At 37.6% G+C, this 56722-nt stretch overlaps 5 protein-coding genes and 2 long non-coding RNA genes across 10 annotated transcripts; 5 read left to right on the forward strand and 2 right to left on the reverse strand.

Moving 5' to 3' along the window:
* Positions 1–5560: 5560 nt before the first annotated feature.
* LOC146471998 (uncharacterized) lies at positions 5561–7827 on the reverse strand. The gene is made up of 3 exons (XM_085120789.1): positions 7819–7827; positions 6851–7084; positions 5561–5908 (listed from the first exon to the last, which is right to left on the reverse strand). Exons 1-3 carry the CDS (start codon positions 7825–7827, stop codon positions 5561–5563), a joined length of 591 nt encoding a protein of 196 aa, XP_084976915.1.
* Positions 7828–12617: 4790 nt separating this feature from the next.
* On the forward strand, positions 12618–13475 carry LOC146471999 (uncharacterized). Its single transcript, XM_085120790.1, has one exon. The coding sequence runs from the start codon at positions 12618–12620 to the stop codon at positions 13473–13475; it is 858 nt and encodes a 285-aa protein (XP_084976916.1).
* Positions 13476–21483: 8008 nt separating this feature from the next.
* On the forward strand, positions 21484–38066 carry LOC146472000 (uncharacterized). Of its 2 annotated transcripts, XR_014866800.1 has the most exons (3): positions 21484–21916; positions 22595–22796; positions 38031–38066. It is a non-coding gene; the product is annotated as an uncharacterized LOC146472000 (long non-coding RNA). The 2 variants fall into 2 exon arrangements; XR_014866799.1 differs by lacking the exon at positions 38031–38066 and having other exon boundaries at positions 21486–21916; positions 22595–22827.
* LOC146472001 (uncharacterized) lies at positions 28679–30099 on the reverse strand. Its single transcript, XR_014866784.1, has 2 exons — positions 29829–30099; positions 28679–28846 (listed from the first exon to the last, which is right to left on the reverse strand). It is a non-coding gene; the product is annotated as an uncharacterized LOC146472001 (long non-coding RNA).
* On the forward strand, positions 35716–38019 carry LOC146472002 (uncharacterized). Its single transcript, XM_085120876.1, has 2 exons — positions 35716–35927; positions 37660–38019. Exons 1-2 carry the CDS (start codon positions 35796–35798, stop codon positions 37882–37884), a joined length of 357 nt encoding a protein of 118 aa, XP_084977002.1. The 5' UTR covers positions 35716–35795; the 3' UTR covers positions 37885–38019.
* A 4104-nt stretch (positions 38067–42170) lies between the features above and the next one.
* On the forward strand, positions 42171–44307 carry LOC146472003 (uncharacterized). The gene is made up of 2 exons (XM_085120791.1): positions 42171–42325; positions 44083–44307. Exons 1-2 carry the CDS (start codon positions 42194–42196, stop codon positions 44305–44307), a joined length of 357 nt encoding a protein of 118 aa, XP_084976917.1. The 5' UTR covers positions 42171–42193.
* A 4191-nt stretch (positions 44308–48498) lies between these two features.
* LOC146472004 (uncharacterized) lies at positions 48499–56089 on the forward strand. Of its 3 annotated transcripts, none has more exons than XM_085120874.1 (2): positions 48499–48733; positions 55592–56089. In XM_085120874.1, the coding sequence occupies exons 1-2, from the start codon at positions 48602–48604 to the stop codon at positions 55889–55891; spliced, it is 432 nt and encodes a 143-aa protein (XP_084977000.1). In that variant the 5' UTR covers positions 48499–48601; the 3' UTR covers positions 55892–56089. The 3 variants fall into 3 exon arrangements, with proteins under 3 accessions (XP_084977000.1, XP_084976998.1, XP_084977001.1); XM_085120872.1 differs by lacking the exon at positions 48499–48733 and adding an exon at positions 53638–53846; XM_085120875.1 differs by lacking the exon at positions 48499–48733 and adding an exon at positions 54487–54935.
* Positions 56090–56722: the final 633 nt, after the last annotated feature.

A 56722-nucleotide genomic window follows, 5' to 3' on the forward strand; every position in this document is an offset into this window, starting at 1 on the left:
AATGACGAAATTTGTTCCGTGATGCGAGCACCACTAACTACAGAAATTGCATGCGACAGATGGAGAAAAGTGTACCGTCTAAACTGGACTTTAATGCTATCTGGACTGGCCTTTTTTTGTCTTCTGGGGCCGGGCTCCGTCCCCGCCCCATAACTTCGCAATTATAAAAGCTAGTGAATGCCAAGATGAAATTATTCAAATAACAGTAAATTAAAGCTATGATAGTGAGACTTGGAGGACAGAAATTACCTCCAAAAAAACTGTCTCCTTTCAGGTCCCCCAACGCGAAGTGATGACGTCATGTGACATGGTAATTAGGTCATGATTGCTAAATGGCGGCCATCTTGGATCCGCCATCTTAGTTTTCTGGATTTCCCCCAAACTCCAGGAAAGCGCCGAAATTGAGCGAAAGGTAATCAAAACCAATAAAGAAACGCTAATATAATATGAGCTAAACACATAAAAGCAACGTCATTTTAAAAAGGGATTTTCTATTTTCTGAAAAAACTGCCTGCCAAAAATTGGTTGCCAATGTAACATCAAAATCAACCAACACTAACCGACCATGTCAAATTTTTCCAGATAAACTTCTGAAAAAGTCCTGAAGTTTCAGGGCATTTGCTCAAATATTAAACAAGTTATTCAGGTTCAAAGTCGTCGCGGGCAGAATCTGCCTCCCCGCCCCGCTTTGATAGGGTTAACAGTGTATGGTTCATAGTAACCAGTACATTTGCTCTTGGTACAGAAGGTAGGGGCAAATCAATAAAAGACACTTGCTCTTACCAAGCGAAGTTTGATTCCTTGAAAAGGGTTTCCGTTCACGCAGTTTTTATAGGTCTCAAAGCACCGTAATTTATCACAGGTATGCCTTTCACCAATCTCGCATCTCCTCAACGTCTTTAAACACTGAAACTGCAAAATTCAATAAATATCGCCATGAATGTGTGGAAGTTGCATTTAGGGGCTGACGATATGAATCGTGTATCTGTTGCTTATTTAATATGCTCTGTCTACGGAAAATGTCAGCTATCTTTTACTTTAGACAATGAAACAATATCTTAATTTAAAACTTTATTTATTTCTTGTTACAATCAGTTTAACCACTTTGAAGTCTTTCACTGAATTCACCGAACGTTTGTTGAGTTTGATAGGTTTGAAAAGGTTCGAAGGATTTGGAGCAAGAATTAGGGTGCGTTTTTTTTTTTTTGGGGGGGGGGGGGGGGAGAATCCGAAAACGGATTTGTGATCTCAGATCATCCGGATCATGCTGCATCAGAGGGAACCGACGAATCCTTGTCCTTTGATGCGGCATGATCCGAAAGATCTGAGATCTTCGGATTCTCCCAAAAAAAACGCACCCTTAGTCTAGTTTAGAATGCAGTCAAGCCAGTTTGCTGATTAGAACGTTTGGGAGGAGCGGGGAACGACTTCCACTTGCAGTATTTAACTTTTGGCTTTTAGAACTTCGCTGTGACTAACACGCACGTGATATACCAAGCCAAATTTTAAAATTTGTTTTAAAAGGTACAAGATTTTAGGAAAACAAATTTCTATACTATTTACCTTCTGTCAATGCAGGTAGAACTCGGTCCATGTGTCCCCCCCGGAAAGGGCTACAAGTATCATTATCATTCAAAAATCATTGGCCCAAATAGTAGAATCCACGGTACGGAAAAAGATGGCGGCTATAAGTGTTACCACAATCTCTTACCAGGATCGGGGCTTTATTGATTATCTTCTTCCAACCTAACACAGCCAGTTTTGTAAATAGAAAGCCATATTTTTGCGAAATTAGCCCCTGTACTAACAACAACGAGGAAAGAATTTAAAGGACCCTAGTCAGCCTCCGCCAATTTCGATGCCATCGAAATTATTGATATTGCATAGTGAAGCGAAATCTTATTGCTTTACTGTAAGTAGTGTTCCTGAAAGTATGTTTCATTATCTTTAGTAGTTTCACAGTGATTTCGTTCATTTCCACATGCTCCGAATAAAATATAATAGCCAAACTCTCGCATATAAGCAAAAACAAAGGTGTGGCTGACTAAGGCCCTTTAAACGTATTCTAGAATCTGAAGAGCATCCTTGCGAACGTTTTTTAGACAAGGCTGTGGATCATGGCAATTACCTAAGATCTTGTAAGACGAACTCAGCGCACCTCAGAATACCTGTATCATGCACTACCAGGCACAAACAATCGTTTATTCCTAGAGGTGATGCACTTAACTTGACATAACTCAACTTAATTTTGACTGTATATATACATGTCGTGTTTTGATTTTCTTTTCTTTTTTTTTTTTTTTTTACTGTAATATTAACGTAATTCTTTCGCCAAAGGTAATAAATAAAGGTATTATCATATTATAGGTCTGAAGATTTTAGAACCTTGTTATGTGTTTTTGTCGGCGTTTTTTAAGGTTTTCGTACGCTAAGAGTTAATATATTATGAGACAATGAACCAGTCGCAATCTTTTTCGATACAGTGGATTGAAAAGACCCCGTTAATACAACAACGATTACCTCTGAATGCTCCATAACATCATCTAAGCGTGGTACCACACTTGAAGCCATTGCCATGGCGATGAGGAAAAGTAGAACAAATGCCAAGTGCATGCTTGCGGGATCTGTATAAAAAAGATCGATAATTAAAGAAAAATGGCATCAAATAAATTCATTCACACGTTTCAAAGGTATAAATCAAGAGACTACGGTCTTCTTCGTGGCTTTTATGCGTTCAAGGTTAACTCTTTTAAAAATTCATCAAACAACTGAAACACAAATTTTGGAGAGGATTTTAAGTAAAAAAACATGTTTATTGCACTAGCTCAGTTTACATGGTTTCATGACGTGGTTCGATTTTTCAATTATAACGTTTGGCTTCATATAATCCTAGGTTTTATGTTTCTTGAATTTTAACGTTCATGTCCTCAGTGTCAAAAATTCAAAGTGTTGGTACATATTGATTAATATATTATCAGGGCTAAAGTAAAAGTGATCAGTAAGATAAATTTCGTGACTAATAGTGATGACTTTAGTTTGTGAAATAAATAGGCACCGTTGCCCGTTCCGTATGTTTCCTTACCCTTACTAAATAAAAAAAAAAAAGAAAACTAGCGCGTTGCCTTGAATGTTATAAGTCTCCTTTTTGCAACATGCTATTTCGGTGATTATTTCGGTAAATGGAATTTATTAGAAGGCGATTTAAGAAAAGCTTGCCACGTACTTGCTCTTTACTGAATTTTAATCACAATGAATGACTAGTAAATAAAAACATTTTCTTTCTAATCATCACGCCTCTGCCTAGATTGGACCGAAAAAAATGACAAAATTAAATTCTCAAGCATACTTGAGTGTTGAGTAGTTTAAACGAACATCAATCCGATATGCCACAAATATAACATCACTAACGAAAATTGTCATAATGACATACAAGTTGTTCAAATATTTCATGATACGAACTATAAAGCCTTCGGAAAATGAACCATTTTCAACAACTTTCTTACCTTATAAATTGTGATTATTTCTTCCGCAATGTAAAGTACGGCTACTGGTGACGTTTAGTATCAAAATGATGGAGACCCTGAAAAATATATGTACGTATAACTTAACTCTGTTTGTGATGAACCACTCAGCGGAATACATTAATATGAAGGTGTATACCTGTTTTGACGTAAACGGATCGAGCGATCTCTCAGCATATGAAACCCTCAGTTATAAAAACTTTGAAAACAATTAGTGTAGAAAAATGTTTAAAAAAAGCAATGCTTAATTGATCGCTCATGACATCCCACTGTGCAGAATTTGATTGGATATACTTTCTCTTTCAATGTGACATTATAAATTAAAATTGTTTCCGAATCAAAAGGTTCGCCTCGCAGCTACTTTTTAACACCCATAATTTTCCACATTGATATTACTGATATATATAATTTTCCAGAAAGCTTGTGGTAGTCTCTTGGTCTTGAGCTGGTTTAAATTCATTCAAAACCCCTTTTTAACTGATTATATTTTTATATTATATTGTTCCACGAGCGCGCATTGGATATGAGATGATAGATAGCCAACGAGGCGCGTCGCGCCTCTTTGGCTATAATCATCTCATATCCAACAAGCGCGAGTGGAATAATTGTTTTATTAAAGACAATCAAGTAATATTGGTAGGCCTTGATGATTTCCTTTTCAAGAACAACCAGAAAAAAATTTATGGTCGCTACTTCTCGGACATGGTATAATGGCTCATATACCATGCCCGCTAAGCCAATCAAAACCTTGGAATTGCATTATACAATGCTCCAGTTTTTAATAATAACTCTTAGCATCGGGTAAGACGTCGAACCGTCTTCATATGAGACGAATTAAATTGTAATTTGGGTCGACCTAAATGGGTAAAGCTTGCCCGTTGGGTCAAACGTCGAAACAGTTCGTCGAACCAAATTCAGAGTAGTAAAAAGGAATCTTTCAGTCATTGGGGATGTCTTCATTAAGTTCGATTCATGAAGATCTACGTTTGTCCCACAGTCGATCTATCTTCACACGTTAATGTTCTCTCCGTCTGAATCAGACGTGAAGTTCGACGTTTGGCCCGGGCCTTACATATACATACATTTTTTTGTTAAAAGTTAAGAACTCTTATCGTTTTAAAGTTAACTCCATCTTTCCTTTTGTGAAGGTAACAGAACGATTAATTTTCGTCTCTGAAGGAAATTTGGTGGATCATTTATTCTTTTTTAAAATTATGTAGCTTACCTCTGTAACAATCTTTTTATACTCCTAAAATTAGCTCGATCATTCTTTTTACTAGTACGAAGCTAAGAGAATTATTGATTGTTGTCTCAAAGAAATAACCTTTTAATTTGATCCTTGTGTATTTATTTTAGGGCTTGAGTCTCTTCGTCACCTTGTTTATATACGAGAGTCCAAAGAAAAAAAAAACGCCTTAAAAGTTTCACGGCACGAAACTTTGTTCTGTAAACAGAGTAAATCATGTATAAGTTACACTTAACGTCCGTATTCAGGCATTTTACGTCTCCTGTTGCAAGTCATACTGAGTCAGATGGTATTCTCGTGTCAGACGTTACTTGATTGTCTTTAATAAAACAATTACATGAACTTCATCCTGACCTATTTGGTTGGCTGAAATTTCAACACAAGATTGTTAAAACAACGATTACATGAAATTAAACCGGGCCTGCCCGACTAGCCGGTTAACCTGCTAAAATGTTTTTCAAATAGTAGCATTCACTGAGCTATCCACGGTTAATTTAGCTTTTGTTGCTTCTCACCATTTTCATGTTTACTCAGCATTCAGGCCGGAAAGAGGTCCTGGTCTAAAAGGTAACAAGTTTTAATGGAAGGTCTGGCAGACATAAAATGATCAGTGTTGGATAAAAGAGATCCTTGTACACATTCAACCACTCTTACAACGGAATGATGATAATGTTTAAAGAATTTATTTCCCTTACACCACTACATAAAGCTAATTTTAACAACAAGACATTTTCAAATCAGCCATTCCCAAAGCATCCGCAGCATTCTTTTCAGGTTAAAGGTTTTAATCTCATCAAAACACCCTGGCAGCGCCAGTTGGTTCCCTGGATGGGGGATGGGTTCGCGGTGGACGTTCTGATGGACGAGGTCGAGGTCGTCCAGATGGAGGAGGGCGTCTGGACGGGCGATCATGATGGTCAAATAGGCGAGGGCGTTTGGAAGGACGAGGACGTCTTGAAGGACGAGGGCGTCTAGATGGACGAGGACGTCTTGACGGGCGACCACGAGGGTCAAATAGGCGAGGAGGACCAGGGCGACGAGAAGGACGAGGGCGTCTTGATGGAGGAGGACGGCGTGAAGGAGGAGAACCGTTTGGAAATTCCGAAGGACGGTGTCCCCCATGCTCATCTTTCACGACAGTCTATTAAATAAAAGAATAGGACTCCAATATTAGTTCGGTTAAATTGTAAACATGCATTTCGACGCCGGGAACAAACAATAAACGAACAATTAACGAGTCATATATACTAAAGCCCATCCACACAGAAGCGTTTTTGTTTGAAAACGCCAAGTCCACTTTAAAACGACCGAAAACGCCGATCCTTTTTGAAATCATTGAAAACGTTCTCCAGGATGGAGACATTTGAAAACGGAGACCTATATTTAATTTAGTGTGGAGAGCGTACAAGGAAGCTTTCGAAACATCACTAACATCTGTGGGCACTTCTGTGTGTCCTATGAGCAGATGACTGTTGTAAGGTTTTCTTGCCTCTTGTTTCCCGCGTACCAGCGTATTCGAGCCATTAAAAATGAAAAGGGAAAAACGCTGCGAAAATAATAGTGTGGACGTGACACTTTGGGTGCGTTTTTGTTATAATGAATCAGGAACGTTTTGAAGAAGTATCAGGGGCACCCAACGGATCGTTTAGGTATATTATCTGTTCGGAAGGCCCTTAATCTCCTACAATTTTCTGAAGGGAGCTTTCACCTCGAGCTTTCGTGATAAGAGAAATTTAAGGCCTAGTGTTTTCGGATTGATAAAAATGTCGCTTCGGATACCAAAAAGGTCAGCTAAGATTTTCGGAAAGTAAATAACACCTAAGGTTTTCGGGAAATGGACAAGGATGCCCCAGTAATTTCGAAAAGACTCAAGTTCCCCTAGAATGACCGAACAGATATAAATATTATAGCGTGTCCTAAAATGAACCTACAGAGCTATAAGGGCACTCCAGATAACCTAAAACAGCGTTTCAAAGAATCTGAGAGAAAACTGTCGTAGGGTGCTCCTGAAGTATGAGTGCGGACGGAGTGTACGTTGTCTGTTTAGTGAATAATCCAAACATAAGTGCATCAAAACTCTTACCTGATCGCTGTCAAAGAAATCCTCCAAATCTTTGCTTTCTTCATCCAATAATTCGTGGGAGACTTCATCGCTTTCGTAAAAAGCCTCTTCTTCTGCCTTGACGGCACTGAAAATGACAAAGACCAGAAGCATAATAATTCGCCTTGGAGCTTTCATTGTGGAATTCACTTGAGATAACGAAAATGAAGAGGACACACCACACTGTCTTCCTTCGTAGTTTAACAGCCTTTCAATCTGAAATATATAGTGATTATGAGTAAACTTTGTTACAATTGGACGCTTCTTATTGGTCGACAAGTGTGAAATTGAAGACAAAAGAACTACTAAAGGCGATGACACAATGTTGAATAAAATAAATACTCCCCACCGTGAGTATTTATTTTGCTTACTCAACAAATACCACGTATTTATTCAATAGACCGCCAACCTTCGAATCCTGCAAGCCCAAAAACTTAATAAGCGCCCACCCCAACCCCCCTGTCAACGAAAAACATTCTTGTACTAGCCAAGCGTGAAGTAAGGGGAGCGTCAGTTGTGCCCCAGAATTGGTTTTAGATGCGATAGTCAAAGAACATTGTTGGCTTGTTCATGTTAGGTTTTGTACTTTGTTTTCTCTGGTTGAAGCGAAATAAACTTGTTATCCCTTGCTTTGTTATTCTCTTACTTGCTGAAAATGTTGCTAAAATAATAAGAGCCTACCTCGAAAAAGCGCCCACCCTCGGAAACGCCCGGCATAAACCTTGCTGTATTTTTTCTTATACAGACTGGGCAGAAAAATGACTGAAAATAATTAAATAGTTGTTATTAGAACTTCAGAATGGACAAACGTTTCTCAAAAGATTTTTGTTTTGTCAAAAACTAGAAACTAGTTTTTTTGTATTCTTGTAGCCGAGACAACTCACAGAGCAACTTTGTGCGGTAATATATGTGACAAAACAGTCTTTTTCATAACAGAACAATTTACTCACGTCTGACATATTAGTGTGCAAATTTGCTTTGCGAGGGTGGTTGACTTAATGCAAAGACCACGAAGACATTGTTTTGAAGTCTTGACAAAAATAAACATTTTATTAGGAAAGAAAACATTAAGAATGATACCGTTAAGAACTGAGAGAAGATGAAAACATTTTAATGCGAACATAACTATATATTAAAACTTTTTGATTTGGTTAAAAACGAAAAATACGCCCTGTTGTAAGAGGCGCTGTGACGGAGATTCATCCAAAGTTTGGTAAAAACTGCTCAAATATTTGACAAACACATATTCTTCTAACATGAACTTGCTCTAAGAGCACCAAGAGGAAAATACGAATTGACTTCTTAGAGAAAGAACAAAGTATAGTCCGTTTTTTGTGTGATTTCTTCAAAATACACGGACAGAACATTTCAAGTTGCAAGCCAAAGATCATTGGCACTAGTTTCTGTGCACTAAACCGAACTTTTAGTTTAACAATTTCATTGATACAGGTGTATTTTGGCCTTTCAAACTGATGCTAAAATTATGTGACGCCGCCCCTTGAAAATCTAGAAGTACGTGCTCTGTAAAAACATATATGGTGAGTACGTTTTGTCCTGACAAAAGCACGCCGCAGAATGTGTGCTCTTGTCACGTGATATTGCAAGCTGTTTTAACTTATCGTACAAATGGAAAATAAACCGTTCTGTAAAGTCGCCTTTTCTTCCTCCTGAACAATAAAACGCAGATGTATTTTATTTGCTTAAAACTTTAAACATCTTTTGTGCTTTTCTTTCTAATACAAATAACTCGCAGAACGGGAACAAATTTGTACAGATATATTTGTGGTATTCTTTCTGTCATAACTGTAAGTCAACTGATCTTTCAATAGTGTTGTACATGTGTACTGTTCATGCGTCTAAGCACTGGTGATACTCTTTTACTTAAAAGGGAACACTTAGTGATATTGCAAGCTGCTTTAACTTGTCGTGCAAACAAACGGAAAATAAACCGTTCTGTCGCCTTTTTTCCGTTCTGAACAAAAAATGAGACGGGCGCCAAAAATCCTCAGATATTGATTATTCCCTGTCTAACTGGTGATAATCTTTCACTTAAAAGGGAACACTTACTGATATTGCAAGCTGCTTTAACTTCTCGTACAAACGGAAAATAAACCGCTCTGTCGCCTTTTTTCCGTTCTGAACAAAAAATGAGACGGGCACCAAAAATCCTCAGATATTGATTATTTCCTGTCTACCCTTATTATTTAAAAAATCACTGCTTATTTCTGCAAAGTTCCCCTCCATACGAAACCTAATGAAAAAATTGTTTCTAGTATTTTAATCAGGTAACTGATTTGAAGAATTGCAATCACAAACAGTAAATCTTTTCACGGTATCAGAAGCCGTCTTTGTTGTGAGGGAAACAAGGCTAAGATTACAGTAAATGTGTAGAATTTTGGCCGAGTTTGAGTTCTTGTAACTTCGTTTGAATTTGCCTTTGAAAAGGTAATTGTAATAAAATTAAATTGATGAAAACCAGAAAACAGATTCGGGCCATAAGGACGTTAAACAATTTAAAACTGAACTCCACACAAACCCTTCTAATTACAGTATCGGGAAATTTGTCATGAAAATACAAAGCTTATGAGAAGGTTTCTAATGGGAGTTTACAAAGTATAATGTTCTCAACTTCAATCAGACGTAATTATGGGCCTAAATATGCCAAATAAAAGTTGATTTTAAAAGTGCGCCAATTTTCCCACTGGAATTACATAGTGTTTAGTACAGAAGGACATGTTCTATTTATACGAAACACGAAACTTTAATGAGGCAAGTTTCTCCTTCCTTATCAAGTGGTCGAGGACCTCCCCCTCCCATCCCCCACGGAATAAACACGGCTACATTTTTACTTATACAGACTGAGCAGCAAAACGACTGAGAATAATTAAATAAGTGAATGTAAATATATGAAACATATATTTTGAACTGAGAATGAAAGATCAAATAGGAGAAAGATCCTCGCATTTAGTACGCAACTTAAGGCGGGGGTACACCTGAAAGCCGTTTTCACGCCGCTTAAAATCGGTTCAACGGAAATATCTCGTTCGCGTTTCAAGCAATACAAAAACCCTATGCTCATTACACAAATCAATGTTTTGGGGTATTTTGTAAATTTTTGCGTGATTTTTAGGTATATTTGGGAGGAGAAAGATTTTCTCAAAAGAGTAGTAAAATTAAGAGAAATAAGAATTATTGAAGATTTAGCACCGTTGCCCGTTCCGTCTGTTTCCTTACTCTTACTAAATAATAATAAATAAAAACTAGCTCGTTGCCTTAAATGTTATAAGTCTCCTTTTTTGCAACATGCTATTTCGGTGATTATTTCGGTAAATGGAATTCATTAGAAGGCGATTTGAGAAAAGCTTGCCACGTACTTGCTCTTTACTGAATTTTAATCACAGCGAATGACTAGTGAATGAAAACATTTTCCTTCTGTGATATTTTCACGCCTCTGCCTAGATTGGACCAAAAAAAGTGACAAAATTAAATTCTCAAGTATACTTGAGTGTTGAGTAGTTTAAACGAACATCGATTCGATATGCCACAAATATAACATCGCTAATAAAATTTGTCATAATGGCATACAAGTTGTTCAAATATTTCATGGTACGAACTATAAAGCCATCGGAAAATGAACCATTCAGCGCCGTTTTCAACAATTTCTTACCTTGTAAATTGTGATTATTTCTTCCGCAATGTAAATTACGGCTACTGGTGACGTTTAGTATCAAAATGATGGAGACCCTAAAAAATATATGTACATATAACTTAACTCTGTTTGTGTTTAACCACTCAGTGGAATACATTAATATGAAGGTGTATACCTGTTTTGACGTAAACGGATCGAGCGATCTCTCAGCACATGAAACCCTCAGTTATAAGAACTTTGAAAACAATTAGTGTAGAAAAATGTTTAAAAAAAGTGATGCTTAATTGATCGCTCATGACATCCCACTGTGCAGAATTTGATTGGATATACTTTCTCTTTCAATGTGACATTATAAAATAAAATTGTTTCCAAATCAAAAGGTTCGCCTCGCAGCTACTTTTTAACACCCATAATTTTCCATATTGATATTACTGATATGCATAATTTTCTCGAAAGCTTTTGCTAGTCTCTTGATCTTGAGCTGGTTTAAATTCATTAAAAACCCCTTTTTAACTGATTATATTTTTGTATTAAATTGTTCCACGAGCGCGCATTGGATATGAGATGATAGATAGCCAACGAGGCTTTGGCTATAATCATCTCATATCCAACAAGCGCGAGTGGAATAATTATTTTATTAAAGACATTCAAGTAATATTGGTAGGCCTTGATGATTTCCTTTTCAAGAACAACCAGAAAAAAATTTATGGTCGCTACTTCTCGGACATGGTATAATGGCTCATATACCATGGCCGCTAAGCCAATCAAAACCCTGGAATTGTATTATACAATGATCCAGTTTTTAATAATAACCCTTAGCATCGGGTAAGACGTCGAACCGTCTTCATATGAGACGAATTAAATTGTAATTTGGGTCGACCTAAATGGGTAAAGCTTGCCCGTTGGCTCAAACGTCGAAACGGGTCGTCGAACCAAATTCAAAGCAGTAAAAAGGAATCTTTCAGTCATTGGGGATGTCTTCATTAAGTTCGATTCATGAAGATCTACGTTTGTCCCACAGTCGATCTATCTTCACACGTTAATGTTCTCTCCGTCTGAATCAGACGTGAAGTTCGACGTTTGGCCCGGGCCTTACATATACATACATTTTTTTGTTAAAAGTTAAGAACTCTTATCGTTTTAAAGTTAACTCCATCTTTCCTTTTGTGAAGGTGACAGAACGATTAATTTTCGTCTCTCAAGGAAATTTGGTGGATTATTTGTTCTTTTTTAAAATTATGTAGCTTACCTCTGTAACAATCTTTTTATACTCCTAAAATTAGCTCGATCATTCTTTTTACTAGTACGAAGCTAAGAGAATTATTGATTATTGTCTCAAAGAAATAACCTTTTAATTTGATCCTTGTGTCTTTATTTTAGGGCTTGAGTCTATTCGTCCGGCCTCGTTTATATACGAGAGTCCAAAGAAAAAAAAAACGCCTTAAAAGTTTCACGGCACGAAACTTTGTTCTGTAAACAGAGTAAATCATGTATAAGTTACACTTAACGTCCGTATGCAGTCATTTCACGTCTCCTGTTGCAAGTCATACTGAGTCAGATGGTATTCTCGTGTCAGACGTTACTGTTTTTTGAAAGCGGTCAATTACATGAACGTCATCCTGACCTATTTGGTTAGCTGAGTTTCCAACACAAGATTGTTAAAACTACGATTACATGAAATTAAACCGGGCCTGCCCGACTAGCCGGTTAACCTGCTAAAATGTTTTTCAAATAGTTGCATTCACTGAGCTATCGACGGTTCATTTAGCTTTTGTTGCTTCGCACTATTTTCATGTTTGCTCAGCATTCAGGCCGGAAAGAGGTCCTGGTCTAAAAGGTAACAAGTTTTAATGGAAGGTCTGGCACAGACATAAAATGATCAGTGTTGGATAAAAGAGATCCTAGTACACATTCAACCACTCTTACAACGGAATGATGATAATGTTTAAAGAATTTATTTCCCTTACACCACTACATAAAGCTAATTTTAACAACAAGACATTTTCAAATCAGCCATTCCCAAAGCATCCGCAGCATTCTTTTCAGGTTAGAGGTTTTAATCTCATCAAAACACCTTGGCAGCGCCAGTTGGTTCCCTGGATGGGGGATGGGTTCGCGGTGGACGTTCTGATGGACGAGGTCGAGGTCGTCCAGATGGAGGAGGGCGTCTGGACGGGCGATCATGATGGTCAAATAGGCGAGGGCGTTTGGAAGGACGAGGACGGCGAGAAGGACGAGGACGTCTTGAAGGACGAGGACGAGGACGTCTTGAAGGAGGAGGGCGTCTGGACGGGCGACCACGAGGGTCAAATAGGCGGGGCGGACCAGGACGTTTGGAAGGACGAGGGCGTCCAGATGGACGAGGACGGCGAGAAGGACGAGGGCGTCTGGACGGGCGACGACGAGGGTCAAATAGGCGGGGCGGACCAGGACGTTTGGAAGGACGAGGGCGTCCAGATGGACGAGGACGGCGAGAAGGACGAGGGCGTCTGGACGGGCGACGACGAGGGTCAAATAGGCGGGGCGGACCAGGACGTTTGGAAGGACGAGGGCGTCCAGATGGACGAGGACGGCGAGAAGGACGAGGGCGTCTGGACGGGCGACGACGAGGGTCAAATAGGCGGGGCGGACCAGGACGTTTGGAAGGATGAGGACGGCGAGAAGGACGAGGACGTCTTGAAGGAGGAGGGCGTCTGGACGGGCGAACATGATGGTCAAATAGGCGAGGCGGACCAGGGCGTTTGGAAGGGCGAGGACGTCTGGATGGACGAGGACGTCTTGAAGGACGAGGACGTCTGGACGGGCGACCACGAGGATCAAATAGGCGAGGAGGACCAGGGCGACGAGAAGGACGAGGGCGTCTTGATGGAGGAGGACGGCGTGAAGGAGGAGAACCGTTTGGAAATTCCGAAGGACGGTGTCCCCCATGTTCATCTTTCACGACAGTCTATTAAATAAAAGAATAGGACTCCAATATTAGTTCGGTTAAATTGTAAACATGCATTTCGACGCCGGAAACAAACAATAAACGAACAATTAACGAGTCATATATACTAAAGCCCATCCACACAAGCGTTTTCGTTTGAAAACGCCTAGTCCACTTTAAAACGACCGAAAACGCCGAACTTTTTTGAAATCATCGAAAACGTTTTTCAGGATGGAGACATTTGAAAACGGAGACCTATATTTAATTTAGTGTGGATAGCGTACAAGGAAGCTTTCGAAACATCACTAACATCTGTGGGCACTTCTGTGTGTCCTATGAGCAGATGACTGTTGTAAGGTTTTCTTGCCTCTTGTTTCGCGCGTACCAGCGTATTCGAGCCATTAAAAATGAAAAGGGAAAAACGCTGCGAAAATAATAGTGTGGACGTGACACTTTGGGTGCGTTTTTGATATAATGAATCAGGAACGTTTTGAAGAAGTATCAGGGGCACCCAACGGATCGTTTAGGTATATTATCTGTTCGGAAGGCCCTTAATCTCCTACAATTTTCTGAAGGGAGCTTTCACCTCGAGCTTTCGTGATAAGAGAAATTTAAGGCCTAGTGTTTTCGGATTGATAAAAATGTCGTTTCGGATGCCAAAAAGGTCAGCTAAGATTTTCGGAAAGTAAATAACACCTAAGGTTTTCGGGAAATGGACAAGGATGCCCCAGTAATTTCGAAAAGACTCAAGTTCCCCTAGAATGACCGAACAGATAGAAATATTATAGCGTGTCCTAAAATGAACCTACAGAGCTATAAAGGCACTCCAGATAACCTAAAACAGCGTTTCAAAGAATCTGAGAGAAAACTGTCGTTGGGTACCCCTGAAGTATGAGTGCGGACGGAGTGTACGTTGTCTGTTTGGTGAATAATCCAAACATAAATGCATCAAAACTCTTACCTGATCGCTGTCAAAGAAATCCTCCAAATCTTTGCTTTCTTCATCCAATAATTCGTGGGAGACTTCATCGCTTTCGTAAAAAGCCTCTTCTTCTGCCTTGACGGCACTGAAAATTACAAAGATTAGAAGCACAATAATTCGCCTTGTAGCTTTCATTGTGGAATTCGCTTGAGATAACGAAAATGAAGAGAACACACCACACTGTCTTCCTTCGTAGTTTAACAGCCTTTCAATCTGTGAAATATATAGTGATTATGAGTAAACTTTGTTACAATTGGACGCTTCTTATTGGTCGACAGTTGAGAAATTGAAGACAAAAGAACTACTAAAGGCGATGACACAATGTTGAATAAAATAAATACTCCCCACCGTGAGTATTTATTTTGCTTACTCAACAAATACCGCGTATTTATTCAATAAACCGCCAACCTTCGAATCCCGCAAGCCCAAAAACTTAAAAAAGCGCCCACCCCAACCCCCCTGTCAACGAAAAACATTCTTGTACTAGCCAAGCGTGAAGAAAGGGGAGCGTCAGTTGTGTTCCAGATACGGTAGTGAAAGAACATTGTGAGCTTGTTCATATTAGGTTTTGTACTTTGTTTTGTCTGGTTGGAGGAAAATAAACTTAATATCCCTTGTTTTGTTATTCTCTTGCTTGCTGAAAATGTTGCTAAAATAATAAGAGCCCACCCTCGTAAACGCCCGGAATAAACCTTGCTGTTTTTTTTCTTATACAGACTGGGCATAAAAATGACTGAAAATAATTAAATAGAACTTCAGAATGGGCAAACGTTTCTCAAAAGATTTTTGTTTTGTCAAAAACTAGAAACTAGTTCTTTTGTACTCTTGTAGCCGAGACAACTCACAGGGCAACTTTGTGCGGTAATATATGTGACTAAACAGTCGTTTTCATAACAGAACAGTTTACTCACGTCTGACATATTAGTGCGCAAATTTGCTTTGCGAGGGTGGTTGACTTAATGCAAAGACCACGAAGACATTGTTTTGAAGTCTTGACAAAAATAAACATTTTATTAGGAAAGAAAACATTAAGAACGATACCGTTAAGAACTGAGAGAAGATGAAAACATTTTAATGCGAACATAACTATATATTAAAACTTTTTGATTTGGTTAAAAACGAAAAATACGCCCTGTTGTAAGGGGCGCTGTGACGGAGATTCATCCAAAGTTTGGTAAAAACTGCTCAAATATTTGACAAACACATATTCTTCTAACATGAACTTGCTCTAAGAGCACCAAGAGGAAAATACGAATTGACTTCTTAGAGAAAGAACAAAGTATAATCCGTTTTTTGTGTGATTTCTTCAAAATACACGGACAGAACATTTCAAGTTGCAAGCCAAAGATCATTGGCACTAGTTTCTGTGCACTAAACCGAACTTTTAGTTTAACAATTTCATTGATACAGGTGTATTTTGGCCTTTCAAACTGATGTTAAAATTCTGTGACACCGCCCCTTGAAAATCTAGAAGTATGTGCTCTGTAAAAACATATATGGTGAGTACGTTTTGTCCTGACAAAAGCACGCTGCAGAATGTGTGCTCTTGTCACGTGATATTGCAAGCTGTTTTAACTTATCGTACAAACGGAAAATGAACCGTTCTGTAAAGTCGCCTTTTCTCCCTTCTGAACAATAAACCGCAGATGTATTTTATTTGCTTAAAACTGTAAACATCTTTTGTGCTTTTCTTTCTAATACAAATAACTCGGAGACTGGGAACAAATTTGTACAGATATATTTGAGGTATTCTTTCTGTCATAACTGTAAGTCAACTGATCTTTCAATAGCTTTGTACATGTGTACTGTTCATGCGTCTAAGCACTGGTGACAATCTTTTACTTAAAAGGGAACACTTAATGATATTGCAAGCTGCTTTAACTTATCGTACAAACGGAAAATAAAGCGTTCTGTCGCCTTTTCTTCGTTCTGAACAAAAAATGAGACGGGCGCCAAAAATCCTCAGATAATGATTATTCCCTGTCTAACCTTATTATTTGAAAAATCACTGCTTATTTCTGCAAAGTTCCCCTCCATACAAAACCTAATCAGAAATTGTTTTTAGTATTTTAATCAGGTAACTGATTTGAAGAATTGCAATCACAAACAGTAAATCTTTTCACGGTATCAGAAGCCGTCTTTGCTGTGAGGGAAACAAGGCAAACATTACAGTAAATGTGTGGGATTTTAACCGAATTTGAGTCCCTGTAACTTCGCTTGTATTTGCTGCATTTTAACGACAAAAATGCCTTTGAAAAAGTAATTCCAATAAAATTACTTTGATGAAAAAAGAAAACAGATTCGGGCTATAAGGACGTTAAACAATTTAAAACTGAACTCCAAACAAACCCTTCTAATTACAGTATCGGGAAATTTGTCATGAAATTACAAGCTTATGAGAAGGTTTCTAATGGGAGTTTACAAAGTATAATGTTCTCAACTTCAATCAGACGTAATTATGGGCTTAGATATGCAAAATAAAAGTTGATTTTAAAAGTGCGCCAATTTTCCCACTGGAATTACATAGTGTTATAGTGCAGAAGGACATGTTCTATTTATACGAAACACGAAACTTCAAGGTGAAGCAAGTTTCTCCTTCCTTATCAAGTGGTCGAGGACCTCCCCCTCCCACCCCCAACGGAATAAACCCGGCTACATTTTTACTTACACAGACTGAGCAGCAAAACGACTAAGAATAATTAAATAAGTGAATGTAAATATATGAAACATATATTTTGAACTGAGAATGAAAGATCAAATAGGAGAAAGATCCTCGCATTTAGTACGCAACTTAAGGCGGGGGTCTACCTGAAAGCAGTTTTCACGCCGCTTAAAATCGGTTCAACGGAAATATCTCGTTCGCGTTTCAAGCAATACAAAAACCCTATGCTCATTACACAAATCAATGTTTTGGGGTGTTTTGTAACTTTTTGGGTGATTTTTAGGTATATTTGGGAGGAGATACATTTTCTCAAAAAAGTAGTAAAATTAAGAGAAATAAGAAATATTGAAGATTTAGTGAAGTTTTAAAATTAGAATTTGCAGTTAATAATTAATAGACGGATACCAAGTTAGTCCCCTACAAACCCGGGGTGCTCTTGCGTGGGTATCAACTGTCTGTTAGTGTTACAAAAATCATTTTCTTTCTTCTATCCATTCTTAAAACCTCTTTAAATTTCACTAAAATCCGGGTGTACCCCCGCCTTAAGCAGTTGCGAAAAAAGAGCCGGAAAAAAATTCAGGCCTGAACGGGATTTGAACCCATGTCCTCTGCGATGCCTGTGCAGTGCTCTATCAACTGGGCTATTACGCCAACTGGGAGCTGGTCATATTGTGAGTTCGTAATATACCCGTGAAGGATGAATAAATGAATGTAAATATATATATTTTGAACTGCGGATGAAACTTAAGCAGTTTGCGAAAAGAAAGCCTGAAAACAAATTCAGGCTTGAACGGGATGTCAGTGCAGTGCTCTACCAACTGAGCTATCAAGCCAACTGGGAGCTGGTCATATTGTGAGTTTGTAATATACCCGTGAAGGATGAATAAATGAATGTAAATATACGAAGCATATATTTTGAACTGCCGATGAAAAATTAAAAAGAAGAAAGATCCTCCCAGTTAGTACGCACAAGCAGTTGCGAAAAAAAAAGCTTGAAAAAAATTCGGGCTTGAACGTCAGGCTTTCTTTTCGCAGCTGCTTAAAAATGCGTACTAACTGCGAGGATCTTTCTTCTATTTAATTTTTCAACGGCAGTTCAAAATATATGTTTCGTATATTGACATTCATTTATTCATCCTTCACGGGTATATTACGAACTCACAATATGACCAGCTCCCAGTTGGCTTGATAGCTCAGTTGGTAGAGCCCTGCACCGGCATCCCGTTCAAGTCTGAATTTTTTTCAGGCTTTCTTTTCGCAACTGCTTAAGTTGCGTACTAACTTCGAGGATCTTTCCTCTATTTAATAATTAAATAGTAGTTATTAGTTTAGAGTTTTCCAGTATGGGCAAACGTTTCCCAGAAGGTTTCTATTTTGTCAAAAACAGTTGAACCTCTCCACAACGGCCACCTTGGGGACAGAAGAAAGTGGCCGTTGTGGAGAGGTGGCCGTTATGGGGAGGTAGAGGTGTAATATGACACCTTTTTTTTCGGGAAGTACAACATGTTTATTGTGCCAAGTTCATGCTTACTGTAGCCTATAATGGCAATCCAATCTTAAATAATATATACAGATAAAATACACAATAAAACGTAAATAATAGACCCTATGCAAAAATGGCTGACATTTTATTATTCTTTTGTTTGCATTCATATTAGCTTTACTAACCTCGTTCTTGAGTTCAAAAATCAAAAGAATATTTTGCCTTGAACGAGGCTAGTGAGGCTAATTTGAATACAGACAAAAGAATATTAAAATGTCAGCCATTTTTGCATAACAAGACGAAACGAGCAAGGTTCGCAACATTCGCTGTATTATTGTAGACAATTTATGCTTACTGCAGCATATAAATGGAACACAATCAAAATACGTATATCATTAAAATGGATACAGAAACGTAATGTTCCGAAGACAAATGTCGATTACTGCATCAACTTATAAAAAAAGGTTTTGTTTTTACAAAAAAGAGCTGTACTGGCCGTTGTCGAGAGGTTATTTTGGCAGTTGGGGACGCACTTTAGTGGCCGTTGCCGTTGTAGAGAGGTGGCCGTTGTAGAGAGGTTTAAATAAGAGGTAATGTATGGACTGTCCGCCGGGACAAAAAAAAGTGGCCGTTGTAGAGAGGTGGCCGTTGTGGAGAGGTGGCCGTTAGTGGAGGTTCGACTGTAATAACTCGTTCATTTGTACTCTTGTAGTAGAGACAACTCACAGGGCAACTTGGTGCGGTAATATATGTGACTAAACAGTCTTTTTAATAACAGAACAGTTTACTCACGTCTTATTATTGCGCAAATTTACTTTGCGAGGGCGGTTGACTTAAAGGAAAGACCACGAAGACCTTGTTTGAAGTCTTGACAAAAATAAACATGTTGTGAGGAAAGTAAACATTAAGAATGGTACCTTTAAGAACTGAGAGAAAATGAAAACATTTTGATGCGAAAATAACTATATATTAACATTTTTTGATTTGGTTAAAAACGAAAAATGAAAGTTTCTTAGTCGCTGTTTGTATGGAGAGCAAGTGACCCGAGTATCCTAGCTAAAGCATTACCCGCCTTACATTACTAACTCAACCTAGTAAGGCTAAATAAAATTTAGTCGAAGTATGTCGTAGCACTGCTAGGAAAACCTAGCCTTACAAAAAATGCTCTTAAGGTTGCATTTTAATGTCTGAATTTGTAGAAATCAGACAAAACGTTCTCTACGGTTTTTGACAGCCTTTGATCTGTACGTGAAAAATATAGTTGAACTTTCCGTAAGCGAGATCAGGTCAGATCATATGTAGGGCTCATCTAATTTTTGAGTCATTAGCGTGCTGTGGCAGTTTAAGAGGCACAAATACAGATGTAACCAAGCAAATGATTAACCAAAACGTAAAGTATAATATCGTTTTAGAGTGACAAAAACATTTTCCACGTTACTGAACTGAGCCAAACAATAATCTTTCCAGGATGACTTACAATCGAACCTCTCCAATACAGGCACCAACTTGACACTGTTTAAAGTGAAAGAAGAAGTGTATATATTCATTTCAGTTTCTCAGTACATGTGAACTGTTCGTAATATGGGGACCGGTGCCTGTTAGGAGAGTGTCAACTGTAACTACAAATCTTTGGTTATCTACATGTAAGCTACTCGACCAAGTACACGACATTCACAAATATAATTATTAGTCAGACAAATTAGGTTTTGGGCGTAGCAGAATCAATTAGTGCCCGTCGTGCAATCATATCATGTACAAAGCAGCCGCTCGCAGGAGAGAAAAACAATTGAAAATTTGAAACCCCCAGCACAGAAAGGGTTCGTAAAATAAAGGCAGCTGAGCAGAGTTACTTCCACGTTTTGCTGTTTGCATGATTTGTAACATGAATTTTTCTTTGGATCTTGTGCATTTTTCTGAGATTAAAATGGTTAATGCAGCTGATGGAATTGCATTGGATTTCATAGGTTTTTAGTATAAAAATGTCACTGTTCTCAACTTGTTACAGAGGAATTTTAATTTTTGTTTTTCTCTACAGTTTTTCGTTTTCTACAGTTTCATTTTCTTGTAAATTTGTTCCTGTGATAATTTTAAACATCAAACAAAATGCATTGCTAATTCGCCCATGACAGAAAGGAGGCTGTTTTTATTCTTTTGTTGTAACAACTGAGTAATTAAACGTCAGGTTTAACGGGGCGCTGTGACGGAGATTCAGCCGTTGTTTAGTAAAAACTGCTCAAATATTTAACAAGCACACATTCTCTGACATGAAATTCCTCTAACAGCACCAGAACTAAAATACGAAGTGTTTTCGTTGAGGAAGAAGAAAGTATAAACAGATTTTTTTGTCATTTCTTCAAAATACACGGAAATAACATTTCAAGTTGCAAGCCAAAGATTGTTGACACTAGTTTCTGTCAACTAAACCAAACTTTTATTTTAAAAATTTAATTGATACAGGTGTGTTTTGGCCTTTTAAACTGATGCTAAAATTATGTGGCACCGCCCCTTTAAAATCTAGAAGAACGTGCTTTGTAAAACCATTTATGGTGAGTAAGTTTTGTCCTGACAAAAGCACGCTGCAGAATGTGTGCTCTTGTCACGTGATATTGCAAGCTGTTTTAACTTATCGTACAAAGGGAAAATAAACCGTTCTGTAAAGTCGCCTTTTCTTCCTCCTGAACAATAAAACGCAGATGTATTTTATTTGCTTAAAACTGTAAACATCTTTTGTGCTTTTCTTTCTAATACAAATAACTCGCAGACTGAGAACAAAGTTGTACAGGTGTATTTGAGGTATTCTTTCTGTCATAACTGTAAGTCAACTGATCTTCCAATAGTGTTGTACATGTGTACTGTTCATGCGTCTAAGCACTGGTGATAATCTTTTACTTAAAAGGGAACACTTAGTTCTTCTCGTACGTTTCCACGAGACCAGTAAGAAAAGATATTATTTTTTAATGTTTTTCTCTTAACGGCTTCTACGAAAGCTAAAGAGGGAACTTCGATAGCGGTTGTCATGAGGAACGCTACGTTGTCTACACAAGTTTCAGAAATGAAAAGCATCCTTTTTTTTTCGTTGTCGGCAAAGCAGGAAACACTTGAACAAAGACGTCTTTTTTCGCGCCTTTGTCGAGTAATGTGAAGCTGTCAGTCTCGCATTCTTATAAAAGAGCGTATAAGGTTGTATCGATCACATTGCCGAGCAGAACAGCAAAGCACTGTACTCAAGATGAATTCCCTGCTACTGATCCTGTTCCTTGGAACTTCACTCGTCTTAGCAGAGGTGGCATTCGATGAAGAGGAAGAAGGCCCGAGACCTACCTTACTTCCTACGAATGCGCATGAGGTACGTAAGCTCTTAAAGATTCTAAAAACTAAGTGCGCCTTCCATTATTCAGAACTGGTCGACCAGATAAGTCATTTCGTAAACGTATGTATGTAAACGTAATGTACCAATTTGAGGGTTACATTTTTTCCTAGTCCGTCGAGTTTCTTCAAAATATATAGCGCCTACTATTTTCTGAGTGATTGTCTTCAAGATTTTGCAGCAACATCCCGTCAAAATGACGCATTCGATTTACAGACTGACCGCTGTGGCCGGCAAGTTCTGACAAATGGAAAGCACTCTATGGGTCATCTAATTGCACCTAAACATTCCGATTACAGTTCTATAATATAAAATGGGGATCACAGAGCTCGTGATAAGTTAGAACCACTTAAAGGTAAAAAATAGGGGTAACCTGTTATATCGAGAAAATGACGAGAAATTGAAAGAAAATGACCATAAGTTGTTCACAAATGTTTAGGGGTGTTTATGACACCATTGTTGTTGCATCAACTGGTAAACAATGGCTCTGTTGATCTCTGAAAGCATTAGTGATGTGAAGATAAAGAAACCTAGTATGTAACCAGTTTAAGCTTGCTTTGGTCAAATGTAAAAAGGAAAGTAGTGCGTCTACTCACCAAATCCCGCCAAGAATGTTCTACTGATAGGGTCACAAAATGTTCTTATCCATTTAAACAGAAAATATGTAAAGTGATGAAGAACAAGTGTGAGAGGGATGCAGATCCAAATGATGAAAACGAGAACGCGAGATGCCTATTTTGTTACCTGAAGTGCAAGAACAAGGAAGAAAGCAAGTGGTGTCCCCGCCCCACGTTGCGCGCCTGAAGGACTCGTGGACAAAATGCATTCAGAGATAAAAAGGAAACCAGCTGTCAATTAGGTGTTAAATCGCGGGGAATAAAGCATTGAAACAAATTTTAACTTGTTCTCAGGTTTATATTTAAATTGAATTTTTCTTTTTTTTTTTTCCCTGCTGTTATCATAAAAATAGGGATCCCACGCTTAATTGGTAGGAAAAGCAAACTGTGTGTTATTTAACAAACGCTACGAGCCGCAGGCAAGTAGCGTGAATGATGTTCTTACCACGTTTTGACGTCCTCTGTGCGTTATCAGAGTACAGACCCACGGCAAAATGGGATCTATTTGTTTTATACAATAAACAAGACATTTCAACACATTTCGTGAGCGAACATCGCGTTGCCTGAGCTGAGTCAAAAACTTTCCAGCAAACTCAGTTTTAGACTACTACACACGTGTAATTGCGATCTTCTAAATTAGAGTATAATCCGAAAGAATTTTACTAACAATATTTTCAAACTAACCTTTATTCCAGAAAGAAATCCTGACCTCAAAATATTACAGCATGTAAGTCGCTTCACTGCGATTTGTAATCGATTACTCGCCATTACCGGATTTCTATCGGCGACATATTTCGACAAATATTTGCTTCCTTTTCACGTCACAACAAAGTTGTAGCTTTCCTATCCTGGTTGAGGTCACTCTCAACGGTCTTTGTCCAATTTTTTATTCGACAGTTTTCCTTTCCTGAGAAAATTTGCCTGTGTTTGTCCGCTACACCCAAAAACAGTTTGCAAAACTTTGTTGACCAGTCGCTCTGGCTGGACTCTAGACTCTGATCACGTGCGCCGGTTACACCACTCGATGACGTCAATTGTGCGTCTATACTCTTATCACACACTCCTCTAGACCAATCAAAACGCGAGTTTTACACAGTTCATTGTATAAATATTTATAACCCATTTTTTCGTGTGGCCATAAGATGCTCTAGCCCTTTTGTTATGAAGAAGGGATTTGATAATATGCAATACTGCCTTTTTGTGTCCAGTCCAAACACACATTATTGGTCAAGTAATTCCTTGGCTACTGAATTAGGGTGCTCCGGTTGAGGTTTTCTTGACGATGTTGTCGGCATGGAAAAAACTTTGTCCGTACAGTTTATTTTGCCTCTTGTGAGTTCAAAACAACGGCAAATACAATCACAACAGCGCAAAACAAACTCCAATTAAAACGATTAGCTTTCAAGGGTTAAAGATTAGGATTTACTGACCACGGTGAAGAAATACGAGTTTTCACCTATGCATAACTAATACCCCAGACAAAATAGTTAGATCAGGAGCTATGCCTTTAGGTATTAGTGACCACTCCCTTGTCTATCTAATTCGCAAACACATTATACCATCCCTGGGTGTAATACGATTATTAGTACTCGGAGTTTTAAAAATTTCAATCAGGAGGAGTTCCTAGCGGACCTTGAATTAATTCAATGGGATGACATTAATCTATTCTCTCACCCCAACGAAATGTGGGAATTTTGGAAGAATCGGCTTCTCGCCTGTATCGATAAACATGCCCCTATGAGATCGAAAAGAATTGGGAACAAGAAGTCCCCGTGGATTACGCATGAGTTAATACGTAAGATGCGCAAAAGGGACTTCCTGAAAAAGAAGGCGGAACGAACTAAGGATCAGTCTTGCTGGGATGATTTTAAAACAGCGAGAAATGAAGTTAATAATTCAATTAAATATGCTAAACGTAAATACTTTAGCGATCACCTCGCTGCTAGCAGAAATGATCCCCGTAAAACTTGGCAGCTAGTTAACGAGCTGAGCTCTCGTCAACATATGAAAAAAGTTATTGCGGATATTGAAATCGGGGACATTAAAACTAGTTCTGCATCTGAAATGGCGGAAGCATTTAACTGCCACTTCGCTAATATTGGTCATGACTTGGCAAGAGACATACCTTCTGCTGATACTGTTCCAGAAAGATATCTTATCTCAACTAATGCGACTTTCTCTTTCAAATGTTGTAGCTCCAATGAAGTCCGTAAACTACTTGAAAAATTAGACACTAAGAAATCGACTGGACTGGACAATTTGCCATCCAGGATGCTTAAAATGGCGGCCGGTGTTCTGGCACCATCCCTGGCATTCCTGTTCAATCAGTCGATTTCGTCTGGTATTGTTCCAACTGAATGGAAGCTAGCTAGAGTGACGCCAATTTTCAAAAAGGGCAAAAGGCAAGATGTAAACAACTACCGGCCAATCTCGATTATTCCTGCTGTCGCTAAGGTGTTCGAAAGAATAATTTACGACCAACTTTTTAAATATCTTAGCGATAACGATCTTTTAGTTAACTGTCAATCTGGGTTTAGATCACTTCATAGCACAGTAACGTCCTTGCTTGAAGCTTCTAACAGTTGGTCTGTCAATATTAACAACGGTCTTATAAATGGTGTAATCTTCATAGACTTAAAAAAGGCTTTTGACACCATTGACCACAAGATTCTTTTACGAAAGCTAGCTAGTTATGGCATTGATCATAGGGCCCTAAAGTGGTTTGATTCCTATCTAAGCAATCGTCAACAAAAGTGTGTAGTTAATGGTGAGCTGTCCATGCTGGTGCGCGTGCTGTTACCTGTGGTGTCCCACAGGGAAGCCTCATTGGTCCACTTCTTTTCCTGATCTATATTAACGACTTGCCGAACTGTCTAAGTAAGGCGTTACCACGAATGTACGCCGACGATACAAGTATCAGCATTGCCGCCAGCAGCTTACCAGCGCTTGAATCAGTACTAAACACTGAACTAGCTAACCTTCATGAATGGCTCAATGTAAATAAGCTCAGCCTGAATATTGCCAAAACGGAATTAATGTTAATAGGCTCACGGCAGAGACTTGCTAGTACTACAATTGGCCATTCACTGACTGTACAAATTGGAGGTCACGAAATTGATAGAGTGCCCCACATCAAATCCTTAGGACTTTACATCGATCAAAATCTTTCGTGGTCCAAACATGTTAATGACACTGCCAAGATTATCTCCTCGGGCATAGGTGCACTTAAAAGACTGAGGCCGTTCATTTGCGACGATACAGCAATATTATTATATAGAGCCCTTATTGAACCATATTTTGATTATTGCTGTCCTGTGTGAGACGGTCTCAGCAAAGAATTAGCTGACAAATTACAAAAGCTTCAAAATCGCGCCATTCGGGTCATAACGAAGTCAGATTACTATTCTAGCGCTACCGCCCTACGCGGTAAGCTGGGATGGGATAATCTGTGTACCAGAAGGAAGAAGCAAAAATTGAAAATAATGTTTAAAACTTTAAATGATCAGTCTCCGGAGTACCTGAAAGGCCTATTTAAGCCCTTCAGCACGGACTATGGACTTAGAAATAGTGACAACAAATTGGCTCTGCCTAAGTCTCGTACCGATTTTTTGAAACGTAGTTTCTGCTACAGTGGGGCACATTTGTGGAACAGCCTTCCATCTAACGTCAGAACCATTAGATCTTTTACTAATTTTAGAAATGAGATAGATCGCCAATTGTCCTCCTCGTACTCCCACACGGCAAACATGTAAATCAGTTTTAATTTTAAATTTTTATCTTGTAACTGATGTTTTTACCGTGTCTAAATAAAGTTTATGTATGTATGTATGTATGTATGTATGTATGTATGTATGTATGTATGTATGTATGTATGTATGTATGTATGTATGTATGTATGTATGTATGTATGTATGTATGTATGTATGTATGTATGTATGTATGTATGTATGTATGTATGTATGTATGTATGTGAGTTGATAAAAAATGAGACGGGTACCCAAAATCCTCAGAAATGGATTACTCCCTGTCTAACCTTATTATTTAAAAAGTCCCTCCTTTCTGCAAAGTTCGCCTCCATACGAAAACTAATGAGAAATTGTTTCCAGTTTTTGAATCAGGTAACTGATTTAAACAATTGCAATCACAAACAGTGCATATTTTCGCGGTTTTAGAAGCCATCTTGGTTGAGAGGGAAACAAGGCTAAAATTACAGTAAATGTGTGGAATTTTGGCCGATTTTGAGTCCCTGTAACTTTGTTTGAATTTGCTGCATTAAACAACAAAAATGCCTTTGAAAGGTAATTGTAATAAAATTAGTTTGATGTAAAAGAGAGAACAGATTCGGGCTATAACAGCGTGAAACAATCTAAAACTGAACTCCACACATACTTTTCTATTTACATTATCGGGAAATTTGTCGTGAAATTACATAGCTTATGAGAAGATTTCTAATGGCAGTTTACAAAGTATAATGTTTTCAACTTCAATCAGATGAACGATGAGCTTGGATATGCAAAAATAAAGGTTGATTTTAAAAGTCCGTCAATATTTCCAGTGGAATTACACAGAGTCAGGGCAGAAGTACATGTTTTATTGATACGAAACGCGAAAAAATAAGCGAAAAAACGGAAGGATGTTTCGGTGTCATCTTGGCACCATTATCAAGTAAAGAATGTAACAGAAAAGAAAAGAAAGCTTGAAAAAAGTTTAGACTTGAACGGGATTTGAACCCGCGATGCCGGTGCAGTGTTCTACCAACTGAGCTATCAAGCCAACTGGGAGCTGGTCACATTGTGAGTTCGTAATATACTCGTGAAGGATGAATAAATAAATGTAAATATATGAAACATATATTCTCAACTGGGGATGAAAGATCCCGTTCAAGCCAGAATTTTTTTTTTCAGGCTTTCTTTTCTGCGAGGATCTCTCTTCTCAGTTGATCTTTCATCCGCAATTCAAAATATATGTTTCATATATTTAAATTCATTTTCGTGTTTCGTATCGATTAAAATAAGTACTTCTGCACTGAACACTGTGTAATTCCACTGGAAAAATTGACAGACTTTCAAAATCAACCTTTATTTTTTGCCAATCGAAGCCCATCATTTATCCAATTGAACTTGAGAACATTATACTTTGTAAACTGCCATTAGAAATCTCCTAATATGCTTTGTAATTTCACGACAAATTTGCCGACACTATAGGGGTTTGTGGGGAGTTCAGTTTTAAATTGTTTTACGCTTTTATAGCCATGAATGTATTCTCGCTTTTTCATCAAACTAATTTTATTACAATAACCTTTTCAAAGGCATTTTTGTAGTTAAAATACGGCACATTCAAACGAAGTTACATGAAATCAAAATCGGCCAAAATCCCACACATTTACTGTAATTTTAGCCTTGTTTCCCTCACAACCAAGATGGCTTCTGAAACCGCGAAAATGTGCACTGTTTGTGATTGCAATTGTTTAAATCAGTTACCTGATTCAAACTTTGCAGAAAGCAGTGACTTTTTCAAATAATAAGGTTAGACAGGGAGTAATCCATTTCTGAGGATTTTGGGCACCCGTCTAATTTTTCATCAACTCACATGGTGAAAACTCGTATTTCTTCACCGTGGTCAGTAACTTCTAATCTTTAACCGTTAACTGAAAGGTAATCGTTTTAACTGGAGTTTGTTTTGCACTGTTGTGATTGTATTTGCGGTTGTTTTGAACTCACAGGAGGCGAAATAAACATTTACGGACAAAGATTTTTCCATGCCGACAACATCGTTAAAAAATCCTCAACCTGGGTACCCTATTTCAGTAGCCAAGGAATTACTTGACCAATAATGTGTGTTTGGACTGGACACAAAAAGGTTGTTTGCATCTTATCAAATCTTTTCTTCATACCAAAAGGGGTAAAGCATCTCATGGCCACATAAACAAATGGATTATAAATATACAACACACAGTTAGCTTTTCCTACCAGTCAAGCGTGGGATCCCTATTTTTATGATAACAGCAGGAAAAAAAAAAAAAAAGAAAAATTCAATTTACATATAAACCTGAGAAGAAGTTGAAATTTGTTTTCAAAGCTTTATTCCCCGTGATTTAACACCTAATTGACAGCTGGTTTCCTTTTTATCTCCACCAGGCGGGTTTCGAAGTGGTGGGATGACACCCGTCGCTTTCTTTCCCTTCCGGCAAGCACGCCGTGTAGCATTCGCCGCATTTCTTATTCTCCTCCTCGTCATCACGTTTATCACGTTCTTCATCCTCACACTCCTCCTTTTCCACTACACAACCTTTCTGTTAAAATGGATAAGAAAATTTTGTGACCCTGTCAAAAGAACATTCTTGGCGGGATTTGTTGAGTAGCCGCACTACTTCCCTTTAAACATTTGACCAAAGCAAGCTTAAACTGGTTACATATGTTTCTTTTTTTTATTTTATTTTCTTCTTTTTTTTTTTTTTATTTCAAGTCAAAGGATTTTACAATTTACAAAGCAATTGTAAATGCAACAAATTACAAAATTACAGATGCAACTAATTTGAATGACTAAACAAATAAACAAATATTGTCACCAAAAACAGAAAGGTGCGAGACTAAAATAAACAAATAGATCAAGCAAAAAGTATATACATATAATAAAATAAAATCACACTAAAGGTCATACAAGATATTTGATTTCAAGTCAAGGTATTCTACGTTTTACGCTTCTTATACATTGTTAATGCAACAGATTTTGTGAGAGATTATTTTTAAAGCGAGACCATTTCCGTACAAAGACGATGCTTTTCTTTACCTTCACATCATTAATGCTTTAAGAGATCAACAGAGCCATTTTTTATCAGTTGATGAAACAACAATGGTGTCAAAAACACCCCTAAATAATTGTGAACAACTTATAGTCATTTTCTCGATATAACAGGCTACTCCTATTTTTTACCTTTAAGTGGTTCTAACTTAAAACAAGCTCGGTGATACCCATTTGATATTATAAAACTGTAATCGGAATGTTTAGGTGCAATTAGCGATAGCCGGCCACACCGGTCAAGTCGTAAACGGAATGTACCAATTTGAAGGATCAATTTGAATTTCTTCAAAATAGCGCGTACTATTTTCTGAGTGATTATTTTCAAGATTTTGCAGCAACATCCCGTCAAAATGACGCCTTCGATTTACAGACTGACCGCTGTGGCCGGCAAGTTCTGACAAATGGAAGGCGCGCTTAGTTTTTGGAAACTCTTAGAGAATACGTAGCAAATGAACCGTAGGATCTAAGTTTACCTCGTCAGCAAACACATCCATGATTTCATTTTCTTCGTCATTTAAGATCTCGTCAAGGGCTGGATATGCGAATGCCACCTCTGCCAAGACGAGCGAAGTTCCAAGAAACAGGATTAGTAGCAGAGAATTCATCTTGAGTACAGTGCTTTGCTGTTCTGCTCGGCAATGTGATCGATACAACCTTGTACGCTCTTTTATAGGAACGTAAGACTGACAGCTTCACATAACACAACAAAAGCGCGACAAAAGGCGTCTTTGTTCAAGCAGTGTTTCTTGCTTTGACGACAACGAAAAAAGGAAACATTTTACTTCTGAAACTTGTGTAAACAACGTTACGTTGCTCATGACGACTGCTCTTACCTTAATTTTTGGAAAAAAAATTACCACTTTAGTTTTCGTAGAAGCCGTGAAGAAAAAAAATATTAAAATATCGAACGTCTTTTCCTAATGGTTTCGTTGAAACGTAGGAGAAGAACTAAGTGTCCCCTTTTAAGTAAAAGATTATCACCAGTACTTAGACGCATGAACAGTACATATGTACAAAACTATTGAAAGATCAATTGACTTACAGTTATGACAGAAAGAATACCTCAAATATACCTGTACAACTTTGTTCCGGCGTCACTTAATTTTAGCATCAGTTTGAAAATCCAAAATACACCTGTATCAATGAAATTGTTTAAATAAAAGTTCAATTTAGTGCACAGAAACTAGTGCCAATGAACTTTTGTTTGCAACTTGAAATGCAGCAAACAGCAAACATTTATTACTAAAAAACAGTGCCGCAGAGAATACCAAAAGTGCATACAGGTCTATAAGTGTATCAACGGCTTGGCCCCAGCTTATCTAATAGATGATTTGCACTACTACTCGCAGATCCATAACTACAACACTAGGAACAAAGACCTTCTTCGCCTGCCTTTTGCCAAGGCTACTAGATTTCTAAGTTTCGAGTTTTGGAGTATAGGCAAACGTTTCCCAGAAGATTTCTATTTTTTTCAAAAACCAGAAACTAGTTCTTTTGTACTCTTGTAGCAGAGACAACTCACAGAGCAACTTTGTGAGGTAATATGTGTGACTAAACAGTCTTTTTAATAAGAGAACAGTTTACTCATGTCTGACATATTAGTGCGCAAATTTAATTTGCGAGGGCGGTTGACTTAACGCAAAGACCACGAAGAAATTGTTTGAAGTCTTGACAAAAATAAACATGTTATGAGGAAAGTAAACATTAAGAATGATAGCATTAATAACTGAGAGAAGATGAAAAGATTTTACTGCAAAAAAAAACTATATATCAAAAATTTTCGATATGTTAAAAACGAAAAATGAAAGTTTCTTAGTCCCTGTTTCTATGGAGAGCAAGTGACCCTATTATCCTAGCTAAAACATTACCCGTCTTACATTACTAATTCAACCTGGTAAGGCTAAAAAAAAAACCAAATACATATTGATTGTGATTTTTTTTGGTATCATAAAGGCAAAGCTAATACTACTAGGAAAACAGGCTAGCCTTACAAACAAAGTGCTCTTAAGGTTAGCGGACTTGAATAACGTCCCATGGCTCATCATTGAAAACGAGGAAGACATTGACGACGCTGTGTTTATATGGAATCAGTTGTTCTCTGAAATAGCTGACCTGCATGCACCTGTGAAAAGGCGAAGAATACGAGGTGTTCCGCTCCCGTGGTTGAATGATAAAATCAGCGAGGTGATGAAGGATCGTGATTTTCACCATCGTAAAGCTGTGAAAACCAATTCTGCTTTTCACTGCGCTCGCTATAGGAAGCTAAGAAATAGGGTCAATCGTGAAGTCAAGGCAGCAAAATCCAAGTATTATTGTGACTTGATTTTAGAGGCAAAAGGGGATTCAGGGAAGATCTGGAAGGCGGTGAATGAGGTGTCTTCGCGCAAGACTAAATCCTCGAGCCCACAATGTATTGAGTTGATGGTGTTGAACACACCACTCCAGCCTCTATTGCATCCGTGCTCAACTGTTATTTCTCATCCATTGGCAGAAGTCTTGCAAATAAAATATCAGCTGCTGCTATGTTCCCAGTCAGATCGGCCACGAAATTACAGTCTTTCTCGCTCGACGAAGTTGATAAGAAAACAGTACTCAAGCATCTACTTTCTCTAAAGACAAATAAAGCTATTGGCTTGGACAACATCAGTGCGAGACTCTTAAAGTGTGGCGCGCGTGCTATTTGTCCCTCGATCACCAAGTTACTGAATCTCTCTATTCGCACTGGCAATTTTTTCCGAAATATGGAAATGCTCGAAAGTGGCTGCACTTTTCAAAACTGGAGATAAGACAGATGCGTCAAATTATCGCCCAATTTCTATTCTGCCAACAATGAGTAAAATTCTGGAAAAAGTCGTCCATTCCCAATTCTATGACTTTCTGAATTCAAATAACCTCATTTCAAGAAAACAATTTGGCTTCCGTCCCAAACTGTCGATACCTGTTCGATACCGTTGACCACACGATCTTGCTATCTAAATTGTCGGCTATCGGTGTCTCGCCCAGCACTCTACAGTGGTTCAAGTCTTACCTGAATCATCGTAAACAGCGGACTGCTTGTAGCGATGCTGTGTCTGACCATCTCCCGATGACCTTTGGGGTGCCACAGGGGAGCATTCTAGGACCGCTTCTCTTCTTGGTTTTTATTAATGACCTTCCGTTGGTTATAAAGAATTGCGAGGTGACTTTGTATGCTGATGACACTGTCCTGTACTACTTTGCTAAGGAGCCACACCTGTTAGAAGAGGCACTGAATGATGATCTCTTGCAAGTTGCCCAGTGGCTACATGGAAATAAGTGAACTTTAAATCTTACTGAGACGAAATCCATGATTATAGGCAGTAATAGGTAACTTGTTGGTATTTCCTCTCTCACGTTATCTATTTTTGACACTGATATAAATTTTGTAACTAGTTTTAAATATTTGGGAGTTATGTTGTCTTCAACTTTTACATGGTCCGACCATATTGAGTATATTTCATGTAAGGTTAATAAGAACCTTGGTCTTTTACGTAGGATTAAGTTTTATTTACCTTAAAATGCCCGGTTACTTTTTTATAATAGCTTAGTGCTACCTATTTTTGATTATGCTGATTTAGTCTGGGGTGACAAGGACAATGTCTCACTTATAAAGGAATTGCAAATTCTGCAAAACAAAGCAGCTAAGTTGATATTAGATAGATCACCTCACTCCTCATCCACTGATGCATTGACAGTCTTGAGATAGCTGAATCTTGAAGAACGTAGGAAATGTCATCGATGTATATATGCATACAAGTGTATTAATGGCCAACTTACTCATTCTTTGGACATTGTAAGAAAAAGTGATATGCACTCCTACAATACGTGCAATAACGATACTATCAAGCTCCCCAAAATAAAATATATTTGGGGAAAACATCGTTCGCGGTACCACTGTTTCAAAGACTCTAATGAGTTAGAGAGAACTGTAAGAAACTCAGCAAGTTTTCCAATTTTTAAGAAGTGTCTTTTTTCTGCTTTTTATAATTAAGTATTTGTTTTTAATCCTTGCAGTGTGTATGTTGTAATTATTTTTATATCTCGATTTTAGCTTAAATTTTTTATATTTTAATTGTATCATATATATCGATTAGTAGCTTAAATTTTTTATATTTTAATTGTATCATATATATCGATTAGTAGCTTAAATTTTTTATATTTTAATTGCATCATATAATATACATCTAGTAACAGGACCTCTATGTAAACCACTCTTGTGATGGAGCATCCTATTAAAAGATTGTTATTATTATTACATTTCAATGTCTCAATTTGTAGAAATCAGACAGAAAACGTTCTCTACGGTTTTTGAAAACCTTTGATCTGTAAATGAAAAATACAGTTGAACATCCTGTAAGCGAGATCAGGTCAGACCATATATAGACCCATGTAATTTTTGAGTCATTAGCGCACTGTGGCAGTTTAAGAAGCACAAATACAGATATAACCAAGGGGATGATTAATTCAAACGTTAAGTACAATATCATTTTAGTAGTGACAAAAACATTTATAACTTTTCCACGTTGCTGAACTGAGCCAAACAAGAATATTTCCAAGATTACTTACAGTCGAACCTCTTCAATACAGCCACCAACTTGACACTGTTTAAAGTGAAGGAAGAAGTGTATATATTCATTTCAGTATCTCAGGACATGTGAACTGTTCGTAATATGGGGACTGGTGCCTGTTAGGAGAGTTTCAACTGTAACTACGAATCTTTGGTTAAACCCCCAGCTTAGAAAGGGTTCGTGAAATAAAGTCAACTGAGTAGAGTTACTTCCACGTTTTGCTGTTTGCATGATTTGTAACATGATTTTTCTTTGGATCTTGTGCATTTTTCTGAGATTAAAATGGTTAATGCAGCTGATGGAATTACATTGGATTTCATAGGTTTTTAGTATAAAAATGTGAGTGTCCGCAACTTGTTTTAAGGCAACTTTAATTTTTTTTTAACTCTACAGTTTTCGTTTTCTACAGTTTCTTTTTCTTGTAAATTTCTTCCTGCGATCATTTCTAATGTGAAACAAAATGCATTGCTAATTCACCTATGACAGAAAGGAGGCTATTTCTATTCTTTTGTTTTAACAACTCAGCAACTTAATGCAGCTGATGGAATTGCATTGAATTTTATAGGTTTTTAGTATAAAAATACAGAGCGTAACCCTTCTAAAAGTTATCACTGTTCAAACTTGTTACAGGACAATTTTTATTTTTTTTGAACTGTGCAGCTTTTTTTTTCTTGTAAATTTCTTGCTGCGATCATTTTGAATGTCGAGCAGAACGCCTTGTTAATTCACCCATGACAGAAAGGAGGCTGTTTTTGTTCTTTTGTTTTAACAACTGAGTAATTAAACGTTAAGTTTAAAGGGGCGCTGTCACGAAGATTCAGCCGTAGTTTGGTAAAAACTACTCAAATATTTGACAAGCACACATTCTCTAACATGAAATTGCTCTAAGAGCACCAGGACTAAAATATAAAGTGATTTCTTAGAGGAAGAACAAAGTATAATCGGTTTTTTGTGATTTCTTCAAAATACACGGAAAGAACATTTTGAGTTGCAAGCCAAAGATTGTTGACACCAGTTTTTGTGCACTAAACCAAACTTTTATTTTAACAATGTCATTGATACAGGTGTATTTTTGCCTTTCAAACTGATGCTAAAATTAAGTGACGCCGCCCCTTTAAAATCTAAAAATACCTGCTCTGTAAAAACATATATGGTGAGTAAGTTTTGTCCTGACAAAAGCACGCTGTAGAATGTGTGCTCTTGTCACGTGATTTTGCAAGCTGTTTTAACGTATCGTACAAACGGAAAATAAACCGTTCTGTAAAGTGGCCTTTTCTCCCTTCTGAACAATAAACCGCAGATGTATTTTATTTGCTTAAAACTGTAAACATCTTTTGTGCTTTTTTCTAATACAAATAACTCGCAGACTGGGAACAAATTTGTACAGATATATTTGAGGTATTCTTTCTGTGATAACTGTAAGTCAACTGACCTTTCAATAGTTTTGAACATATCTACTGTTCATGCGTCTAAGCACTGGTGATAATCTTTTACTTAAAAGGGAACACTTAGTTCTTCTACTACGTTTAAACGAAACCATTAGGAAAAGACATTCGATATTTTAGTATTGTTTTCTTAACGGCTTCTACTAAAACTAAAGTGGTATTTTTTTTTTCCAAAATTAAGGTAAGAGCGGTCGTCATGAGCAACGTTACGTTGTTTACACAAGTTTCAGAAGTAAAATGTTTTCTTTTTTCGTTGTCGTCAAAGGAAGAAACACTGCTTGAACAAAGACGCCTTTTGTCTCGCTTTTGTTGTGTTATGTGAAGCTGTCAGTCTTACGTTCCTATAAAAGAGCGTACAAGGTTGTATCGATCACATTGCCGAGCAGATCAGCAAAGCACTGTACTCAAGATGAATTCCCTGCTACTGATCCTGTTTCTTGGAACTTCGTTCGTCTTGGCAGAGGTGGCATTCGCAAGTCCAGCCCTTGACGAGATCTTAAATGACGAAGAAAATGAAATCATGGATGTGTTCGCTGACGAGGTAAACTTAGATCCTACAGTTCATTTGCTACGTATTCTCTAAAAGTTTCCAAAAACTAAGCGCGCCTTCCATTTGTCTGTAAATCGAATGCGTCATTTTGATGGGATGTTGCTGCAAAATCTTGAAAATAATCACTCAGAAAATAGTACGTGCTATTTTGAAGAAATTCAAATTGATCCTTCAAATTGGTACATTCCGTTTACGACTTGACCGGTGTGGCCGGCTATCGCTAATTGCACCTAAACATTCCGATTACAGTTCTATAATATGAAATGGGTATCACCGAGCTCGTTTGTAAGTTAGAACCACTTAAAGGTAAAAAATAGGGGTAACCTGTTATATCGAGAAAATGACTAAAAGTTGTTCACAAATATTTAGGGGTGTTTTTGACACCATTGTTGTTTCATCAACTGATAAAGAATTGCTCTGTTGATCTGTCAAGGCATTAGTGATGTGAAGGTAAAGAAAAGCATCGTCTTTGTACGGAAATGGTCTCGCTTTAAAAATAATCTCTCACAAAATCTGTTGCATTAACAATGTATAAGAAGCGTAAAACGTAGAATACCTTGACTTGAAATCAAATATCTTGTATGACCTTTTGTGTGATTTTATTTTATTATATGTATATACTTTTTGCTTGATCTATTTGTTTTTATACAATGAACTGCGTAAAACTCGCGTTTTGATTGGTCTGAGGAGTGTGTGATTAGAGTATAGACGCACGATTGACGTCATCGAGTGGTGTGACCGGCGCACGTGATCAGAGTCTAGAGTCCAGCCAGAGTGACTGGGCAACAAAGTTTTGCAAACTGTTTTCAGTTTGGAGAGTAGCGGACAAACACAGGCAAATTTTCCCAGGAAAAGAAAACTGCCCAATAAAAAATTGGACAAAGACCGTTGAGAGTGACCTCAACCAGGATAAAAAAGCTAGAACTTTGTTGTGACGTGAAAAGGAAGCCAATTTTTGTCGAAATATGTCGCCGATAGAAATCCGGTAATGGCGGGTAATCGATTACAAATCGCAATAAAGCGACTAACATGCTGTAATATTTTGGGGTCAGGATTTCCTTCTGGAATAAACGTTAGTTTTGAAAATATTTTTAGTGAAATTCTTTCGGATTATACTCTTTAGAAGATCACAGTTGCATGTGTGTTGTAGTCTAAAACTGAGTTTGCTGGAAAGATTTTGACTCAGCTCAGGCAACGCGATGCTCACTCACGAAATGTGTTAAAATGTCTTGGCCTATTGTATAAAACAAATAGATTCCATTTTGCCGTGGGTCTGTACTCTGATAACGCACAGAGGACGTCAAAACGTGGTGAGAACATCAGTCACGCTACTTGCCTGCGGCTCGTAGCGTACTTCTTTGTTCTCACCACGTTTTGACGTCATCTGTGCGTTATCAGAGTACAGACGCACTGCGAAATGGAATCTATTTATTTTAGTCTCGTACCTTTCTGTTTTTGGTGACGATATTTGTTTTCTTTGTTTAGTCATTCGAATTAGTTGCATCTGTAATTTTGTAATTTGTTGCATTTACAATTGCTTTGTAAATTGTAAAATCCGTTAACTTGAAATAAAAAAAAAAGAAAAGAAAAAAAAGAAACCTATGTAACCAGTTTAAGCTTGCTTTGGTCAAATGTTTAAAGGGAAGTAGCGCGTCTACTCACCAAATCCCGCCAAGAATGTTCTACTGACAGGGTCATAAATTTTTCTTATCCATTTTAACAGAAAGATTGTGAAGAGGAAAAAAAGGAGTGTATGGAGAAGGAACGTGATAAACGTGATGACGAGGAGGAGAATAAGAAATGCGGCAAAGTGGAAAAGGAGGAGTGTATGAAGAAGGAACGTGATAAACGTGATGACGAGGAGGGGAATAAGAAATGCGGCAAAGTGGAAAAGGAGGAGTGTATGGAGAAGGAACGTGATAAACGTCATGACAAAGAAGGGGATTAAGAAATGCGGCGAATGCTACACGGCGTGCTTGGAAGGGAACGAAAACGACAGGTGTCGCCCCCCCACTTCGAAACCTCCTATGCCCGCCTGAAGGACTCGTGGATAAAATGCATTCAGAGATAAAAAGGAAACTAGCTGTCAATTAGGTGTTAAATCATGGGGAATAAAGCATTGAAAACAAATTTCAACTTGTTCTCAGGTTTATATGTAAATTGTATTTTTCTTTTTTTTTTTTCCTGCTGCCATCATAAAAATAGGGATCCCACGCTTGATTGGTAGGAAACGCAAACTGTGTGTTGTATATTTATAACCCATTTGTTCGTGTGGCCATGAGATACTCTACCCCTTTTGTTATGAAGAAGGGATTTGATAAGATGCAATACAACCTTTTTTGTGTCCAGTCCAAACACACATTATTGGTCAAGTAATTCCTTTGCTACTGAAATAGGGTTGCCCGGTTGAGGTTTTTTTGACGATGTTGTCGGCATGGAAAAAACTTTGTCCCTACATGCTTGTTGCCTCCTGTGAGTTCAAAACAACCGCAAATACAATCACAACAGCGCAAAACAAACTCCAGTTAAAACGATTACCTTTTAAGGGTTAAAGATTAGGAGTTACAGACCACGGTGAAGAAATACCAGTTTTTACCATGTGAGTTGATAAAAAAAAAAAAACAAAAGACGGGTACCCAAAATCCTCAGAAATGGATTACTCCCTGTCTAACCTTATTATTTGAAAAAGTCACTGCTTTCTGCAAAGTTCCCGTCCATACGAAAACTAATGAGAAATTGTTTCTAGTTTTTGAATCAGGTAACTTATTTAAAGAATTGCAATCACAAACAGTGAATCTTTTCGCTGTTTTAGAAGCCATTTTGGTTGTGAGGGAAACAAGGCTAAAATTACAGTAAATGTATGGGATTTTGGCCGAGTTTGAGTCCCTGTAACTTCGTTTGAAGTTGCCGCATTTTAACTACAAGAATGCCTTTGAAAAGGTAATTGTATCAAAATTAGTTTGATGAAAAATAGAGAACAGATTCGGGCTATAAAAGCGTAAAACAATTTTAAACTGAACTCCACACAAACCCCTACAGTATGGGCAAATTTGTCGTGAAATTACAAAGCATATTAGAAGATTTCTAATGGAAGTTTACAAAGTATAATGTTCTCAACCGTCAATCGGATTAATAATGTGCTTCGATATGCAAAACTAAAGGTTGAATTAAAAGTCCGTCCGTAATTTCCAGTGGAATTACACAGTGTTCAGCGCAGAAGTACATATTTTAACAAAACGAAACACGATAATGATCATAAATATATGATACATAAATTTTGAATTGCGGCTCAAAGATCAACTGAGAAGAGAGATCCTCGCAGTGACTACGCACAAGCAGTTGCGAAAAGAAAGCCTGAAAAAAATTCTGGCTTCAACGGGATCTTTGATCCGCAGTTGAAAATATATGTTTCATATATTTACATTCATTTATTCATCCTTCACGAGTATATTTCGAACTCACTGATGTGACCAGCTCCCAGTTGGCTTGACAGCTCAGCTGGTAGAACAATGCACCGGTTTCGCGGGTTCAAATCCCGTTCAAGTCTAAATTTTTACCAGGCTTTCTTTTCGCAGCTGCTTAAGTTCAGTACTAACTATTTCATAATTAAACAACAGTTATTAGTTTTGCGTTTTCCAGGATGGGCAAACGTTTCTCAGAAGATTTCTATTTTGTCGAAAACTAGAAACTAGTTCATTTGCACTCTTGTAGCCGAGACAACTCACCAGGCAACTTTGTGCGGTAATATATGTGACTAATCAGTATTTTTAATAAAAGAACAGTTTACTCACGTCTGACATATTATTGCGCAAATTTCCTTTGCGAGGGCGGTTGACTTAACGCAAAGGCCACGAAGACCCCGTTTGAAGCCTTGACAAAAATAAGCAAGTTATGAGGAAAGTAAACATTAAGAATGACAGCATAAATAACTGAGAGAAGATGAAAACATTTTCATACGAAAAAAACTATATATCAAAATTTTTCGATGTGGTTAGAAACGAAAAATGAAAGTTTCTTAGGCTCTGTTTTTATGGAGAGCAAATGATCCGAGTATCCTAACTAAAACATTACCCGCCTTACAGTACTTACTCAACCTAGTCAGGCTAATTAAAATTCAGTCAAAGTATGTCTCAGCACTGCTGGGAAAAAAAGGTAGCCTTACAAAAAAATGCTCTAAAGGTTACATTTCAATGTCTGAATTTGTAGAATTCAGACGGATAACGTTCTCTTCGGTTTTTGAGAGCCTTTGATCTGTAAATGAAAAATACAGTTGAACCTCCCGCAAGCAAGATCAGGTCAGACCATATATAGGGCGCATCTAATTTTTGAGTCATTAGCGTGCTGTGGTAGTTTAAGAGGCAGAAATACAGATATAACCAAGGGAATGATTAACCCAAACGTTAAGTACAATATCATTTTAGTAGTGACAAAAACATTTCAAATTTAGGTTACTGAACTGAGCCAAACAAGACTATTTCCAGGATAACTTACAGTTGAACCTCTTTAATACAGGCACCAACTTGACACTGTTTAAAGTGAAAGAAGAAGTGTATATATTCATTTCAGTTTCTCTGTACACATGAACTGTTCGTAATATGGGGACCGGTGCCTGTTAGGAGAGTTTCAACTGTAACTACAATTCTTTGGTTATCTATATGTAAGCTACTCGACCAAGTACACTACATTCACAAATATAATTTTTAGTCAGACAAATTAGGTTGTGGGCGTTGCAGAATCAAACATCGCACGTCGTGTGATCATATCATGTACAAAGCACTCGCTCATGGGAGAGTAAAACAATTGAAAATTTGAAACCCCCAGCACAGAAAGGGTTCGTGAAATAAAGGTAACTGAGCAGAGTTACTTCCACGTTTTGCTGTTTGCATGATTTGTAACATGAATTTTTCTTTGGATCTTGTGCATTTTTCTGAGATAAAATGGTTAATGCAGCTGATGGAATTGCATTGAATTTCATAGGTTTTTAGTATAAAAATACAGGAGCGTAACCCTTCTAAAAGTTATCACTGTTCAAACTTGTTACAGGACAATTTTTATTTTTTTTTAACTGTGCAGCTTTTTTTTTCTTGTAAATTTCTTGCTGCGATCATTTTGAATGTCGAGCATAACGCCTTGTTAATTCACCCATGACAGAAAGGAGGCTGTTTTTGTTCTTTTGTTTTAACAACTGAGTAATTAAACGTTAAGTTTAAGGGGGCGCTGTCACGAAGATTCAGCCGTAGTTTGGTAAAAACTGCTCAAATATTTGACAAGCACACATTCTCTAACATGAAATTGCTCTAAGAGCACAAGGACTAAAATATAAAGTGATTTCTTAGAGGAAGAACAAAGTATAATCGGTTTTTTGTAATTTCTTCAAAATACACGGAAAGAACATTTTGAGTTGCAAGCCAAAGATTGTTGACACCAGTTTTTGTGCACTAAACCAAACTTTTATTTTAACAATGTCATTGATACAGGTGTATTTTGGCCTTTCAAACTGATGCTAAAATTAAGTGACGCCGCCCCTTTAAAATCTAAAAATACCTGCTCTGTAAAAACATTTGTGGTGAGTAAGTTTTGTCCTGACAAAAGCACGCTGCACAATGTGTGCTCTTGTGACGTGATATTGCAAGCTGTTTTAACTTATCGTACAAACGGAAAATGAACCATTCTGAAAAGTCGCCTTTTCTCCCTTCTGAACAATAAACCGCAGATGTATTTTATTTGCCTAAAACTGTAAACATCTTTTGTGCTTTTTTCTAATAGAAATAACTCGCGGACTGGGAAATAATTTGTACAGATATATTTGAAGTATTCTTTCTGTCATAACTGTAAGTCAACTGATCTTTCAATAGTGTTGTACATATGTACTGTTCACACGTCTAAGTACTGGTGATAATCTTTTACTTAAAAGGGAACACTTAGATCTTCTACTACGTTTCAATAAAACCATTAGGAAAAGACATTCGATATTTTAATATTTTTTCTTAACGGCTTCTACGAAAACTAAAGTGTTATTTTTTTTCCAAAATTAAGGTAAGAGCGGTCGTCATGAGCAACGTTACGTTGTTTACACAAGTTTCAGAAGTAAAATGTTTCCTGTTTTCGTTGTGGTCAAAGTAAGAAACACTGCTTGAACAAAGACACCTTTTGTCGCGCTTTTGTTGTGTTATGTGAAGCTGTCAGTCTTACGTTCCTATAAAAGAGCGTTGTATCGATCACATTACCGAGCAGAACAGCAAAGCACTGTACTCAAGATGAATTCTCTGCTACTGATCCTGTTTCTTGGAACTTCACTCGTCTTGGCAGAGGTGGCATTCGCATATCCAGCCCTTGACGAGATCTTAAATGACGAAGAAAATGAAATCATGGATGTGTTCGCTGACGAGGTAAACTTAGATCCTACGGTTCATTTGCTACGTATTCTCTAAAAGTTTCCAAAAACTAAGCGCGCCTTCCATTTGTCAGAACTGGTCAGCCACAGCGGTCAGTCTGTAAATCGAATGCGTCATTTTGACGGGATGTTGCTGCAAAATCTTGAAAATAATCACTCAGAAAATAGTACGCACTATTTTGAAGAAATTCAAATTGATCCTTCAAATTGGTACATTCCGTTTACGACTTGACCGGTGTGGCCGGCCATCGCTAATTGCACCTAAACATTCCGATTACAGTTCTATAATATGAAATGGGTATCACCGAGCTTGTTTTAAGTTAGAGCCACTTAAAGGTAAAAAATAGGGGTAACCTGTTATATCGAGAAAATGACTAAAAGTTGTTCACAAATATTTAGAGGTGTTTTTGACACCATTGTTGTTTCATCAACTGATAAAGAATGGCTCTATTGATCTGTCAAGGAATTAGTGATGTGAAGGTAAAGAAAAGCATCGTCTTTGTACGGAAATGGTCTCGCTTTAAAAATAATCTCTCACAAAATCTGTTGCATTAACAATGTATAAGAAGCGTAAAACGTAGAATACTTTGACTTGAAATCAAATATCTTGTATGACCTTTTGTGTGATTTTTTTTTATTATATGTATATACTTTTTGCTTGATCTATTTGTTTTTATACAATGAACTGTGTAAAACTCGCGTTTTGATTGGTCTAGAGGAGTGTGTGATCAGAGTATAGACGCACGATTAACGTCATCGAGTGGTGTGACCGGTGCACGTGATCAGAGCCTAGAGTCCAGCCAGAGTGACTGGTCAACAAAGTTTTGCAAACTGTTTTGGAGAGTAGCGGACAAACACAGGCAAATTTTCGCAGGAAAAGAAAACTGCCCAATAAAAAATTGGACAAAGACCGTTGAGAGTGACCTCAACCAGGATAAAAAAGCTAGAACTTTGTTGTGACGTGAAAAGGAAGCAAATATTTGTCGAAATATGTCGCCGATAGAAATCCGGTAATGGCGGGTAATCGATTACAAATCGCAATAAAGCGACTAACATGCTGTAATATTTTGGGGTCAGGATTTCCTTCTGGAATAAAGGTTAGTTTTGAAAATATTGTTAGTGAAATTCTTTTGGATTATACTCTTTAGAAGATCACAGTTGCATGTGTGTTGTAGTCTAAAACTGAGTTTGCTGGAAAGATTTTGACTCAGCTCAGGCAACGCGATGCTCGCTCACGAAATGTGTTGAAATGTCTTGGTTATTGTATAAAACAAATAGATTCCATTTTGCCGTGGGTCTGTACTCTGATAACGCACAGAGGACGTCAAAACGTGGTGAGAACATCAGTCACGCTACTCGCCTGCGGCTCGTAGCGTACTTCTTTGTTCTCATCACGTTTTGAGGTCATCTGTGCGTTATCAGAGTACAGACGCACGGCAAAATGGAATCTATTTGTTAAATTTTAGTCTCGTACCTTTCTGTTTTTGGTGACGATATTTGTTTTCTTTGTTTAGTCATTCGAATTAGTTGCATCTGTAATTTTGTAATTTGTTGCATTTACAATTGCTTTGTAAATTGTAAAATCCCTTAACTTGAAATAAAAAAAAAAGAAAAGAAAAAAAAGAAACCTATGTAACCAGTTTGAGCTTGCTTTGGTCAAATGTTTAAAGGGAAGTAGCGCGTCTACTCACCAAATCCCGCCAAGAATGTTCTACTGACAGGGTCATAAATTTTTCTTATCCATTTTAACAGAAAGATTGTGAAGAGGAAAAGGAGGAGTGTATGGAGAAGGGACGTGATAAACGTGATGACAAGGAGGAGAATAAGAAATGCGGCAAAGTGGAAAAAAAGGAGTGTATGAAGAAGGAACGTGATAAACGTGATGACGAGGAGGGGAATAAGAAATGCGGCAAAGTGGAAAAGGAGGAGTGTATGGAGAAGGAACGTGATAAACGTGATGACAAAGAAGGGGAATAAGAAATGCGGCGAATGCTACACGGCGTGCTTGGAAGGGAACGAAAACGACAGGTGTCGCCCCCCCACTTCGAAACCTCCTATGCCCGCCTGAAGGACTCGTGGATAAAATGCATTCAGAGATAAAAAGGAAACTAGCTGTCAATTAGGTGTTAAATCATGGGGAATAAAGCATTGAAAACAAATTTCAACTTGTTCTCAGGTTTATATGTAAATTGTATTTTTCTTTTTTTTTTTTCCTGCTGCCATCATAAAAATAGGGATCCCACGCTTGATTGATAGGAAACGCAAACTGTGTGTTGTATATTTATAACCCATTCGTTCGTGTGGCCATGAGATACTCTACCCCTTTTGTTATGAAGAAGGGATTTGATAAGATGCAATACAACCTTTTTTGTGTCCAGTGCAAACACACATTATTGGTCAAGTAATTCCTTTGCTACTGAAATAGGGTTGCCCGGTTGAGGTTTTTTTGACGATGTTGTCGGCATGGAAAAAACTTTGTCCCTACATGCTTGTTTGCCTCCTGTGAGTTCAAAACAACCGCAAATACAATCACAACAGCGCAAAACAAACTCCAGTTAAAACGATTACCTTTTAAGGGTTAAAGATTAGGAGTTACTGACCACGGTGAAGAAATACCAGTTTTTACCATGTGAGTTGATAAAAAAAAAAAAAAAAAAAAAGACGGGTACCCAAAATCCTCAGAAATGGATTACTCCCTGTCTAACCTTATTATTTAAAAAAGTCACTGCTTTCTGCAAAGTTCCCATCCATACAAAAACTAATGAGAAATTGTTTCTAGTTTTTGAATCAGGTAACTTATTTGAAGAATTGCAATCACAAACAGTGAATCTTTTCGCTGTTTTAGAAGCCATTTTGGTTGTGAGGGAAACAAGGCTAAAATTACAGTAAATGTATGGGATTTTGGCCGAGTTTGAGTCCCTGTAACTTCGTTTGAATTTGCCGCATTTTAACTACAAAAATGCCTTTGAAAAGGTGATTGTATCAAAATTAGTTTGATGAAAAATAGAGAACAGATTCGGGCTATAAAAGCGTAAAACAATTTTAAACTGAACTCCACACAAACCCCTACAGTATGGGCAAATTTGTCGTGAAATTACAAAGCATATTAGAACATTTCTAATGGAAGTTTACAAAGTATAATGTTCTCAACCGTCAATCGGATTAATAATGTGCTTCGATATCCAAAACTAAAGGTTGAATTAAAAGTCCGTCCGTAATTTCCAGTGGAATTACACAGTGTTCAGCGCAGAAGTACATATTTTAATAAAACGAAACACGATAATAATCATAAATATATGAAACATAAATTTTGAATTGCGGCTCAAAGATCAACTGAGAAGAGAGATCCTCGCAGTGACTACGCACAAGCAGTTGCGAAAAGAAAGCCTGAAAAAAATTCTGGCTTGAACGGGATCTTTCATCCGCAGTTGAAAATATATGTTTCATATATTTACATTCATTTATTCATCCTTCACGAGTATATTACCAACTCACTGATGTGACCAGCTCCCAGTTGGCTTGACAGCTCAGCTGGTAGAACACTGCACCGGTTTCGCGGGTTCAAATCCCGTTCAAGTCTAAATTTTTATCAGGCTTTCTTTTCGCAGCTGGTTAAGTTCAGTACTAACTATTTCATATTTAAACAACAGTTATTAGTTTTGCGTTTTCCAGGATGGGCAAACGTTTCTCAGAAGATTTCTATTTTGTCGAAAACTAGAAACTAGTTCATTTGCACTCTTGTAGCCGAGACAACTCACCAGGCAACTTTGTGCGGTAATATATGCGACTAATCAGTATTTTTAATAAAAGAACAGTTTACTCACGTCTGACATGTTATTGCGCAAATTTCCTTTGCGAGGGCGGTTGACTTAACGCAAAGGCCACGAAGACCCCGTTTGAAGCCTTGACAAAAATAAACAAGTTATGAGGAAAGTAAACATTAAGAATGACAGCATAAATAACTGAGAGAAGATGAAAACATTTTCATACGAAAAAAACTATATATCAAAATTTTACGATGTGGTTAGAAACGAAAAATGAAAGTTTCTTAGGCTCTGTTTTTATGGAGAGCAAATGATCCGAGTATCCTAGCTAAAACATTACCCGCCTTACAGTACTAACTCAACCTAGTCAGGCCAATTAAAATTCAGTCGAAGTATGCCGCAGCACTGCTGGGAAAATAGGGTAGCCTTACAAAAAAATGCTCTAAAGGTTAGATTTCAATGTCTGAATTTGTAGAATTCAGACAGAAAACGTTCTCTTCGGTTTTTGAGAGCCTTTAATCTGTAAATGGAAAATACAGTTGAACCTCCCGCAAGCAAGATCAGGTCAGACCATATATAGGGCCCATCTAATTTTTGAGTCATTAGCGTGCTTTGGTAGTTTAAGAGGTACAAATACAGATATAACGAAGGGAATGATTAACCCAAACGTTAAGTACAATATCGTTTTAGTAGTGACAAAAACATTTCAAACTTTATGTTACTGAACTGAGCCAAACAAGAATATTTCCAGGATGACTTACAGTCGAACGTCTTCAATACAGACACCAACTTGACACTTTCTAAACTAAAAGAAGAAGTGTATATATTCATTTCAGTTTCTTAGTACATGTGAACTGTTCGTAATATGAGGACCGGTGCCTGTTAGGAGAGTTTCAACTGTAACCACAAATATTTGGTTATCTACATGTAAACTACTCAATGAAGTACACTACAAAGGCAACGGAGCAGAGTTACTTCCACGTTTTTCTTTTTACATGATTTGAACATGATATTTCTTTGGATCTTGTGCATTTTTCCGAGATTAAAATGGTAAATGCAGCTTAAGTTATATAGGTTTTTGGGTATAAAAATACAGAGCGTAACCCTTCTGAAAGTTATCACTCTCCAAACTCTGACTCGTCCCCGGTTGTCATCACACAGCGCGCTGCAAAGGGAAGCGTGAGGCACCTTGCGCTTTCTTTGTCGCTACCCATTTATCCCTGCTTCGTGCGCCATGTATAAAGTTGAAGACGACTGAGGAAGAGTCAGGTCCAAACTTGCTACAGGGCAATTTTCATTTTTGTTGAACTGTACAGTTTTTTTTCTTGTAAATTTCTTCCTGCAATCATTTTGAATGTCGAGCAGAACGCCTTGTTAATTCACCCATGACAGAAACGAGGCTGTTCTTGTCCTTTTGTTTTAACAACTGAGTAAATAACGTAAAGTTTAAGGGGGCGCTGTCACGGAGATTCAGCCGTAGTTTGGTAAAAACTACTCAAATATTTGACAAGCACACATTCTCTAACATGAAATTGCTCTAAGAGCACCAGGACTAAAATACGAAGTGATTTCTTAGAGGAAGAACAAAGTATAATCGGTTTTTTGTAATTTCTTCAAAATACACGGAAAGAACATTTTGAGTTGCAAGCCAAAGATTGTTGACACCAGTTTCTGTGCACTAAAGCGAACGTTTATTTTAACAATGTCATTGATACAGGTGTATTTTTGCCTTCCAAACTGATGCTAAAATTAAGTGACGCCGCCCCTTTAAAATCTAAAAATACGTGCTCTGTAAAAACATTTATAGTGGGTAAGTTTTGACTTGACAAAAGCACGCTGCACAATGTGTGCTTTTGAAACGTGATATTGCAAGCTGTTTTAACTCAGCGCACAAACGAAAAATAAACCATTCTGAAAAGTCGCCTTTTCTCCGTTCTAAACAATGAACCGCAGACGTATTTTATTTCCTTAAAGATGTAAGCATCTTTTGTGCTTTTTTCTAATACAAATAACTCGCAGACTGGGAACAAATTTGTACAGATATATTTGAGGTATTCTTTCTGTCATAACTGTAAGTCAACTGATCTTTCAATAGTTTTGTACATACGTACTCTTCATGCGTCTAAGAACTGGTGATAATCTTTTACTTAAAAGGGAACACTTAGTTCTTCTCCTACGTTTCAACGAAACCATTAGGAAAAGACATTCGATATTTTAATATTTTTTTCTTAACGGCTTCTACGAAAACTAAAGTGGTAATTTTTTTTCCAAAATAAAAGGTAAGAGCGGTCGTCATGAGCAACGTTACGTTGTTTACACAAGTTTCAGAAGTAAAATGTTTCCTTTTTTTGTTGTGGTCAAAGCAAGAAACACTGCTTGAACAAATACGCCTTTTGTCGCGCTTTTGTTGTGTTTTGTGAAGCTGTCAGTCTTACGTTCCTATAAAAGAGCGTACAAGGTTGTATCGATCACATTGCCGAGCAGAACAGCAAAGCACTGTACTCAAGATGAATTCCCTGCTACTGATCCTGTTTCTTGGAACTTCGCTCGTCTTAGCAGAGGTGGCATTCGCAAGTCCAGCCCTTGACGAGATCTCAGATGACGAAGAAAATGAAATCATGGATGTGTTTGCTGACGAGGTAAACTTAAATCCAACGGTTCATTTAGTACGTATTCTGTAAGAGTTTCCAAAAACTAAGCGCGCCTTCCATTTGTCAGAGCTGGCCGGCCACAGCGGTCAGTCTGTAAATCGAATGCGTCATTTTGATGGGATGTTGCTGCAAAATCTTGAAAATAATCACTCAGAAAATAGTACGTGCTATTTTGAAGAAATTCAAATTGATCCTTCAAATTGGTACATTCCGTTTACGACTTGACCGGTGTGGCCGGCCATCGCTAATTGCACTAAAACATTCTGATTAAAGTTCTATAATATAAAATGGGGATCACCAAGCTCGTAATAAGTTAGAACCACTTAAAGGTAAAAAATAGGGGTAACCTATTATATTGAGAAAATGACGAGAAATTGAAAGAAAATGACCATAAGTTGTTCACAAATGCTAAGGGGTATTTTTGACACCATTGTTGTTGTATCAACTGGTAAAAAAAGGCTCTGTTGATCTCTGAAAGCATTAGTGATGTGAAGATAAAAAAACCTAGTATGTAACCAGTTTAAGCTTGCTTTGGTCAAATGTATAAAGGGAAGTAGTGCGTCTACTCACCAAATCCCGCCAAGAATGTTCTACTGATAGGGTCACAAACTGTTCTTATCCATTTTAACAGGAAAGATGTGAAGTGATGAAGGAGAAGTGTGAGGAGGATGCAGGTGGTGACGATTTGGCGGAGGAGAGATGCGAGTTTTGTTACAAGAATTGCAAGCACAATGAAGAAAGCGAACTGTGTAAACCTAAAACTTCTAAACCCCCTCAGCTACCGGAAGTTTAAATGCATTCAGAGATAAAAAGGAAACTAGCTGTCAATTAGGTGTTAAATCACGGGGAATAAAGCATTGAAAACAAATTTCAACTTGTTCTCAGGTTTATATGTAAATTGAAGTTTTCTTTTTTTTTTTTCGTGCTGTTATCATAAAAATAGGGATCAGCGCTTGATTGGTAGGACAAGGAAACTGTGTGTTATATATTTATGACCTATTTGTTCGTGTGGCCATGAGATGCTCTACCCCTTATGTTATGAAGAAGGGGTTTGATAAGATGCAATACAACCTTTTTTGTGTCCAGTCCAAACACACATTATTGGTCGAGTACTTCTTTTGCTACTGAAATAGGGTTCCCCGGTTGAGGTTTTTTTTGACGATGTTGTCAGCATGGAAAAAACTTTGTCCCTACATGCTTGTTTGCCTCCTGTGAGTTCAAAACAACCGCAGATACGATCACAACAGCGCAAAACAAACTCCAGTTAAAACGATTACCTTTTAAGGGTTAAAGATTAGGAGTTACTGACCACGGTGAAGAAATACCAGTTTTTACCATGTAAGTTGATAAAAAAAAAAAAAAGACGGGTACCCAAAATCCTCAGAAATGGATTACTCCCTGTCTAACCTTATTATTTGAAAAAGTCACTGCTTTCTGCAAAGTTCCCGTCCATACAAAAACTAATGAGAAATTGTTTCTAGTTTTTGAATCAGGTAACTTATTTGAAGAATTGCAATCACAAACAGTGAATCTTTTCGCTGTTTTAGAAGCCATTTTGGTTGTAAGGGAAACAAGGCTAAAATTACAGTAAATGTGTGGGATTTTGGTTGAGTTTGAGTCTCTGTAGCTTCGTTTGAATTTGCCGCATTTTAACTACAAAAATGCCTTTGAAAAGGTGATTGTATCAAAATTAGTTTGATGAAAAATAGAGAACAGATTCGGGCTATAAAAGCGTAAAACAATTTTAAACTGAACTCCACATAAACCCCTACAGTATGGGCAAATTTGTCGTGAAATTACAAAGCATATTAGAAGATTTCTAATGGAAGTTTACAAAGTATAATGTTCTCAACCGTCAATCGGATTAATAATGTGCTTCGATATGCAAAAATAAGGGTTGAATTAAAAGTCCATCAATTTTTCCAGTGGAATTACACAATGTTCAGCGCAGAAGTACATATTTTAATTAAACGAAACACGATAATGATTATAAATATATGAAACATATATTTTGAATTGCGGATGAAAGATCAACTAAGAAGAGAGATCCTCGCAGTTAGTACGCACAAGCAGTTGCGAAAAGAAAGCCTGAAAAGAAAATTCTGGCTTCAACGGGATCTTTCATCCGCAGTTAAAAATATATGTTTAATTTCATATATTTACATTCATTTATTCATCCTTCACGAGTATATTACCAACTCACTGATATGACCAGCTCCCAGTTGGCTTGATAGCTCAGTTGGTAGAACACTGCACCGGTATCGCGGGTTTAAATCCCGCTCAAGTCTAAATTTTTATCAGGCTTTCTTTTCGCAGCTGGTTAAGTTCAGTACTAACTATTTCATAATTAAACAACAGTTATTAGTTTTGCGTTTTCCAGGATGGGCAAACGTTTCTCAGAAGATTTCCATTTTGTCAAAAACTAGAAACTAGTTCATTTGCACTCTTGTAGCCGAGACAACTCACCAGGCAACTTTGTGCGGTAATATATGTGACTAGTCAGTATTTTTAATAAAAAAACAGTTTACTCACGTCTGACATATTATTGCGCAAATTTCCTTTGCGAGGGCGGTTGCCGCAAAGGCCACGAAGACCCTGTTTGAAGTCTTGATAAAAATAAATAAGTTATGAGGAAAGTAAACATTGAGAATGATAGCATTAATAACTGAGAGAAGATGAAAACATTTTAATGCGAAAAATATATATATCAAAATCTTTCGATGTGGTTAGAAACAAAAAATGAAAGTTTCTTAGGCCCCGTTTTTATGGAGAGCAAGTGATCCGAGCATCCTAGCTAAAACATTACCCGCCTTACAGTACTAACTCAACTTAGTCAGGCTAATTAAAATTCAGTCGAGGTATGTCGCAGCACTGCTTGGAAAATTGAGCAGCCTTACAATAAAAATGCTCTAAAGGTTACATTTCAATGTCTGAATTTGTAGAATTCAGACAGAAAACGTTCTCTTCGGTTTTTGAGATCCTTTGATCTGTAAATGAAAAAAACAGTTGAACATCCTGCAAGCAAGATCAGGTCAGACCATATATAGGGCCCATCTAATTTTTGAGTTATTAGCGTGCTTTGATAATTTAAGAGGCACAAATACAGATATAACCAAGGGAATGATTAACCCAAACGTTAAGTACAATATCCTTTTAGTACTGACAAAAACATTTCAAACTTTAGGTTACCGAACAGAGTCAAACAAGAATATTTTCAGGATGACTTACAGTCGAACCTCTTTAATACAGGCACCAACTTGACACTGTTTAAAGTGAAAGAAGAAGTGTATATATTCATTTCAGTTTCTTAGTACATGTGAGCTGTTCCTCATCTGGGGACCGGTGCCTGTTAGCAGAGTTTCAACTGTAACTACAAATATTTGGTTATCTACATGTAAACTACTCGACCAAGTACACTACAAAGGCAACTGAGCAGAGTTACTTCCTCGTTTCTCTTTTGACATGAATTGAACATGATTTTTCTTTGGATCTTGTGCATTTCTCTGGGATTAAAATCGTAAATGAAGCTTAAGTTATATTATTTTTTTGGTATAAAAATACAGAGCGTAACCCTTCTGAAAGTTATCACTACCCATCTCTGACTCGTTTGGTCGTCTTCATACAGCGCGCGGCAAAAGTTAGCGTGAGGCACCTTGCGCTCCCTTTGTCGCTACCCATTTATCCCTGCTTCGTGCGCCATGGATAAAGATGAAGACTACTGGGCACGAGTCAGGTCCAAACTTGTCACAGGGCAATTTTCATTTTTGTTGAACTGTACAGTTTTTTTTCTTGTAAATTTCTTCGTGCGATCATTTTGAATGTCAAACAAAATGCATTGCTAATTCATCCATGACAGAAAGGAGGCTATTTTTGTTCTTTTGTTTTAACAACTGAGTAATTAAACGTTAAGTTTAAAGGGGCGCTGTGACGGAGATTCAGCCGTAGTTTGGTAAAAACTACTCAAATATTTGACAAGCACACATTCTCTAACATGAAATTGCTCTAAGAGCACCAGAACTAAAATACGAAGTGATTTCTTAGAGGAAGAACAAAGTATAATCGCTTTTTTGTGATTTCTTCAAAATACACGGAAAGAACATTTTGACTTGCAAGCCAAAGATTGTTGACACCAGTTTCTGTGCACTAAACCGAACTTTTATTTTAACAATGTCATTGATACAGGTGTATTTTTGCCTTTCAAACTGATGCTAAAATTAAGCGACGCCGCCCCTTTAAAATCTAAAAATACGTGCTCTGTAAAAATATTTATGGTGAGTAAGTTTTGCCCTGACAAAAGCACGCTGCACAATGTGTGCTCCTGTCACGTGATATTGCAAGCTGTTTTAACTTATCGTACAAATGGAAAATGAACCATTCTGTAAAGTCGCCTTTTCTCCCTTCTGAACAATAAACCGCAGATGTATTTTATTTGCCTAAAACTGTAAACATCTTTTGTGCTTTTTTATAATAGAAATAACTCGCAGACTGGGAAATAATTTGTACAGATATATTTGATGTATTCTTTCTGTCATAACTGTAAGTGAACTGATCTTTCAATAGTTTTGTACATATGTACTGTTCACACGTCTAAGTACTGGTGATAATCTTTTACTTAAAAGGGAACACTTAGATCTTCTACTACGTTTCAACAAAACCATTAGGAAAAGACATTCGATATTTTAATATTTTTTCTTAACGGCTTCTACGAAAACTAAAGTGTTATTTTTTTTCCAAAATTAAAGTAAGAGCGGTCGTCATGAGCAACGTTACGTTGTTTACACAATTTTCAGAAGTAAAATGTTTCCTTTTTTCGTTGTGGTCAAAGCAAGAAACACTGCTTGAACAAAGACACCTTTTGTCGCGCTTTTGTTGTGTTATGTGAAGCTGTCAGTCTTACGTTCCTATAAAAGGGCGTACAAGGTTATATCGATCACATTGCCGAGCAGAACAGCAAAGCACTGTACTCAAGATGAATTCTCTGCTACTAATCCTGTTTCTTGGAACTTCGCTCGTCTTGGCAGAGGTGGCATTTGCATATCCAGCCCTTGACGAGATCTTAAATGACGAAGAAAATGAAATCATGGATGTGTTCGCTGACGAGGTAAACTTAGATCCTACGGTTCATTTGCTACGTATTCCAAAAACTAAGCGCGCCTTCCAGTTGTCAGAACTGGCCGGCCACAGCGGTCAGTCTGTAAATCGAATGCGTCATTTTGACGGGATGTTGCTGCAAAATCTTGAAAATAATCACTCAGAAAATAGTACGCGCTTATTGAAGAAATTCAAATTGATCCTTCAAATTGGTACATTCCGTTTACGACTTGACCGGTGTGGCCGGCCATCGCTAATTGCACCTAAACATTCCGATTACAGTTCTATAATATGAAATGGGTATCACCGAGCTTGTTTTAAGTTAGAGCCACTTAAAGGTAAAAAATAGGGGTAACCTGTTATATCGAGAAAATGACTATAAGTTGTTCACAAATATTTAGGGGTGTTTTTGACACCATTGTTGTTTCATCAACTGATAAAGAATTGCTCTGTTGATCTGTCAAGGCATTAGTGATGTGAAGGTAAAGAAAAGCATCGTCTTTGTACGGAAATGGTCTCGCTTTAAAAATAATCTCTCACAAAATCTGTTGCATTAACAATGTATAAGAAGCGTAAAACGTAGAATACTTTGACTTGAAATCAAATATTTTGTATGACCTTTTGTGTGATTTTATTTTATTATATGTATATACTTTTTGCTTGATCTTTTTGTTTTTATACAATGAACTGTGTAAAACTCGCGTTTTGATTGGTCTAGAGGAGTGTGTGATTAGAGTATAGACGCACGATTGACGTCATCGAGTGGTGTGACCGGCGCACGTGATCAGAGTCTAGAGTCCAGCCAGAGTGACTGGTCAACAAAGTTTTGCAAACTGTTTTGGAGAGTAGCGGACAAACACAGGCAAATTTTCGCAGGAAAAGAAAACTGCCCAATAAAAAATTGGACAAAGACCGTTGAGAGTGACCTCAACCAGGATAAAAAAGCTAGAACTTTGTTGTGACGTGAGAAGGAAGCAAATATTTGTCGAAATATGTCGCCGATAGAAATCCGGTAATGGCGAGTAATCGATTACAAATCGCAATAAAGCGACTAACATGCTGTAATATTTTGGGGTCAGGATTTCCTTCTGGAATAAAGGTTAGTTTTGAAAATATTGTTAGTGAAATTTTTTCGGATTATACTCTTTAGAAGATCACAATTGCATGTGTGTTGTAGTCTAAAACTGTGTTTCCTGGAAAGATTTTGACTCAGCTCAGGCAACGCGATGCTCGCTCACGAAATGTGTTGAAATGTCTTGGTTATTGTATAAAACAAATAGATTCCATTTTGCCGTGGGTCTGTACTCTGATAACGCACAGAGGACGTCAAAACGTGGTGAGAACATCAGTCACGCTACTCGCCTGCGGCTCGTAGCGCACTTCTTTGTTCTCACCACGTTTAGACGTCATCTGTGCGTTATCAGAGTACAGACGCACGGCAAAATGGAATCTATTTGTTAAATTTTAGTCTCGTACCTTTCTGTTTTTGGTGACGATATTTGTTTTCTTTGTTTAGTAATTCGAATTAGTTGCATCTGTAATTTTGTAATTTGTTGCATTTACAATTGCTTTGTAAATTGTAAAATCCCTTAACTTGAAATAAAAAAAAAAAGAAAAGAAAAAAAAGAAACCTATGTAACCAGTTTAAGCTTGCTTTGGTCAAATGTTTAAAGGGAAGTAGCGCGTCCACTCACCAAATCCCGCCAAGAATGTTCTACTGACAGGGTCATAAATTTTTCTTATCCATTTTAACAGAAAGATTGTGAAGAGGAAAAGGAGGAGTGTATGGAGAAGGGACGTGATAAACGTGATGACGAGGAGGAGAATAAGAAATGCGGCAAAGTGGAAAAGGAGGAGTGTATGGAGAAGGAACGTGATAAACGTGATGACGAGGAGGAGAATAAGAAATGCGGCAAAGTGGAAAAGGAGGAGTGTATGGAGAAGGAACGTGATAAACGTGATGACAAGGAGGGGAATAAGAAATGCGGCAAAGTGGAAAAGGAGGAGTGTATGGAGAAGGAACGTGATAAACGTCATGACAAAGAAGGGGAATAAGAAATGCGGCGAATGCTACACGGCGTGCTTAGAAGGAAACAAAAACGACAGGTGTCGCCCCCCCCACTTCGAAACCTCCTATGCCCGCCTGAAGGACTCGTGGATAAAATGCATTCAGAGATAAAAAGGAAACTAGCTGTCAATTAGGTGTTAAATCATGGGGAATAAAGCATTGAAAACAAATTTCAACTTGTTCTCAGGTTTATATGTAAATTGAATTTTTCTCTTTTTTTTTTTCCTGCTGCCATCATAAAATAGGGATCCCACGCTTGATTGGTAGGAAACGCAAACTGTGTGTTGTATATTTATAACCCATTTGTTCGTGTGGCCATGAGATACTCTACCCCTTTTGTTATGAAGAAGGGATTTGATAAGATGCAATACAACCTTTTTGTGTCCAGTCCAAACACACATTATTGGTCAAGTAATTCCTTTGCTACTGAAATAGGGTGCCCCGGTTGAGGTTTTTTTGACGATGTTGTCGGCATGGAAAAAACTTTGTCCCTACATGCTTGTTTGCCTCCTGTGAGTTCAAAACAACTGCAAATACAATCACAACAGCAAAAAACAAACTCCAGTTAAAACGATTATCTTTTAAGGGTTAAAGATTAGGAGTTACTGACCACGGTGAAGAAATACGAGTTTTTACCATATAAGTTGATAAAAAAAAAAAAGACGGGTACCCAAAATCCTCAGAAATGGATTACTCCCTGTCTAACCTTATTATTTGAAAAAGTCACTGCTTTCTGCAAAGTTCCCGTCCATACGAAAACTAATGAGAAATTGTTTCTAGTTTTTGAATCAGGTAACTTATTTGAAGAATTGCAATCA

Source organism: Pavona decussata, unplaced genomic scaffold (assembly GCF_977016875.1).
Source record: "Pavona decussata unplaced genomic scaffold, jaPavDecu1.1 SCAFFOLD_102, whole genome shotgun sequence".
NCBI lineage: Eukaryota > Metazoa > Cnidaria > Anthozoa > Scleractinia > Agariciidae > Pavona > Pavona decussata.

Bases quoted from the DNA above. Each gene is read 5' to 3' on its own strand.
- LOC146472003 (XM_085120791.1), top strand. From the start codon at position 42,194: ATGAATTCTCTGCTACTGATCCTGTTTCTTGGAACTTCACTCGTCTTG. The intron at 42,326-44,082 runs GTAAACTTAGAT...CCATTTTAACAG, and splicing joins TGGATGTGTTCGCTGACGAG to AAAGATTGTGAAGAGGAAAA.
- LOC146472002 (XM_085120876.1), top strand. From the start codon at position 35,796: ATGAATTCCCTGCTACTGATCCTGTTTCTTGGAACTTCGTTCGTCTTG. The intron at 35,928-37,659 runs GTAAACTTAGAT...CCATTTTAACAG, and splicing joins TGGATGTGTTCGCTGACGAG to AAAGATTGTGAAGAGGAAAA.
- LOC146471998 (XM_085120789.1), bottom strand. The intron at 5,909-6,850 runs GTAAGAGTTTTG...TTTATTTAATAG, and splicing joins ATTTCTTTGACAGCGATCAG to ACTGTCGTGAAAGATGAGCA.
- LOC146472004 (XM_085120874.1), top strand. From the start codon at position 48,602: ATGAATTCCCTGCTACTGATCCTGTTTCTTGGAACTTCGCTCGTCTTA. The intron at 48,734-55,591 runs GTAAACTTAAAT...CCATTTTAACAG, and splicing joins TGGATGTGTTTGCTGACGAG to AAAGATTGTGAAGAGGAAAA.
- LOC146471999 (XM_085120790.1), top strand. From the start codon at position 12,618: ATGGGGGATGGGTTCGCGGTGGACGTTCTGATGGACGAGGTCGAGGTC.